Here is a 72,089-nt window from a genome sequence, read left to right as displayed (position 1 = left end):
GATTCTTTGGGATTTGATTGTAATCTTGCACATAAACCAACAGTAAAAACAATATCATGTCTACTTGCAGTTAAGTAGAGTAAAGAACCAATCATACCTTTGTATTGCTTCTCATTTACACACTTATCATTTGTGTCTTCATACTAACCTTGTTCCTGTTCCTAAGGGAGTGTGGTTGTTTTTTATTGTTCCAGTCCATATTTCTTTAGCGGTTGCTTGACATATTTTTGTTGATGGATCATTGTTCCTCTTTCAGTTTTCTTGATTTGCAATCCATAAAGAAGTTCAATTCTCCCATCATACTCATTTCGAACTCACTACTCATAAGAGCAACAAACTCCTTACATAGAAGGTCATTAGTAGCCCCTAATATTATACCATCAACATGAATCTGAACTACTAGTATGTATGTTTCTTTTAATCTAAGGAACAATGTTCTATCAACCTTGCCTCTAATGAAATCATGAGAAACTAAGAATTTGGACAACCTTTCATATAAAGATCTAGGAGCTTGTTTCAACCCATAAAGGGCCTTGTCAAGCTTATAGACCTGATTTGGAAGGTCTGAATTTTCAAACCCAAGAGGTTGTTCCATATAGACATCTTCAAGTAAGAATCCATTTGAAAATGCACATTTTACGTCCATTTGGTACAACTTGAATCCCGTGATTGCAGCAAATGCAATTAAGATTCTTATTGCTTCTATTCTAGCAACAGGAACAAAGGTCTCATCGAAATCAATACCTTCTTGTTGGTTGAACCCTTTAGCTACAAGTCTGGCCTTGTTCCTCACCGTTGTTCCATGCTGATCAAGCTTGTTCCTAAAGACCCATTTAAGTCCAATAACTTTCTGGTTCTTTGGTTTGTTCTCCAGGTGCCAGACCTTGTTCCTCTGGAACTCATTTAGTTCCTCTTGCATGGCATTTATCCAATCAGCTTCCTTGAGTGCTTCAATATGATCCTTAGGTTCTGTCATAGAAAAGAAAGCATGAAAAGCACAAAAATTCTTTATTTAGGATCTAGTTTGAGTTCCCTTTTCAATATCGCTTATAATTAATTCTAAGGGATGAGAATTTAGGTGTTTCCAAGGTTTTGGGTCAAAGCTCCTTGTAGCTTCTTAAGTTTCTTGAGGCGGTTGATTTATGTGAGCTTCTTCAGTTTCAAGAGCTATTAAAGTTTCTTCATCTCCTCGTGTTGCTTATTCCTTGGGAGGATCAAGCATCGAGTTCTCTGGATTAGGAACTAGCTTCTTCTGTTTTCTTGCAAGGGTTAGTTCCTCGTCATAATGATTAGACTCTTCTGGACGAGTTAATCCAATTTCAAAGTCATTGCCATGACTCTGTTCCTGTAGAGAGTTAGTTTCATAAATATAATATGGACACTTTACACAACACACATTGTACGTTCATTGTAAATACGATAAGCTTTACTTTTTGAGACATATCCTAGAAATATAGCCTAATCACATCTAGCATCAAATTTTCCTAAATTGTCCTTTTCATTATTATGTACAAAGCATTTAAATCCAAAAGGAGTCTTCAATGTAATTGGTCTCAGCATGACTCTATTGATGATGTAGCATGCTATGTTTACTACTTCTGCCCAGAAATTCTTCAGAATACTTCTTGCAACTAACATTGTCCTTACCATATCCTCTAGGGTCTGGTTCTTCCTTTCTACTACACTATTTTGTTGTGGTGTTCGTGGGGATGAGAAGTTATGATCTAGACCCTCATTGCTGCAAAATTCATCAAACTTAGAGTTTTCAAACTCCTTTCCATGGTCAGATCTTAAATGTTGTAATTTGTAACCACCTCGACTAATATTCTACAATCACCAATACGTATATCTTACCTGATCGACTTTGAATGCGTACAGAGCCACATAAGTCCATATGAATGAGTTCCAATGGACTTTGTGTGCTTACCATTTTCTTTGATTTGAATGAGGATCTCACTTGCTTCCCTTTTGCACATGGATCACAAACACTATGGCTCGTGGACCTAATTGCTGGTAATCCAACTACTAAGACTTTCCCATTTAGTTTGTTTAGTAGGGAAAGGTTGGCATGACCATAACGCTTGTGCCATAATAGGGGGTCTTCTTCAATCACACTTAAACATGTGAGATTGTTCCTAGGAACAAGGTTGATATCAACCATATAGGTATTCACTTTCCTTATTCCTTCAAGTATCTTGGTTCCTGTACTTTTATTGCTAACAACACAACACATGACTCATTAGCAAAACTTCACTATATTTCCTTTATCACAAAACTGAAAAATACTTAGTAGACTATGCTTTGACCCCTCAACCAAAAATACCTCACTGTTCTTCCACGGTATTCTGAAAGTGAAAGAAAATTGGATTGATCATCAGTCATATGCTTGGAACACCCGCTATCGAGGAACTACAGGTTGTTCCCCCTCACTTCAGCCTGTACCCAAAGAAACTAGTCAATGGTAGGAACCCAGTCTTGCTTGGGCTCCTTTTGTGGACTCAAATCATCCTTTACTTTCTCTACCAGTTTCACTAGGTATGTATTTTTCTCTATACGTTCCTCCCTGGTGGAACAGTCAGAAACTATGTGTCCACTGTTCCCACAGTAGGAACATATGTTTGTACTAGGCAAATCAACATATTTTTTCTTTGTATTTTTGTTCTTATGATTAAAGCCTAGTCCATTCCTTCCTTTGTTTTGATACTTTTGTATCCAATTTACAGGAGCAGGTAGTTTGTTGCTAGAGAAACCTAGTTCCTTCTTCAGTACCAGATTTTCACTCAAAGCATTTTCATAATCAGACTTTAGTTTTTCAAAATCTGTCATGGTACAAGTTGAAGGAACTGATCCTTCAGGAACAAAGAGTTTCAACTCTGCCAGTTTCATGTTGAAAAATAATTCTCATTTTTAACCTTTTCGAAAGCTTCTTGTATACTTCGATTTTTATCAAAAAGGTCAAAGAACCATTTTTCAGTATCGTTTTTTAAAGAATAAAGCCAAATTGAATGTTTCTTAGTGACTTTTAGGGCATTCTCTAGTTGATCCTTTAGCACACATAGCCTTAAAATCATCTAAGCTTTCAAGTAATTTCATAAGTTGGCTTTTGTTAAGTTATGTAAGTCCTTCTTCTTATATTGTTAGGAAATACCTTGGTGTTAGATGACTCTCCTTCATCGTTAGTTTTGGCCATGAGACATTGAAGAGCAATTTCTTCTTCTGCATGTTTATGTTCCTCCTTAGAATCAGATTCTCCCCATGCAGCAACCATGGCTCTCTTCATTTATGTTTTTGAAAAAGGTTTTGGGTGATCCTTGCTCCTTTCTTTGAGTTTGCCTTTACCCTTCTCGGTATCCCATTGAGGACACTCTTTGATAAAGTGGGCTGGACTTCCACACTTGTGACAACTTAATTTGGTAGTCTTCCTTGTGACATTCCCTTTATAGTTCTTGTTAAAGAACTTCTTGGATCTTCGTACTATCATAGCAACTTCTTCGTCGTTTATCCCTAATTCTTCTTGATTACCTATTTTGAGAGCTAGAGCCTTTGGTCTCACCGTCTCTAGTTCATGAGTTCCTAGATGCAATTCATGGGTCATCAATGAACCTGCCAACTGCTCTACATTGAATGTAGTGAAATCTTTGGTTTCTAACAAAGTTGTTACTTTAGCCATCCATTTCTCATCTTGGGGAAGACTCCTTAGAACCTTTTGAACTGTTTCCTCTATAGTAATGATTTTTCCAAGAGACTCATGTTCATTTATGATGTTCGAAAAGCGAGTTAACATTTCTTTGTTTCATTTGAAACAATTCATACTTATGCATGAGCATGTCTATCTTTGATCTGTTCACCTCACTTGTTCCTTCATGCGTAATTTGGAGTTCCCACATCTGCCTTGCATTCTTGCACCCCATGATTCTATTGTGTTCATGAGGACCAAGGCCACAGTAGAGTATCTTTTTAGCTAAGTTGTTCATCTCCATTTTGTCGAAGTCTTCTTTATCAAATTCTTCTAGGGGTTTTGGGATCAGCTCCCCTTCATCATTCTTCTTAGTAACTTCGAAGTCACTAATATCAATTACTCTCCATACTTGATAGTTTTCTGCTTTTATAAAAATCTCCATACGATTTTTCCAGTATGGATAGTGCTTCCCATTGAACATGGGAGGGCGCTGAGTAGAATATCCTTCATCAAGTTTTTCAGCGGTAGTTTCATGGTGTTAGGTACTAGCTCCTCAAGGTTAATTGATTTTTGAGTAACTAGGCTCTAATACAAATTGTTGTTCTAGCATGAATACTAAGCCAACTATAAGAGGAGGTGAATTATAGTTGAGGGGAAATTTTCGAATTTATAACACGGAAAAGAAATAACTTTAACACTTGAGAAAAAAGACACACGAAATTTTACAAGGAAAACTTCCTAGGCCGAATAAGAAGAAAAACCTTGACCCCAAGGGATTTTAATCTCAACTTTCTTTAATGAAATAGGTCAAAAGAATCTCTCTTTACAACCTAACAAGGACCTTCTCTGTTCCTACAGGAACTTATTCCTAAGCACTCAGTTCCCCCTAAACTGATGACACTCACTTTGACTTCTCTAGAAGTCTTCCCTTTTCTCGCGTACTTTTTCTCTTTTTATCTCAAGGATATTCTCTGAATTTTCCCTCACCCAAACACCTAGAATATTACAAGGAATAGTGGAAAAATAAAAATTCAGAAAAAACTTTCGAAGTAATAATTGTCTTTAAGAGCGAGAAAGGTATTATTTTTCTTTGATAAATCTTCTTCTTTTATAGTTGTTGAAGTCGATCGTTCGCTTCCGAAATCTTACTTCTGCATGATCTCCTAGATGTATGCTTATAAGATCGTGTGAGTCATGGCCTAGCTGCGCATGTCCCACGAGTATAGCAACGGTAATGGCAGCTCCCAATATCTGTTAGTGGAGCAAAAATCTAGTCGTTAGTTGCTTTGTGCTTGGCCGGTTTGTTATGAAGGTTGGAGAACTTAAAGGAAGTGATTCCTTCTTTTGCGCACCACTTCAGCCAACTAAATTATTGACGACCCGTGTACTCCAATGCACGTTTTAACTGCAATTCAACAATAACAACAACAATATCTAATAACTAAGAATCTTTAATAAAAAAGATTCTAAGTTAATAGAACATTAAATATACCCCATAATTGCAAGTGAATAAAAGTAATATCTTGACTTAGATTTATAAAATCTTTTCCCTTCAAGATATACAAAATAAAGATGACAATATTTTTCGTGTTTTATAATTTCCTAAAATAACATAATAGTTTTACCTAAGTATTTGGCATCATCAAAACATGGAATACAACATCACCTTTTTGGGTACGTTTTTATCATTTGCCTTTTAATTATATATTCGATGTGTATATACATGCCATTATTGATGCATTGGGATCGGTGCTATGCATTGAACCTGATGGTTTAGGGATTAATAATTATCGTAGAGTTAAAATCGTGTTGGATATTAATAAACCGCTTCGGCGCATTCAAAGAATAAAGGGGAAGGATGGTATATAACTTTGTCTACTGAATTTAAATATGAACGTTTGCCATTTTTTTGCTTCCTTTGTGGTATTATGGGATATGGGGAGAAGGACTGCCCTAATACTATTGATGATACTCAAAAACTACAATTTTGTGTGGGTTCTCTGGTTGAAGGCCTTTACTCGAAAGGGGAGGTCTTGTTATGTGGAAGAAAAGACGTAGGCTATGTCTGATCGTAAACTGAGTTTTATGGGCAAAGCCACTGCTACGTCCTCGGATTCTCTTACCTCAAGTGATTCTGGTATTCATCACCATGCCCATGATGTAGGGATGAATGCTTAAGCTGCCGAACAATCTGATGCGGATTCAAATAAGGAGGAAAAGGTGGAGGAGGTGATTGTGAGTGTAAGTGGACCAAAGAGCGTGAGGGAGGTTATGGAGGAGTTACAAGAGTGTGCGAGGGAGTTGGTGGAGGAAGTAGGGCCTATTTTGGGAAGGTCAAAAGTGGGTGCAGTAACAGTGTTGGAGAGGATGGGGGAGGGGTTGCCTCTCTCTTTTGTTATTGGAGTGGGTAGTACCCTACCACATGAGGTGAAGAAGATGATGCAAAAAGAGGCGAAGGGTGGAGCTTCGAATTGTGTTCAAAAGATGCAAGGGCCTAAGGGGGAGAAAAGAAAGGAATGTATGGTAGATGATTGTGATGATGGTTTTGATGTTCTAATAGGGAAGGCAGATGTTATGGAAAATAAGTTAAAAATTGATGATACTTGTGATGGGAATGTGATGTCCTTGAGAGTAGCGGAGATTGGAGTAAACCAACCCCTGCGAAGGACAATGAAAACCTTAAGTTGGAACTGTCAGGGGTTGGGAAATCCCCGGATAGTTAAAACTCTCCAACCATGGTGTTGGAGAGAGAGTGCAAGTATAGTCTTTCTCATGGAGGCCAAGATTGATTCTAAGAAGTTGCAGCTTATTATGGAGAAGTATGGTTCCGTGGATGGATTATGTTTGATCAGTAGGGGTTTGTCAAGGGGTTTAGGCTTGTGGTGGTGAGATGTGAATGCTAAGGTGGTTTCCTATTCTGCTCGATCATCATGTGTTTGTGGAGGTTTGCGATGGGAACAATACGCCAGTTTGGGCAACCGTGGGTATTTATGGGTGGCCGGAAACGGAGAATAAGCATATGACTTGGAGTTTGATGCGTTCTCTCAAAGCATCTTCTTCTCTTCTTATTATCTTTTTTAGAGATTTCAATGAAATTCTTCATGTTTCTGAAAAAGAGGGAGGAGTTGTTAGATGGGAGAGACTTATTGATGTTTTATGTGATGCGATTGAGTTGTGTGAGTTAAGAGATTTGGGCTTTCGAGGGAGTCCATTTACCTAGCAACGAGGTAATGATCCAGATTCATTGATACGGGAAAGATTGGATAAGTTTTTGGGAACTGAGGATTGGTGTGCCATTTTTCGTCACTCTATAGTGAGGAATTTTCCTATCTATAAATCGAACCATGCTCCTATTCTTTTTTCGGCTGATGTTGCTCCTCGGAGAAGATTGAATACAAAATTATTTTATTTTAAAGCATTGTGGCTTTCTAGGCCTAAGTGCCAAGAGGTGGTGAAGAAGGCTTGGGAGAGTGAGAATGTTGCGGGCTTTCAGGGACGTGTAGCTACGTGTGCTGCGAGTCTAGGCACCTTGGAAACATCAACTTTTGGAGACTTAATGAAGAAGGTGAAAAACAAGGAGGAGGAGCTTGAGTTGTGGCAAAGAAGGTCGTCGGATGGGTTGATGATAGAGAGATGTTGTGCGCTTATGAGTGAGCTAGATGAGTTGCATAGACTTGAGGAGTCATATTGGCATGCTAGGAGTAGAGTGAATGAGCTAAAAGATGGTGACAAGAATTATAACACCCCGATAATTCTCTCTATTCAGAAACACCTTTTTACCATAAAACATAGAGAATTACCAAAGCATTATCGCCCTTGCGATAACGTATCAGCTTATTCAGAGTTTTGCAGCGGAAAACAAAAAACTAAACTTCGTACTTTAATATAATAAATGAAAAAGTACTTAAAATCAAACACACTATAAATTTCTACTCAAACCAAACTTATTATAATATATTCCTACTAATGCAATAAATATAATAATAGATTACACAAGCTCTTCATTCTCAGATTCCCAATGATGCAACATCTGCGAACCTGTAAATATCAATGCTCTAAAGAATCTGTTCACCAAAATGTATCATCACAGGATCAATAAGGCAAGGCCATGATCAACAATCACAAACAAAGCACGTAATCTGCAAAGCTGAGTACTACAAGTATTACATAAACATTCCTAACATGATACTAATAAATAACATGCAGGGATAAATAATAATATAACAATATAACATTTTGCAGATAACTTCTACTGAACTAAACTTTAAACACCTTTTTATTACTTTAATGGAATAGTTATTGGACTTGAGTTGTCTTATCTAAACTTGCCTTCACCTAGGAAGATGAAATACGGGCGCTACTTCATATTTAAAAATGGCCTACGATATCGAGGAACCTTTGAAAAATAATAGGGATGGTGATCAATCCATCTCCCTAGAAAAAGCCATGGGCTACCACTATGTAGCACCAGTCTAAAGTTTATTACTATCCAAGTTACACTTACGTGATTCACAATTTATTACATGTTATGACACACACACACACACACAAGTAGCACAGAAATATCAAGTCAAACATTAACGATTAAACTTCTTTTATCTTTGGATTTAATAAGTGATCACATAACTTACAATCCAAGATTACTTTCTTTAATCTCAATCTTTCTTATTTTGTTGAACCTAGCCAACAATCAATCTTACCTTTCAAAGGCATAACTTATCAACTTACCAAATAAGACCCACAATCCTTATAAAGTAGTGAAAATAATACTGTAAGGGAACACATGAATAAACATGATTCAATCTCAATAATGTATTAATTTCCCAATGTGAATTAATAGCTAAAGTCCCCATCCACATGCTTGCATCAATAAATCCATACAAACATGATAAACTTTACTCATAATCAATCTCATAATTAACATACTTGCACACAGGCATAAAACATGTAAAATCCAATCATACTAGAAATCACATATGAACTTATAAAGTTCTCGTACATGATACTACAACTTTACATTCTTAAATCATGATATTATATCACATAGCACATAGGTATGTACGTACATTGTGTAAACCAATTAATAAGCCACCTTTAATTCCTTAAAAGTCACCTACTGAATATTCTCTGCCTAAAATAATCGATATAAACTAAAATCAATACTCTAAATAAAGTACAAGAACTTTAAAATACTTTAAATCCCCTATAAAAATATTTAAAAGTTTTTTTACTATTAAAACTTCAATTACTTTTAATATCTAACATAGTACTACCATACTAGTAATTAAAATCCTTAAAACTCCATTATTTTAAAACCCTTTCTGAAATTCCAGTAACTTATAAAATTATAAAACTCTCTTTAAACATATATAAACATGCTTAAATTCATAATTTAAAACAATCTCATAGTTTATAACATGTTACGATGATTTTCCAATAGTTAACACCCTAAAAATCCATGATTTGATAATTAAAAACTAAATCTAAAATTAATAAACAAATATGAAATTTTATTCTTTTGATACATAATATATATGAATCAAGATTAATCATTGAAACAGTAATTTAAAGTTAATAATCATGATTAGTATTAAAATATAGCATAAAAACATGATCTTTAATGGAAACTTGAGGAAGAAGAAAAGAAATTAACCAACAAATCAAAGCACAAAGAACAAGGAAGGCACCGGAAATTATAAGGACACGTTGCAGCAGTGGCGCACTTAAGAAAATTGTGATTATGGAGGTGTGGTGACGTTTCTTGTCGAAGAAGAAACGTTACTTGAAGAAGAAGAAAACTGGAGAGAATAAGAAAATCGAAAAAACGTGAGGAGAGAGAGAATAGGGTGGCCGGCAGCTTTGAGTGGGGAAGAGAGAGAATAAATCTTGTATGGTAAAATAATTGGGTATTAAGGTATTTATAAGGAGGCTTTTCCTTTTGGGCTTAAGAAAAGGAGATTGAGTTCAAATAATGTTTGATGATGAATAGGATAAATGAATTAGAACTCCTAACATAAATGTAAATCCTTTTCTTAATCTACTTAGAATTTTGGATTCCTCAAGCCCATTTAGACTTTTTTCCAAATCAAATTAGTATTTCAAACATTTTTCAAAGTATGTCTAAATAAAATATTTTTAACTTCCTTCAATCCTTAAAATAATTTCTTTTAACTTTTAAAATAATCAACCTTCTTTAAATAATTAAATAATTTAAAACTAAATTGTGTTGAAATATAAATATATAAATAATAAAATATATTTATAAAATTCATAAAATTACGGGGGATTACAGCCTACCTCTCTTAAAAGAAGTTTCGCCCGAAACTTGACACGAAAACTCGCACATTTTCAAAAGTTTGAAACTTATCTTTCCTTTGAAAAAATATTGTGCCACTTATGTGCACACTTTGTGTTACTAATGAACACGTTTTCTTATGCAGAAAATCTACTTCTTTTGCACTAATATGTGCGTATTGCCCACAATAGGCGTAAAAATGCATAAAAATCTCATAAAAATAGACAAAAAGTGCGAAATTTAGCGCATTATATCACCCTTAAAGAAAACGAGTTACGCCCTCGTAACTCACCTCAACGAACAAGTCTGGATACTTCTTTTTCATCTCATCTTCGGCTTCTCACGTTGCCTCTTCAGACTCGTGGTTAGACCAAAGTACTTTCACGATGTGGACGTCCTTATTGCGTGTACTACGCACTTTCCTGTCGAGGATCTTGACAGGTCTTTCATCATATGTGAGGCTACTATCAATCTGAATACGTTCAGGCTCTAGGACATGACGCTCATCAAGGATATAACGTTTTAGTTGGGAAATATGGAACACATCATGCATCTTCTCCAAATCCATTGGCAATGCCAATCTACATGCTACTTTCCCAATTCGCTCCAAAATCTCATATGGGCCTACATATTTAGCACTTAACTTTCCCTGTTTCCCAAATCTCATGACGCCCTTAGTGGATGATACTTTCAAGAACACCTTATCACCTATGGCAAACTCATCCTCACGTCTTTTCAAGCCAACATAACTCTTCCGCCTATCTTGTGCAGCTTGAATTCTAGCCTGAATCAGTCTGACATTCTTGACGGTTTCCTCAATAAATTTTGTCCCCAAGACTATATTTTCACTAAAGTCATTCCAACAAATGGGACTTCTACACTTCCATCTATATAATACCTCAAAAGGTGTCATCTTAATGCTCGCATGATAGCTATTGTTATAAGAAAACTCAATCAGGTCTAATTGGTCCTCCCAACTACCTTGAAAATCAATAGCACATGCCCTCAACATATCCTCCATAGTCTGGTTAGTCCTCTTAGTCTGACCATCAGTCGCTGGGTGAAAGGTTGTACTCATCTTCAATGTTGTCCCAAGGTTTGATTGGACCATTTCAAAAATATCGAAAGAAATCTAGAATAACAGTCAAAAATGATATCCTTTGGAACTCCGTGTAGTCTCACCACATGCCTAATATATGTCTTAGCGAGTTGCTTCTTTTTCCATGTCTCCTTAATGGGTATAAACACAGCGGATTTGGTCAATCTATCCCCAATAACCCAAATAGTGGCATTACCACTCCTCGTTTTAGGCAAAGCAGTCACAAAGTCCATAGAAATAGAATCCTACTTCCATCCAGGAACCTCTAAGGATTTAACATTTCCCATGGGTCTCTTATGATCAATCTTCACCTTCTGACAGGTTCGGCACTTGGACACGTACTCAGCTATCGATCGCTTCATATTTGGCCACCAATAGACACCCTTAAGGCCATTATACAACTTGTCACCCCTAGGGTGCACAGAATATGGAGTATTATGCTCCTCATCAATAAGGAGTCTCTTAAGTTTATTACATTTCTGTGGTACACACCACCTCCCTTTAAACCTTAAACTCCCATCATCATGAATCTTAAAGTTGGCTTCCTTACCTTGCTTCATTTTCTCCTTGATCTTATCTAGGTGCTCATCCCCAATTTGACCCTCTTTGATCTCGTCGAAAACTGACAACCCCAAAGATAGAGCGCTCAATCTTGCCTCGATTTCCCCATGATTTAAGATTTTTAGGCTCAGCCTTTGCATATCTCGACACAACTCATCAAGAACTATCAAGGCACTCAAGCTATGACTCGATTTTCTACTCAAGGCATCAGCAACCACATTTGCTTTCCCCTCATGATACTGGATGTCTAGGTCATAATCCTTAATCAACTCCAATCATCTTCTTTGCCTCATATTTAGGTCTTTTTGGGTGAAAAATGTACTTCTCGCTCTTATAGTTTGTGAATATCTTATAAGTTGCTCCATAGAGGTAATGTTTCCAATGCTCCATGGAGGTAATGTCTCCACATTTTCAATGCAAACATTATGGCAGCTAACTCTAAATCATGGGTAGGGTAATTAGCCTCATGAGGTTTCAATTGACGCAACGCATACGCAATTACCTTCCCATTCTGTTGTAGCACACATCCCAAACCATTCTTCGAAGCATCACTATACACCTCAAATCCCTCATTCCCATCAAGCGGGGTCAAACCAGGTGCAGAGGTTAAACACTCTTTCAAAAATCTGAAAGGCTTCTTCACACTATTCACTCCACTCGAATTTCAACTCCTTTTTCATTAAGTTGGTCATAGGCCTCACTATCTTCGAGAAATCTCTCACAAATCTCCTATAATATCCAGCTAGACCTAGGACACTTTTGAAATCTGACATGCTCTTTGGAGTTGGCCACTCACTCACAGCTTGAATCTTGGCAGCTACTGAGACTCCTTCCTTAGACAGATAGTGACCCAAAAACGCTTTCTTCTCCAAACTGAACTCACACATAGAGAGCTTGGCATACAATTGGTTTTTCCTCAATGTCTCTAAAATGATCCTTAAGTGTTCATCATGCTCAGCCTCGTTCCTCAAATATATTAGTAAGTCATCAATGAAAACCACCACAAACTTTTCTAGAAACTCATGAAAGATCCTATTCATTAAGTCCATAAATATAGCAGGAGCACTGGTCAACCCAAATGGCATTACAGTGAACTCATAGTGGCCATAACGCGTTCTAAAGGCTGTCTTAGGTACATCCTTATCAGCTACCCTCAATTGGTGATATCCTGAAGACAAATCAATCTTTGAGAACACACTCGCCCCACTCATCTGATCGAATAGGTCATCTATTCTAGGTAAAGGATACTTGTTCTTGATGGTTACATTGTTCAGTTCCCTATAATCAATACACAGCCTCATGCTTTCATCCTTTTTCTTCACAAACAACACAGGAGCTCCCCAAGGTGATGCACTAGGCCTAATATAACCTTTTATCCAATAGTTTTTGCAATTACATCTTCAGCTTACTCATCTCAGGAGGTGCCATTTTATAGGGTGCCTTAGATATAAGTGCAGTTCCAGGAACTAAGTCTATGGTGAACTCAACAGCTCTCAAAGGTGGCATACCTGAAATCTCACATGGAAACACATCCATAAACTCGTTTACAATTGGAACATCCTCAAGCTTCACTCCAACTTCCTTACTCACATCCTGCACACTACAGAAGAATAATTCACACCCCTTTTTCATCTACTTCCTCACTTGCATAGCAGAGATAACTCCAAACTTCTTAGGTTTCCCAAAACGTCTATAGGAGGTCAATTTTCCCAAAGGGTTTCTCAACATTACCTTCTGAATCTCACAGTCAATGTTAACCTTATAAAGACTTAACCAGTTCATCCCAAGAATCACATTCAGGTCTCCTAAATTAAATTCCATTAAGTCGAATGGAAATATACAGTCTCCTATCTTCAAAGGCAAATTTGTAAACAACTTGGTACACCTTATGATCTCCCCAGTAGAAGTACTGATAGACAAGTCAATTTCTTCATAATCTACTAGCTAGCCCAAGACTCTTTAGGACAGATGACGATATTAAAGAATAAGTTGCCCCCGAATCAAACAATGTCAGTAGAAAAATTACCAGAAACTATGTCGGCAGATTTTTCAGCTTCCTTCTGACTCATCACGTATAATTTACCTACAGGCTTATTCTGGTTGGGATTCTCACTTGCAGGCTTACTATTGTTCCCCTGGTTATTCTGTTGTCCTACAGACTTAGGACCTTGGTTTCTTGAGTGGTTGAACCCTAATCTGACCTGATTACCACTCCCATGGTCTTTCTGCTCCTTACCTTGCTTAGAGTAGCACTCGTACTCCCTATGACCCTGCTCAGAGCTAGCTAGCCTTTCAAACATTTCCCCAGCAGTCTCAGGACGCTCAGCTCTCTCCTAAGTTTATTTTTCCGCCAAGAGGCGAATAGCAGCAGCTAGGTCGTTGTTGTTAGCCATCCTATTTCGTGACCTGAAAGTAATATAACTCTACTTTAGGTTCTAGTATAACTTATATGCCCGTCTAAGAACGCAACATTTGATTTGATCATTGAAGATCGCATCAGCAAATAATTTCTCAAACAGTTCCAAGTATAACATAAAATGATCTCTAGTAACCACATAATCATTCATGGAGAAAATATTCACATCAAGACATGCAAGTAGAAACAAGCAAGAATTTAATTACATAATGAAAATCTAAATAATAAACAAATTCCCATCACGTGCCCAGAATAACATCTTACTCACTCATATAAATAGATAATAACTTTTCTTTCTCCAAATAGGGTATTAATAAAATAATTGTTACTATAACGTTATATCTTCCTAAAACAATGGTACTATGAAACTGCTCTATCATTGTTGGCCAACTATCCAACATTATTATATTAATATACTATATTGTTCCTCTAATCATAAATCTTTAAATAATAACCTAAGGTACCACATTATAAACTTTGTCCTTAGATTCCTAGTATTGATCATGCATGAAGATCTCATCTTCGGTCTCATCTATATCCTCTTCATAGTAATCGACATATCTCCTTTGTCGTTTTGATCTCCTTGTGGGTTGAGGCTCTTCATCCTCAGGCTCAGTATCAGTCTCATATCTGAAGAATGCACGGTAAATGTCATGTCTGGTTTGGCCCCATAGCATGGTCGAACTCCACAATGAGCTCATCATCGCTGGTCAAACCTGATATCAATACTCTACTCATAGTCCATTCTAAATTGGTATATTATTTTTCATGAACAGGTACAACATCCTCATCAACTTCATCATTACTTAAGACAATGAGATTGTAGTAACTTCCTACTCTGGCAGACATATTGAAGGATCTACAACAACAGATATATTCCATAATATATTTAGTACTCTCCCTGTACGCATTTCCAACAATAATAATAAAAGTTGCCATTAACACCATAGGCACAAGAATGTAACACTTGGTAGGGAAGAAAGATATAAACAGTTAATAGGGAAGAAAAATAATCATGAATAGTTAGTAAGGAAGAAAAATAATGACATGCTGAATTAACTATTCAATGCATGCATATAATATTTCTATCATATATGTCCTTCATATACTACTCTTTCTCACAATGCAATGAGTAAAACTTTAAAGGCGACAAAAATAATGCAGACGCTCCTTATAAAATAATAATAATTGTGTGACGAACTAAAAAAAATCGACTAATAAAAAGAATTCGGACTATCCTTCTATTCGGAAAAAAAAAAATCGGACACCTAAAAATAATTCGAACCATTATAAAATTCGAAAACTAAAAAAATAAATTTTTGGACAAACTAAAAAAAATCGGATCAACCAAAAAAAAACATTTTCGGTCCTCTAAAAAAATATAGAATAATACATATTCCGATAACGTTTTTCAAAACGAATAAGTAGGAGCAATTCTAAGAGTTTATTCAAATAACTAGTAAGTTAATTAGGCGCCTAAAATTTTGAAAATAACCTAAAGCTCCCAGATACCACTTTGTAACACCCCGATAATTCTCTCTTTTCAGAAATATTTTTTTACTATAAAACATAGAGAATTACCAAAGCATTTATCGCGCGTGTGATAACGTATCGGCTTATTCAGAATTTTGCAGCGGAAAACCAACAACTAAACTTCATACTTTTAATATAATAAATAAAGAAGTACTTAAAACCAAATACACTATAAATGTCTACTCAAACCAAACTTATTATAATATGTTCTTACTAATGCAGTAAATATAATAATAGATTACACAAGCTCTCTATTCCCAGATTCCCAATGATGCAACATCTGCGAACCTGTAAATGTCAATACTCTAAAGAATCTACTCACCAAAATGGGTCATCACAGGATCAACAAGGTAAAGCCAGGATCGACAATCACAAACAAAGCACATTATCAGCAAAGTTGAGTGCTACATAGTATTACATAAACATTCCTAACATGATACTAATAAATAACATGCAGGGATAAATAATAATATAACAATACAACATTCTGCAGATAACTCCTACTGAACTAAATTTAAACATCTTTTTATTACTATAATGGAATAATTATTGGACTTGAGTTGTCTTATCTAAACTTGCATTCACCTAGGAAGATGAAATACGGGAGCTACTTCGTATTTCCGAATGACCTGCGATATGGAGGAACCTTTGAAAAATAATAGGGATGGTGATTAATCCATCTCCCATAAACAGCCATGGGCTACCTCCATGTACTCCAACTCCTAAATGTTCAGCTCTAAACGTGCACCAGTCTAAAGTTCATGACTTGTCCAGCCCCTAAGAGGATTATTACTCTGACCTTTCCAGTTAGCTCTGAATTTCTAAGGACACTCACAAGTGAGGGGTGTGTTGAAACCCATTGAAAGTTTACTTTTGAGTGTTCCACATTGGAGAAAGAGGGGAGAATAACCCACTTTATAAGATGAGGAGTTACTCCTCCTATCACCAATTGATTTTAGGATGGAACCTCCTACCTTGTAAGTGGGCTAAACTCTCCTCTTCCTTATTGGGTCACCCAGGCCTATTTTCATATAATCTAAAAATTAACATGGTATCAGAGCCCGGATTGCTGGTCTTGTCTAAACTGGATATTTGATCGCTACTGGATAAGGATTTACCTTGACAGGATGTCAAGCCCCTAAGAGGATTATTGCTCTGACCTTTCCAGTTAGCTCTGAATTTCTAAAGGACACTCACAAGTGAGGGGTGTGTTGAAACCCATTGAAAGTTCACTTGTGAGTGTCCCACATTGGAGAAAGAGGAGAGAATAAACCACTTTATAAGATGAGGAGTTACTCCTCCTATCACCAATTGGTTATAGGATGCAACTTCCTAGCTTGTAAGTGGGCCAAACTCTCCTCCTCCTTATTGGGTCACCCAGGCCCATTTTCATATAATCTAAAAATTAACATGATTATTCAAGTTATACTTTACGTGATTTACAATTTATTACTTGTTATTACACACACACAAGTAGCACATAAATATCAAGTCAAACATTCACAACTGAACTTCTTTTATCTTATGATTTAATAAGTGATCACACAACTTACAATCCAAGATTACTTTATTTAATCTCAATAATCTTTCTTAATTTGTTGAACCTAGCCAACAATCAATCTTACCTTTCAAAGGCATAACTTATCAACTTACCAAATAAGGCCCACGGTCCTTATAAAGTAGTGAAAATAATATTGTAAGGAACACATGGATAAACATGATTCAATCTCAATAATGTATTGATTCCCCCATGTGAATTAATAGCTAAAGTCCCCATCCATATGCTTGCATCAAGAAATCCATACAAACATGATAAACTTTACTTATAATCAAGTCGATGTACAAAAACTGGTGGCCTGCGAAAGATGGAATCTACACTTCTGTGTCGGGTATTTGGCTTGGTAGACTTGGCCACGTGCAAGGAACATTATATGGTTCCTCCCCCATGCTGACCACCTTCGCGCCAACACTGATGCTGCTTTGTTGGGTGATGAAGGGGTGGGTTTGGGTGTTGTGGTGCGTGAAGAGCATGGCATAGTGTGTGTTGTGGCAGTGCGTCGAGTTCGCACGCGATGGACAACAGCTATTGTCGAGGCTATGGCTGCAATATTCAGCCTTACTATTGCACGTAGATAAGGGTATTCGAAGGTTGAGTTGGAATCTGATGCTCTGAACCTTGTTAAAGCTATCCATGGAAAGTGTTTTGGCGACCTCCTGTTACTGCAAGAAGATATCAGTTTATAAGGTGATGATTTTGCTTCTTTTTTTTTTTGTCATGTTAAGAGGTGTGGGGATACGATGGCACATTTAGTTGCTAGACTTTTGCCGTCAAATGGCTTTGAACAATTGTATGTTGATGCTTTTTCACAAGGTGTATTAGCCTTGGCCGAACTTGATTTCGCTTAATAATATTTATCACCGCTTCCCCTAAAAAACGCTCAAATATAGAAACTCTAATTTTGCTATCAGTTGACGAGATCCGTCAAAATTTGGTTTGATGGGCTCTCTTACCTGCTTATGCTTGTTCTCCGAATTTTTTTCATTTCTTCTTATTTGTTTTTTTTTCAGAAAAGTAATTCATTGACTTAATGTCATTCGACATTTATAAATATAGTTCGAAACCAAAAAATGCTTATCAAATTGGATCAAAAATTCTTTTGTGCAAAAATTACGATCGTTCATAATTACTACTAAAGTAAAAGGTAAAGACAACGCCCCAAATTCGTTGTAATAGAGCTAAAAGTTGTTGCAATAGGTATATTGCAATGGAGTGTACCGTTGCAGTTGTTGGAGTTGCAATTAGGGATGACAGTGGGGCGGGTTAAGTAGGAGACCCGCCCCATCCCCTCCCAATTGAGGCGGGGATGTGTCTAGGTTTGGCGGGGATGGGGCGGGGATGGGGATTAAAATTGTACCCGTAATGGGTGGTAGAGCGGGTGTGGATTTTATGTTATACCCGCCCCATCTCTGCCCGCCCCGCCCCAACCCCGCCTGCCCCGCCCCGCATATTTATTATTAAAATTCTATTTATATACATATATTACTAATGTATTTGAAGACACTTTTGAAATGTAATAAAACATTTGCCTTTGTTAATGTATTTTACCTTTTCTTTTACTATATTATATTGCGATTTTGTGAAGTAGACAACTATAATGGGCTTATGGCAGATTTTTTGGTGGATTTTTTGCGGGGATAAGTGGGTATGACGCGGGTGCGGGGGTGGGGCAGGGGTGGGTCTAGAATTTCCCCCCGCAATGGGTGGTGAGGCGGGGATGGGGATGGAATCTTCCCCCGCAATGGGTGGTGGGGCAGGAATGGGGATGAGAATTTAATGCGGGTGCAGGTGTGGGGGTACCATCCTCCACACCCGCCCCGCCCAATTGCCATCCCGAGTTGCAATAGGTCTAATGCAATAGTTATATGGACCTATTGCAGTGACATCTTGCCATTTCCCTTACCATTGTAACTAGATAAATTATATAGTGCACACAAATTATTAGAATAGGCTGTCTAATTTTAACATAAAATTAGACGAACCCAATACTGAATTTTTCTAACAAATCCATTACATTTTAGTACTCTAACCCAACATTATTCTAGTCATCCCTTCTCTTCTCTTCACTTTAGTTTCTTAATTCTCGAACTAAAACAGACAATTTCAAAAAATAACTTGGTAGTCTTACGGAACGGATTAAACTAGTCACTACATGGATTAAACTAATCATTGGGTTTAAAAATATCAATACAAAATTAGATTAAACTGGTCACGAAATATATTAAATTGGTCCCTAAATAGACTGATTGTTCCTCCCTTGCAAATTCCCATTCTAGTTCCTGTTTGTCTTGAATTTACCCTGACTGGAGTCCATAAATATGGGTGGCTCTCCCACACACAATGTCTAGGGATGTAAAGGTCTCACCCCCTAACCCCAATTGTATCTCATCAATCAACCCTTGCTCAAACCTCTGAGCCTTCAACTCCTCAGTAGCTACAACCTCAGGTGCAAACCTCGACAGTGCTACAAACTTGTTGTAATACTCAGAGATGGTCATACTACCCATCCTAAGGTTAATGAATTTTTGGGCCTTATGTTTTCTCATAAATGCAGGGTAAAACTCCCCCTTAAGGCAGTAATAAAAGCATCCCAAGTGAATCCTTCCACACACTCATCCTTACGGTACATCACAGCCTGACCCACTCTCATGCCCTCAGGAAAGTTCACAACCCTACAAATTTTCTCAAACTCCCTAATCTAGTTTTCTAGGAAGTTAGGATCAATTTTCCCCTTAGTATGGTGCCTTAACCTTAGCTAACCTCTCAAACATGTCCTAAGCAGAATCGGGACGCTCAACTCTCTTCCGAGTCAATTTTTTCGCCAAGAGGCGAATAGCAGCAGCTAGGTCGTTATTGTTATTAACCATCCTACTCTCGACCTGAAATTAATGTAACTCTACTCTAGGTTTCAATATAACTTATATGCCAATCTAAGAAGGTAACATTTGATTTAACCAAACAAGATCGCATCAACAAACAATTTCTCAAACTGTTTCAAGTACAACATGAAATGTTCTTTGGCAACCAAATAATCATTCATGAGAAAATATTCACATCGAAATACACACGTGGAAAACAACAAATAAGAATTCAATCACACAATAAAAATTAAATAATAAAAAGATGCCCAACACGTGCCCAGAATAAATTCTTACTCACTCGAATAAATAAATATTTGACTTTTATTCCTCCAAAAGGGTATTATTGAATAATTGTTGCAACTATAACATTATATTTTCCTAAAAAAAAAATGTACTACAAAATAAATTTAATCATTGTTGCCCAACTATCCAACATTATTATATATGTTTTTTCTTTCTTTTAACATAAACTCATAAATAGTGATATAAGGTGCAAAATTATCATTCTTGTCCTTAGATTCTTGTACCGTTCAGGCGTGAAGATCTCATCTTCAAACCCATATATGTCCTTAGTGTTATAGTAGACATATTTCTTAGATCTGATGTAGTTATTATTGATAGGTTTATTAATATCATCACCTTCATCATCACTTATTAAAATATAATTTTGATAGCGCTTCCTACTCTATTAACTTGCCTGACAGACATGGTTAGGGATTTACAACATATACATATATTCCAATAGATATATTTAGTACTTTCCCTGAACGCAATTTCCAACAATAAACAATAATTAGCTACCACCAACAACATACGAACAAGAATATAAATAGTTAGCATGGAAGAAAAATATAACCATGCTGAAATAATTATTTAATTCAGGCACATAATATTTCTATCCTATATGCCCTTTACTACCCATTCTCATAATACAATAAAACAAACTAAAAGTATTAAAATAAAGAATAATAATATTTATAACTTTTCAAATTAGTTAATGAATAAATAAAAACGTCAAACTTAACACAAAAAATAAAATTCCGTAACAAAAATTTCACAAATAAAAAAAAAATCGCCCCCCAAAAAAAACGTCGAACTTAATTTTTTTTCTAATGCTAATTTAAAATAATAATGTGTTTCAAAAATTAATTTAAACACAACGAATAAGTAGAAGCTCAATTATAAGAAATTCATTTAAATAACTAGCTAGTTAGGCGCCTAAGAAAATTTAAAAATAACCTAAAGCTCCCAAATACCACTTTGTAACACCTCGATAATTCTCTCTTTTTCAAAAAAATACTTTTCAAATATAAAACTTAGAGAATCATCAAAGCATTATCACCCTTGTGATAACATATCGGCTTATTCAGAATTTTACAGCGGAAAACATATAACCAAACTTCAAAATTAAAATATAATAAATAACAAAGTTAACTTTAAAACCAAACAACACTATTAATGTTAACTTCAAACCAAACTTAAATTTAAATGTATCTACTATAAAATAATAAATAAATCAATATGCTACACAAACTCTCCATTCTCGAAATCCCATGATGCATCACTTGCATACCTGTAGATGTCAATGCACTAGAGAAACTGCTCACCAAGAATGGATTATCACATGATCAATAAGACAAAGTCATGATCAACACATACAAACAAAGCACGTACTCAGCAAAGCTGAGTACTATTAATAACAAATAAACATTCCTAACATGATACTGATAATATTAAGCAAGGATAAATAACAACATAACAATCTGCAGATAAATTTTACTGCACTAAACTTAACAACCTTTTTATTATTTTAATGGAATAGTCATTGGACCGAGTTGTCTAGTTAAAAACCATCCTTCATCTAGGAAGACGAAATATGGGATGGACTCAGTATTCCAAATGACCTACAATATCAAGGAACCTTTTAAATAAAAATAGGAACGTTGATCAATTGGATTCTCAAAAAAAGTCATGGCACGCTCACCATGTACCCCAACTCATGATTGTCCAACTTCAGACGTGCACCAGTCTAAAGTTTATCATTATCCAAGTTTCGCTTTACATGATTTACTAATTATTACTTGTTATGACACACAAGCAACACAAATAATATATAATCAAACATCCACAACTTTATTTCTTTTATCTTAGGATTAAATACGTAATCATACAACTTACAACCCAAGATTAATTTTTTCCTTAGTCCAATCCTACTTATTTGTTGAACCTAGCCAACAACCAACTTACCTTTCAAAGGTATAAATTATCAACTTACCATATAAGGCCCACAATCCTCATAGAGTAGTGAAAATAATAATATAAGGGAGCACATGACTCAATCATGATCCAACTAATAAATATATTAATTCCTCCATGTGAATTAATAAATAAAGTTCCCAACCAACATGCTTGCATCAATATTCCATATAAACATGATATAAATATCATAATAAAATCTCGTACTTAACATGTTCTCACACAAGCATAAAACATGTAAAATTCAACACAATAGCAATTATATATGAACTCATAAAGTTCCTATATATGATACTACATAACTTTCCTTCCTAAAATCATGATACTACATCAAACAAAACATAATTATGTACGTACCATGTGTAGACAAATTAATAGGTCACTTTAACAACTTTAGAAGTCGCCTACAGAGAATTCTCTTCCTTTGTCCCGATTATTTACACAACAATCAGAATGTACAGTTTTAATACCATTCTTATTTTAATGAAATCATATTCATCCATGGAGGGGGAACAAAATCACAAGTATTATAGTATTGTTTATCATTTACAAGTCCTAATTCTTCTTTTGAAATCTTTTGGTTTACATCAACAACTTCTTAAAATAGATAAATATAAAGATAGAGGAAAATAAATAATTTTTACTGCTTGTGAATGTCATCCATGCACTTAGTGTGCTCATTTAAACTTCATTAAGAAGATTGAGTTAACTTGAACATTTGAAACTTTCTTTAGAATAATGCCAGCAAAAATAGTAAACTCAAAATGTACATAACTTCTTGCTCTATACTCCCAATCAGTAAATTCCAAAGCCTATCCTCAAGAAGTTTTGATACAAACATTTGTTTGTGAAATAGGAAAGAGCTAAAAATTAAGATTAGGAGGCAAAAATATAATTTACGGTAGCTTGTAAAACTAACTCCAAAAATGATATTCATCAAATTGAACCAATTTAAAACGACTTTTTCTATGAGAAATTCTTCATATATAAAAATTCAAGTGGGAAACAAAGATCTGCTTAAACATAATATAAAAAAACTTTATCATTTTGAAATTATGTATATACTCCCTCCGTTTCTATTTAATCTACAATCTTACACTTTTCACGCATGCCAATGCAAAACTTTAAGAACATATATATTTAGTTTTATATATGTAGAAATTATAAAAAGTACATATTAGTAAAATACATGTTATGATGAATCTAACAAGATCTCACATGACTATATTTTCATCCGTATATAAATCATAAATGATGGTCAAAGTAAAATTTGTGAATAGTGTAAAATATCAAAGTGTAACAATTAAAATGAAACGGATGGGAGTATTTATTTATATATAAAATTTTTTTAGAACCACACATTAAACATCTTGAATTTTTGCTATACTAGTGCGAATTTCCTCCCCTTTGGATAGATGTTTAACAGCTACTTGAAATTCAAAATCTTTTACATGCAACTACAGTATGGTTCAACATTTCACATGCATGTACTAAGCTCAACATTTTAGTTATACACACTCGTTTCACATAAAATTAAGAAGGGATATAAAAGATGGAGTGTTCTTAAATACCTTAATTCTCCCTAGTTTTTACTTGAACACTTCTCTAGCTTCTTTAACTTTAAATGGCTTACATACTCTAGCAATTACAAGAATACGTTGATGCATGTCGTTACTTTTGTGATAATCTAACCATGAATTTCACTTTGAAAGAACATACCATTTAACTTCTATTACTTCCTTTGCCTTAGTATGGAAGTTGCTTCTTCTAAATCTTCTTAGGTCTTCCTAAAATCTTTACTTCAAGCCTCCTTTTTATCAAAAAATTACATGCAAAGAGGTAGGTTATATTTCCTCAAGGTAGTATGAGATAATAAGCATGAAAAGAGGGAAGAAAGAGAAAGGAGGAAAAAACCTCCTATTAGGTGTGTAACAAGGGCAAAGGAGAGGGAAATGGGCATCCCTTAATCGGTAAAAATTTTATGCTTTGAGTCTTGTGTAGTCTATCTAAGGGAGTTAGCCACTTAATTGAATTCTTACTTTTGACTTTTTCCACTATTTTAAATTAGAAAACCCTCCTTCTTCATGTTGCTGTCCCAGCAGTTGCTACCCCAACATCACTCTTTATTTGGACACAAAAATTCCTCTCATCCCAAATAAATGTTGGCTATTCCTAGCCCACATGTATAAGAGATCAAAATATATTTTTTAGATTTTTATCCCCTTCCCCTTTGGGCCTTATAGGGGTTATAGTCCAACACTTCAATATTGAAATAGAACTTGCTACTCATTAATATTATCTTCAAAATTTTCTTCTAATATTTGTTTATTCCTCCTATTTTCTCCAAATTTAATTTGAGCAAGTTAGCTACTTCATAACTTAGGTAGCCATTCACTCTTTTTTGGCCTACTATAGTGATATGAAGAATCTTTTCCATGATGACTATGATCCTAAGTAAACCACCACACGGTTTAAGTTTAATGAAAGTATTCTTTCAAAAATTGTTTTTACAACAATATTAGTAACAAACACTGTAATCCGTAATTTTATGGATTTTATAAATATATTTTAGTATTTATATATTATATTTAAACATAATTTGGTTTGAAACGATTTATTTATTTAATAAAGGTTGACTATTTTGAAAGTCAAAAGAATTTTTTTTTTTAAGGATTTAAGGAAGCTAAATTATTTTATTTAGGCATGTTTTGAAAAATGTTTGAAATACTAATTTGATTTGGAGAAGAAGTTTATATGGGCTTGAGGAACCCAAAATTCTAAGTGGATTAGGAAAAGGAATTCTATTGATGTTAGGAGTACTAATTCATTAATCCTATTCATCATCAAATTTATTTAAAACTAATCTCCTTTTCCTAAGCCCAAAAGGAAAATCCTCTTTATAAATACCTTAGACCCAATTATTTTACCACACAAGAAAATCATTATTTCTCTCTCCTCATAGCAGCTGGCCTTAAAAATACACTATGTGCACATGACAACCGAACTGGAGCAAATAATGCAATAGATATGAACTTCCTCTTCACAAGGTGTGCAGATAAATATACTCCAAGGAAAGAGTGCAACTACTCAACATAGACTTCCAAACTAGGGAAGAGCTTCCATGCAAACTGCAAAGGACGAAAGTATAAGGTGATAAGCAATCACCTTGTCTAGAAGGGGAAAAGGTTGGCATGGGTTCCAAACTTCCCATTAAAGATATGACTGAGGAGGAAAACGGAGGAATATGTGTTTCACATACTTCAATCTATCTTCATAATTCAAATACAAGTGCACAGAAGACAACAGTAAACGAGATGAAATCAGGTAAAATTACAAATTAATTTCATAACAGATTACAAACGCTACATCACAGTCTAGTCCTAGAGAAACATATTTCATAACAAAGTACAAGCACCACATCACGGTTACGAGAATAAAATGCCAAAGAGATATTAGCATTCAACAAACAGTAACAGGAAAGAGATAGAAGATAAACAATAAGATATAGCACTAGAGAAGCATGAAGACAAATTTACTTAGAAAACGCATAGCACGATTAGAAAAAAAAAATCAAACAAAAACTCAATCTTTAACTAGGTTCACAAAGAATAGCACAATTAGAAATTGAAACTAGAATTATGGATGATAAGAGCATAATAACTTACCTGTTATAAATAGAAGATGAATTAGCAGTTGATTTGGTTCTCTTAGTGACCAAGCAATTGAGAACCCAAGATGATGAGAGGAAAAAAATGAACAATCCAAGAGAAATTGGAACTTCAATATATGTGAGACTAAGAAAAAAAATCTTTAGAATTGATGAATTATAAAACCTATGGTTGATGGGAGACTAAAGACGAAAAAATCACGGTAATTCAAAAAATCAGAGATTGCAATTCATAAAATTCAATGCAAAAAAGGACGTAATTGACGACAAACCTGAGGATCAGAAGAATTCTAATGAAATTCCCCAATATTCGATGTCAAATTGTCTAATCTCGCAGCTTCCGAATTGCGCTAACTGATGGAAGGTTGAAGACGAACAAATCTAGGGGAATACGAAAACTAACGGCATGCGAAATGCAGATCAAAGAATGGACGAACTAAATATAGGGTTTGAGGCATATGCGTGTATGGGGGTGGGGGAGTAAACAGTTGAGGTTTGAAGAAGTAGGATGTCGGATTTTGTTAATTAAACAATGTGAAAGTATTGTGTCAGACCGTCTGACACAATACATTTGGTCGGACCATCGTCATCGCCGTCGTCGATTTCTCTCTCCTGCTCTTCCGCCATAGCTGAAGAAATTAAGGATATTTATGTAAATTATGTAAGACCAGCCACATCATTTGAAGATATACTAATGGGTAATGGCACAAACTGACTTACCGATGACAACATTGCGATGGTGAACCTCATCTGCCGAACAACCATGACAACATTCCTAAGAGTAGAGTCAGGGGACAACCTCCAATAGTCAATAGCAATGGCAGGAGCAGGAACATTCTTGATGTTGCCATTGTCAATCTCCTTAAGGAACTCAGTGTAAGAGTGAATGAATTTCTTTCAAGTTTAATAGTTCTTCTTTTAGACGAATTTTTCTTTTCAGTTAGTCGAATCATTCTTTCAGTTTGTTGGTCTATTCTTTCAGTTGGTTGGTTTATCCTTTCATTTGGTTACTTTATTCTTTCAGTTGGTTATTTTATTTTTTCAGTTGGTTCCTTTATTCTTTTAGTTCGTCCCTTGATTCTTTCAGTTCGTTACTTTCATTTAGACCTGAGTTACTTTCATTTAGACCTAAGTTACTTTCATTTAGACTAACTGAAAAAAATGAAGACTACCTGGAAAAAAAATGAAGACTACCTGAAAAAGAATGAAGACTACTTGAAAAAAAATAAAGACCAACTGAAACCCAAGTAAGTCTAACTAAAGCACAAGAACCAACTGAAAAAAAAAAGACTAACTGAAAAAAAATAAAGACTACTTGAAACAAAATGAAGACTACCTGAAAATAAATAAAGATCAACTGAAACCCAAGTAAGTCTAACTGAAGTAGAAGAACCAATTGAAAAAAAATGAAGACTACCTGAAAAAAAAATAAAGACCAACTGAAACCTAAGTAAGTCTAACTGAAGCACAAGTGCTTCTAACTGAAGTCGTCCGACGAGAATATTGTGTCGGACGAGTCCGACACAATACGAACTCTTAACCAATTGACAAAATTAAAGTATGTCACGTGCCATGCGCGAAAATGTGACTCAAAACTTTGTCTATAACTTTATTTTAAAAAAAAATTGGTAAGAAAAACTCCTCTGAAATGTCCTTGCACAGGACATTCATCTGTAGATCCATTACAAGCGAAACACCCCCAAACCCCCTTAGGGGATGTTTGGTTCACTAGTTTTAGATATGAGGTATGGGCCGGGTTTGGAATGAATAAAACCCATACCTAGTGTTTGTTTAACTTATTTCTAAATTTTAAACTCATACCTCAAACCCATAAGGTATGGGGTTTAGAAACCCATGGGGGGAGGTGGGTATGACTCATACTTTACCTCTATGTATCAAATAAAAGAAGATTTTTCATTCCTAAATGAAACCAAACACAATGCATTAAGGGTCTGTTTGGTTCAGAAAACTGGAATGGAATGGTATGGAGATACATACCAGGGTGGTATGGATTCATATACCCATACCCATTCTAAATTGTTTGGTTCAATCTTGTAATGGATCATATGTCCATTCAAAGTGTTTGGTCTAATCTTGGAATGGTTTCTAAGTCTAGTTTAAATTTTTATTTTTTTATTTTTAATTCTAAGAAAAATACCCAGACAAAAAAAGACCCAGAAGAAAAGAAAAAGAAAAAAATACCCAGAAGAAAAGAAAAAGAAAAAAATACCCTGAAAAAAAAGAAAAGAAAGTAGAAGATGAAGCAGTATCATATTAAAGCAATAAACAAAGAAGAGGTTTGACAATGCTAGAGTAGAAGAAATAGGTAGTTGAAATTTTTGTTCCTCTACTTTAGGGTTTGATACTTGTAGGAATGGAGTTAGAAACTTTGTGGGGTTGGTGGGTATGAGATTCAGGGGGTTTGGGGTGGAATTAGAATCCAAGGAGTATGAGGTTCCATACCAAATTACCTCAACCAAACACTTGTATGATTTTTAATAGTATGACATCCATTCCAATCCATCCAAATAAGTTCAACCAAACAACCCCTAAGTATCAAGTTCCAAACCCATACCACCTTAGTTTCATTCCTGATTCCAAACCTATACCATTATATGAACCAAACACCCTCTTAAATCCCAAGGGAATGCTTGGTATAGGAATCAAACTTGAGACCTTGTTAAGGACGATGAGAAACCTCACCACTTTAGCCAACTCCAATTCCTAATTTTTTTTGATAATTGGGTTGGTTTGCAATTATTTTTTATTGAACATGTGGGCCCCCAAACTTTGCAAGTGAATAGTTAGGGGTTAGCCTCACTCACTATATAAAGAGTCTATAGCTGTAATATATCTGATACAGAAAAAATAAATGGCGGAGATAATTGTACGCGTAATTGTCGAAATACTCATTGAGAAGCTTAGCTCCAATGGGATAAATCAGTTCCTGAAATTGGTGAAGGGAAATAAAATAGATTCCAAAACCATTCAAGATCAATGGGAGAAAACTCTGAGAATGATTGCTGCGCTGCTCACTGACGCTGAACAGCGCCAAACTGAGAATAATGCAGTGAAGGTATGGCTGGAAGATCTCCAAGATTTGGCTTACGACTTGGAGGATATTCTCGATGATTTTGCCACTGAAGCTCAACTTCATTACTTGAAACGAACCCATGAAGATGATCAATATGGTACTAACCTATGGGACTTCAGATTTCTCCACTCTGCCAAACATAGGGTATGTATTCCTCTCTCCTCTATCATCTCTCATTGCTTTCTATGGGATTTATATATAATGGTGGGGGTGTGTTCGAAGTCGTTATAAAAAATCAAATTAGATTAATTAAAATATTCTAATATGTTTATTTAAATTCTAAATTACTACTTATAACTATGAATTTAACCCGTTGGATTACATTTTTTTTAAAATAATATTAAAAGTTTATCTTATAAGAAACCGTCTACTTTTAAATTAAAATTAGGCAATAGTAAGTCAAACATTAAAAAGAGAATTAACCCAATAATAATTAGTAAGAGCACCCACAATGGCAAGCTATAACTACTTGTAGTTTTGTGTGCCACATCAGCTTTTCAAACTACAATATTTCTAAGCTACAACCTTTTCCATTGGAAAACTACAACCACTTGTAGTTTTTGTAGGTCCTACATGTCATCACCATACAACAATTTTTAATGTGAAAGAGTAAAGTGAAAGGAAGGTCCAAAAAAAATGACAAAGCAAGTAGCTTTTTGGAGCTACTTGGCTTCACAAAGCAACAAGCTTGTTTTCTCTCCAACAATAGAACTAGTAGCTCTAACTTTTGAAAAATTGCAAGCTAGGACCTAAGAGCAACCATTGGAGTTGCTCTAATATATTTGGATAGGTGAATTTCATTTCAATTCCTGGACCTATCAATTCCATTGTTTGGACGAGTAAGAATTTGAAATTCAAAATTTATCACAAATTCAAGATTTATTGAGAAAAACCCATTAAATGAGGAAATTGGAATGACATGATTTTTCTTGTCATTTGAAATTGCACAGCTTACTTCTCAAAACATTTATCACTCTTTCTCTCTCCCCTTTTAAAAGCCCCCAGCTATTGCTCTTTCTCTCTCCTCCACCTACTGATCTTCACTGACGATTTTCTTGAATCGTTATGAGTAGCTCATTGGAAAAAGATGAAATTAAATTGTAGATTTAAATTTCTTAGTTTTTCCCAAACTAGAGTATGTGTATTTGGATTCAAGGATTTGAATTCCTTGATTTTAAATCAAGCAATTAAAATGAAATCATCATTCCCAAACACAATTTAATTTCTTTCAATGACTAGTTTAATCCATTTATCAACTAAGTCTACTTTTATATTAAAATTAGGCCGTCTCTTTTAATAATTTTTGTAATATCAATTATTTGTACCAAAGTGGTGTTTGAAAAGCAATCTCATAAAGAAGGATGATTTCAAAAATAAAAGTGTTCTAAACAATTTAGAACTAGAAAGCAAAGAATAAGTTCAGATTATTCTGGAACAAATAGAACAGTTTTCAACATAATTAAAAATTGGTTATCACTAATTTAAACATTGAAATATAGATATTTATTATATACAAGATACATTAACTATTTGCAAAATATAAAATTAGAAGAAAATAATCTAAAATTTAATAGGTAGAGGAGTGAAAGACATTAAAAAAAGAAAATGAGATTAAAAAACTTAAATGAAAAGAAATCAAAAGAACAGGACAAAAAGTCAAGAACTGAAAGAGTAAATAAAAGAAAAAAAAAATGAAGTATTACAACCTACAGGAGGAGTTGGCAAAAAGAACAAAAATAAAATAAGAAAATGCTATTTTGGGACTCGAACCTTCAGCACATTGGGTTCAAAAGTTCAACACGCAGCTTGTTAATCAGTGAGCCAAGACTTATCTAATTGAACTAAAGGGATGCGTCATTATTATATCTGTAAACCATGCCCTACAATTTCAATACAGTATTTTTATACTGTATTTATCTACTTTGCATTTCTTTTCTCTCTCCTCTCCTTAACTCACTTCCCTAACCCCTTTTCCAATTTCAAAAGTTTACTTCCCACACACCACAACCACCACCACCACCAGAACCGCCGACAGACCACCACCTCCTTCTCTCCCTTTTTTCTCCCTTTTTCTGATTTTTTTTTTAAAATAAAGGAGGCGTCCTTGGCAGGCGCCTCACCACACATGGTGAGGCGCCTGCTAAGGACGCCTCCACCGGTGGTGGGGCGTCCTTGGTGGACGCCTCCCTTTTTTTAGAAAAAAAAAATTCAGAAAATAAGGAGGCGTCCTTGGCAGGCGTCTCACCATGTGGTGGAGCGCCTGCCAAGGACGCCTCCACCGGTGGTGGGCGTCCTTGGTAGGCGTCCCCTTATTTTTTGAAATTTTTTGTAAAAGAAAAAAACAGAGAAGAAAACAAGGAAATGAGGCGTATTACCTAATTGTCATTGCTACTATTCAAACGTATTCTGCCAAGTAATCTCGCTTACAAATTGTGTTATGGTTTCTTATAGTGGTTTGTCAAATATTCATGCAACAGTAGGTTGACATGAATGGAGAATTACCCTTTATTGCCTGAAGATATGTTGCTTTCTCTTTGCTGAATTTCTCATAAGCTGATTGGAACTTGACAGTCTCCTCCTTCAGTGCATTTTCACACTGCAAAAACAAGCAATACTACATACATCAAACTCTTGTCGGACTTTCTTTATCGAAAAACAAACTTACTTAAACCAGAATGGCCAGATATTGAAGTTGGTATCGGTTTTTGAAGGTGTGGTGGTGGTGGTGTCGTGGAGAAGAAGGTGCGGTGGTGGTGGTGGTGGTGTGTCGGATTTGGTGGTGTTGGCGGTGTAGCGGGGAGTGAACTTTTGAAATTGGAGGTGGGTTTAGGAAAGTATATAAATACAGTATAAAAATATGGTATGTAGGGCGTCGTTTAGCAAATGAGTAAACTTTTGTTTCTTTTGCTTATTTCATCTAGTTTTTTTCATGTATTTTTGTGGATTTAGTTGAACCCACTGAACTCACATTAGATCCTCTCCTGTTTATACTTTACATAAGAGCATCCACAATGGAGAGGAGCTCCTCTTCCTCTTATATTTTCTTTCTCCTTTTCTCCTCTTGACACCTCATTTTCTCTTTCCTCCACCTCATTTCCCACTAACTCATCCTCTTCCTTTTAACATCTCCATATATTTTTCTACAACAGAGAGGATCCTCTTCTTCTTACTTTACACATACCCCACAAACTAAAACAACTATCAAGTGGGCCCACTATAGAAAAAAAAAGAAAAAAAAATTCAGCATTTCTTGTGAAAACGCAGCAAAACAAAGGGAAGAAGTTGTGTTTTGCATCTCAGTCATCATCCTCTTCGGCACAAGAGCTGAGGCTCCATTTCATATACAAAAAGAGGATTTCCTTCAATCCTCTTGCTAAGAGGATCCTCTTGCTAAGAGGATCATCTTGCTTTGGTCTATAATGGAGAGGAGCTGCTTTTTGAGGAAAGAGAGAGCTAAAAGGAGATGAAATCCTCTCCATTATGGATGCTCTAAGAGTCTTATATACAAGGAAACTATCACAAGCAATATACACAGAGTATTTGCAAAAATAATATACACAAGTAACTCAATATATTTATATTCAATTTTATGTTCGATTTGGGAATAAGCATTTCGTTTTAAATGTTAGATTTCATCCAATTAAGTTGTTTGGAAATCCAAAGTATTTGAATTTGGATTTGAGTCAATTTCATACCTCTGTTAAACTGATGGGCTAAGTTAAGGATTTACAAATACATAACTAAATATAAGTCATTTCAAAATCCTTGGTGAAGCTCATCTACCAACTCTTACTCACCCTTCCTCTAGTGACTGGTAATATGCAAATCACTCTCCTCCATCTCTCATTTTTATTTTTCTTTTCTCCATATCTCATCTATCACCAAATCCTTATTACATTCTCTCAACGATCTTTTTTTTATATATAATTTAAAATTTTACCCTATTTTTCAATCATGGATTTGCTTATTCAAGCTTCGTGTTTCTCTTTAAATCTCCAATTTCGATAACCTCGATGTTATTTTTTAGTGTTGTACAATTTTCAATTTCGCATTGTCAACAACTAGACAATGAAAGTTTCATGTTGTTCAGTACTGCTTCCATTGCAACCATGGATTCTGCAAAAAGTTACAGATATATGGGGAAAGAAAGAGGAGAGAGAAAGAAGGAAGAATCTTTAACATCACAAATTATTAGAATATAGAGTTTAATTTTAACATTAAATTACACGAACTCAAGATTGAACTTTTCTAACAAGTTCATCCCATTTCACTCTAAACTAATACTATCTTAGTCATCCTCTATCTTCTCCTTCCTTTGTGTTTTTGATTTTCGAACTACAACTGTCAGTTTCATAAAACTAACTTAGGCTATGTTTAGTTCACCTGAAATTTTCTGATTTGAACTTATCTGATCTGATCTGATCTGATCTGAACTTATTTTTTCTAATTTGATCTGATCTGAACTTATTTTTTCTAATTTGATCTGATCTGAACTTTTTTTTTTGATCTGATCTGATCTGATATGATCTAATCTAATATGTACTGATCTGATCTGATCTGAACTGATTTGATTTACAAGATCTTATTTTTTATAAAATATATTATTACTATTATATTATTACTTTGTAAATCATTATTATGCAATACATTATAAGATCTTCTTTATAGTATTATTATTATTATCATTTTATTTCTATTACAACTTTTACACAACTTTTATTATTAATAATAATTATTATTATTATTATCATTGTTATAAGAAAAACAATAATAATTATAATTATTATTATTATTATTACTAAAAGTAATTATATAACTCAAGTCATTAATTTATAAGAGCACTTATACAATGTTTCACACTTTCCCTTTAAAAAAATGTTTCACACTTGAGAAGTCGGCAAGCTCAACTCTTTTTTTTCCATATAAAATAAAATGAGATATACAAACAACTATGACTTGAGCAAAAAAGAAATAAATATCGTGCAACTTCAAATAGCTAGAGAGATTTGGAATTCGGTAGGAAGAGGTATACCGAATCTAAATTTATAATTTGTATCTCACACTTAGCTTATTTTGAAATGTAATCCGAACTTAGTAGTTTCGTTGTCATGAATTTGAGATATCATATTTCATATATTTCTTATTTTTGTGTCAATCTTATGTTCTTAACACGTGGCTTTTAATTTTCTATTATTTAATAACAACAAAAATAACTTAATATAATGATAACAATGACATTTATAATGGCCACAACAAGATTAATAATAATTATCAATATTAACAAGTACAACAACAACAATAATAATTCTCTTGAACAAATGTACTAGTAAATAATAATACTCCCTTTGTATTTTTTTATCTTTCTCACTTAGAATCTTGACACTATTCACAATTAGATAGAATCTTTTAGATTTTTCTCAATATATAAGAAAAAAAATAGTCATGTGGGGTCTTATTTGATTCGTCTCAATGAGTGCTTTATTAATATTCAATTATTATAATTTTTGCTAATATGTAATGAAAGATATTTAATAATAATAATGAGTTTTTAAATATAAGCATGATCTGAACTGATCTGATCTGGTCTGGTCTGATCTGATCTGGTCTAATCTTGTCTGATCTGGTCTGATCTGGTCTGATCTGGTCTGATATGATCTGAACTTATTTTTTTTGATCTGATCTGATTAGATCTGAAATAAGCAAAAATAAGGTGAACTGAACATAACCTTAGTAGTCTTACCGAATGGATTAAACTAGTCAATAAATGGAATAAACTAGTCACTAAATGAGTTAGAAAATATAATTACTAAATAGATTAAACTGATTACGAAATAGATTAAATTGGTCTTTAAATAGATTAAACTGGTTATTATATTAAAAAAAAGGTGACTTTTTCTCTTTTTAGTATTGGACTGGGACCGTGTCTAATTTTAAACTTAAAGTAGACGGTTTCTTACAAGACGAACTGTCTTAAAAGTAGGGAGAAGTTTAATAGTTAATTTTTTTAAAAAACAACACAGTAATTAGAAATCATGAATTTTAAATTCTTAGCTTTGCCAAACAAATGAATTGGAACTTAATGTTAGGATTTCAATTCCCAAAATTGAAATCAAAGAATTGAAATGAATCTAGAGTTTCCAAACACTAACTTAGTTAAATTTATTGTCGTTGTGTAAAAAAAAAATTATTACAATAGTTAATGATTCCACTAAAGTTAATTTTTACTAAGTTAATAAATTTTATATTATAGGAAAAATTATCCGGAACAATTCCAAAACAATGACGTTTTGTCATTTGCAATCTCAATTTTGATTAATCTCAATGGTTACAACTTTGGATACGTTAAACAGTTATCTTGTGACTGGTTTAACTAATTAATTTTTTATTTCCTTTACTGGTTCCCCCCCCCCCTTCCTATTTCTCTCTCCTCCCCAGTCCCCTCACCCATGCCACACGAAAACCCTCGTCCCCTTCCCCTAGTGGCTGATGTATCTGTAAGTGAGTGGGGCACATGGACCCACTTGGCAAAATAAAAATATGTGAGAAAAGGTTTTGGCTAAAAAGTACCAACTCTATTTTTAATTCGATTACTTTAATCTACTAAAAAAACAAATTGTGTATAAAATATATATATATATATATATATATACATGTATATATATATATATATACATGTATATATATATATATACATGTATATATATATATATATACATATATATATATATATATATATATATCTTGTATAACAGAAAAAGGACCCTACTAACATCAAAAAAGTGACTGCTATATCCAAGTTCTTGTAATATATAAGGTTTTTTGTCCTAAACTACCTAAACTTTTAGCCACTTTGTGACAAACTACCTTAAATACTCAAAATTGTCCAAAACAACCTGAATTATACAAAACCGTTGTTGACCCATACCTTGATAGTTTTGGGGGAAGTTGACAGCGGTTTTATACGTATTTTTATGCGTATTTTTATATGAATACGTATTCTTTCACGTATTTTAGTATTTATATGTATTTTATGCTTATTTTTATACGAATACATATTCTTATACGTATTTTAGTATTATATTTTTTTATGCGTATTTTTATATGAATACGTATTTTTATACATATTTTATACGGAATACGTATAAATATATTTTTTTAATGACATGTAAATCGAGGCTATCCGGGAACGCGGTTCAGGGCTAATCGGGTCGTTTTTTGCAAATGCCGACCTCGAAACCGACCCCTTAACGGTGGGGTTAAAATGACACGTAAAACCTTGAACATGCTATTTTTTTCTTGACACGTACATCAATGCGCGCAAATCAAGGCTATCCGGGAACGCACTTGTGGGCTAATCGGGTCGTTTTTTGCAGATTCCGACCTCGAAACAGATCCCTTAAAGGTGGGGTTAAAATGACCCGTAAAACCTTCAACGGGCTATTTTTCCTGACACATAGATCGAGGCGATTCGGGGTCGGAATTTGCAAAAAACGACCTCGATTTGCGAACATCGAACTACATGTCAGAAAAAAAATAGCCGGTTGAAGGTTTCACGGGTCATTTTAACCCCACCCTTAAGGAATCCGTTCCGAGGTCGGAAGTTGCAAAAAAGACTCGATTAGCCCCGAACTGCGTTCCTGGATAGCCTTGATTTGCGCGCATCGATCTACGTGTTAGGAAAAAAAATAGCTCGTTCAAGGGTTTACGATTCGTTTTAACCCCATCTTTAAGTGGGTCCGTTTCGAGGTCTGAATTTGCAAAAAACGGCTCGATTAGCCCCGAACTGTGGATAGCCTCGATTTGCGCACATCGATCTATGTGTCAGGAAAAAAATAGCCTGTTCAAGGTTTTATGGGACATTTTAACCCCACCTTTAAGGGTTCCGTTCGAGGTTCGGATTTGCAAAAAGAGACCCGATTAGCCCCGAACTGCGTTCCTCGATAGCCTCGATTTGCGCGCGTTGATCTACGTGTCAGGAAAAAAAAATAGTCCGTTCAAGGTTTTACGTGTCATTTTGACCCCACCCTTAAGGGTTCCGTTTCAAGGTCGGAATTTGCAAAAAACGACCCGATTAGCCCCGAACTGCGTTCCCGGATAATCTCGATTTTTGTGTCATTAAAAAAACATATTTATACGTATTTCGTATAAAATATGTATAAAAATACGTATTTGTATAAAAATACGCATAAAAATATATTTAAATACTAAAATACGTATAAGAATACGTATTCGTATAAATATACGCATAAAAATACGTATAAAACCGCGGTAAACTTCCCCCAAAACCATCAAGGAATGGGTCAACAACGATTTTGTATAATTCAGGTAGTTTTGGACAGTTTTGAGTATTTAAGGTAGTTTGTCACAAAGTGGCTAGAAGTTTAGGTAGTTTGGGACAAAAAACCCTAATATATAACTATATCACCAAGCTTGCTTGATATAAGTGGTGGTAAACTCACCTTATGACTTGTAGGTTACAAATTTGAATCCCTATATTTACTTTTCTTTGGGAGTAAGGATTCCTTATATTTTCCCTGCTCTCAAACGTTAACCTGTATAATTGGAAACTGACATGCGAAAGGTGTTGATCTAATAAGGGTTTTTTTCTTACCAAGAGATGGTGTATATATGTAAAGCCCCATAAAAAATATATGAGAAGGTATTGTGTCTGACCGTCCGACCATAATCTTTGGTCGGACGACTTTCAGTTGGTTTCAATTTTTTTTTCAGTTGGTTTCAATTTTTTTCAGTTGGTTTCAATTTTTGTTCAGTTGGTTTTAAATTTTTTTTCAGTTGGATGTAAGTTACCTCTAAATGAAAGTAACTTACCTCTAAATGAAAGTAACTCACGTCTAAATGAAAGTAAGTTACATCTAAATGAAAGTAAGTTACATCTAAATGAAAGTAACTTACCTCTAAATGAAAGTAAGTTACCTCTAAATGAAAGTATATAGTTTTCTCAATGGAGATAAGAGATGAAATCAAAATGCTATTGTTGGCTCAGCGCACTTATTTGAAAATTGTCAGACCCACTTGCTTTGATGGGATGACCACTCTTCGGGTTCTAGACATGACAGTAATAACATCTCCTCTCCTTGTATTAGAATTGCCATCTTCTCTCCAACTTCTTACCAATCTTCGAACTCTATATCTTAGAAGATGGATACTAAAAGGAGACATGTCAATGATCGGAAGTGTAAGAAGACTTGAAATCTTAAGTTTTGCTGGAAGTGTTTTCGACAAATTACCCGACGAGTTAATGGAGCGAAGGAAGTGAGGAGAGAGAAGGATGGTTTTTGTGGGTTTCAATACACTAGTACAGAAAAGGCAATTTGCGTCGGATGTGAGGCGCCTATTTGCGTCGGACTTTGGTGCGACGCCAAAGCCCTCGACGCAAATGACTCAGAAACGATCTGCGTCGTATGCGAAAACGACGCAGATGGTTCACTATTTGCGTCGCACCTGTATACGGTGCGACGCAAGTGGATCTTGCCAGCCCAAATCACCAAGCTCAAAGGGTAATTTGCACCGCACATCGCCTAGGGTGCGACGCAGATGAGTAATTTGCGTCGCACCTTGGGCCACGTGCGACGCAAATTGCAATTTTTTTTAAAAAAAATTTTTTTTTTTTATTAAAAAAAAACTAGAAAGCATAGAAAGTGAAGTTGGTAGTGATACAGAAACAACAAACTAGAAGTTACATGGTGTGCAGTAATTGAAAAGGAAATGAAGAATCAGATCTAAAATACAAGAAAAACAGCAAAAAATACTATAAGTTACATGGTTTTATATAATTTTAATTGAAAAAAATACAAGAAAAAAATATCACCATTACCACTAACATCAGATCTAAAACTAAAATATACAAAAAAATAACAAACGATGGAGAACAATCAAGAAACTAAATCAAAAATAGAAAAAAGAAATTCTAACCCTAACCAGAAGATGAAGGGGAGATAAAATTAAAAATAAAAATACAAAACTCAAACGCAATCTTCATAACAATCCAGATCTTCACCTCAAACGCAAGACTTCGAGAAGAACCAGATCTGAAAACGAGAAAAGATTAAGAATCAAAATTCAACCAAAAAAATAAACAAAAAAATCAGACATAAAGAAAAATAAAGAAAAAGAAAAAATACCTTCACAACTCGGCTCCCCTGATCTGTAACGAACTCGTGGAGTTTCGGCGAACTGAAGCAAACTGAAAGAGAGAGACGAACTTGTCGAGTTTCGAAATCAAAATTCAACTCCCTTCATTTTCGGCGAACTGAAACGAACTCGTCGAGTTTCGAAGATGAATTTCGGCGAGTGAAAGAGAGGGAGAGGGAGGGAGAGAGAGAGACGAACTCGTTGAGTTTCGAAGATGAACTCGTCGACTTGTATGCCGGAGATCCGAAAATACGAAGATGAATTTCAGATCCGATGATGAATGCCGGAGATTTCGTTGTTGAGATGAAGGTAAGGTGGGTGAGAGAGACGAAGGTAAGGTGGGTGAGAGAGAGACGAAGGTAAGGTGGGTGAGAGATAGACGAAGGTAAGGTGAGAGAGAGATGACGGTAGGTGAGAGAGAGAGATGAAGTTAGGGTTTGAGAGAAGTTAGGGTTTGAGAGAATTGGTGAGAGGAGTGTCGTTTAAAGTCGCGCATGTTGTGGATTTGGGCCGATCTGCGTCGGATGGGCCAAGGGTCCGACGCAGATTACTTTATTATCATGCGACACACATAGATGATTTGCATCGCTTGTTAGCTACATACGACGCACATAGTTCGTCTTGTGCGTCGATTCATTGTTGCATGCGACGCAAATAATATTTTTGCGTCGTTTCCGTGTTTGTGCGACGCAAATTGACCTTTTTCTACTAGTGATAGTTTGGTGGACATTGAAGGACTTTGGGATGAAGCTGATTGTTGGGACTTGGGAGAACTGACATTGAAGAAATTTCATAATCTCTAATTTCTTCTGTGAATATTTTGGGCTCAACCCGTCCGACCAAACACATTGGGTCAGACGGTCTGACCCAATAGTTTTGCAAAATATATACAACCATATCACATTGATAAAAAAGAAAAGTTACACTTACAAAATTCTAAACGGCACCCATCAAAAGTAATTTTACACAAACACACAATGATAAAAAGTTAGAAGGTGACACTAGTACATATGATTTCTCCCTAATTTTCTTTTTGGTACTTAATTTTATTAAAATAATGTTTTAATTCCTTAGTTTTATTTATTAGTTTACTTAATATTTTGCACACAAAGTTTTAAGATAAATAATATGTAGTACATAATAGAAATAATATGTTTACTAAAGAGAAAGAAAAAATATTAATCTCTATTATATAAGGGAAACGGGGAGCTATCGTATCCCCCAATAAATTTACTTAATTACCCTTTTAATAAATCAATAACTCTACCAAAAAAATATAGCTTAAAAAAATTAACAAAAAAAATTATATCAATCAAATATTTGATCAATTAATACACAATCAAGTAGTAAATCAAAAAGATAAATACAATCAATTAACAAAGTGATGTGATTTAATTAAAACAAAATACTTCATTGATAAAAGTATAAGAAATACTTAATAAATCCGTGTAACATTCTTTTATCGCTCATTAGTTTTAATTTTAAAAATCTTAAAGAAAGTATAAATAAAAGATGGATTTGGTTAAGTGATATAGGCTTAATCAACAAAATTAGCTAGCCCAAAAAAACATGTCTAATGTTCAAATTTTACTTTTGTTTATGTCCAAAAAAGTTATAAATTATGTTTTAAAAAAGCGAGGAACGCATTGCGTGCATAAATTGCTAGTCTCTATTACATAAGGGAAGGGGAGAGCTATGGTCTCCCCATTGAAAAGACTGTTTTACTCCCCTTTCCTTTCTAAATTACAAAATCGATTTCAACCAAAACAAAACTTCAAAAAAAAAACTAACGGAAATACAATTTTATCAATCAATCACAAGGCAACTGAAATCAATAGAATTGCATAATTCACGTTATACAAATTACTCAAATGAGGAGACTTTACAAAAACAAGAAAAATCAATTACAAACTATAACTCATTAGCCATTACATACTTCGTTTCCAAGAACCATTTACAGTTACATACTCAAAAAAATTAATAAAACACTAAAACGTCATTTGTCCATTAACAAACTAAGAAAAACATACGATTTCGACGGAGAGATTCACATTTGTCCGTTGACGATTTGAGAACTTCTACAAAAAGGTAAATAATTCTTATAAATCTTGCAAGTTATTTCAAATAAGTTGAAAAAATCTAACAACTCTTATATTTGAATTACATGAATAATTTAAGTCTGTATTGTATGGTATAAATTTGAAACAATTATTTTAAAAATCACTACATGTTTGTAACAAAAAAAAGACATTATAAAATATAAATCAATTTCGAATACATATAACATTGACACAATAATTACACTAAAAATGAATTACACTAATTTGCCAAAACAAATAGTAAAATTGAATTTCGATGAAAACGATTGATTTTGCTGAAATTTCTTATGAATAATTTAAAACCCAGAAAAAGGAGTAGAAGAAGTATGAATAATTAAAAACCCAAAAAAAGTAGTAGAAGAAGTCTTGAAAAAAAAATAAAGGGAAAGAAAAAGGAAAAGTGGATCATTCAAGAACTTCAGCCCACAAATTTCTTAAAAAAATCATCGTCACAGATCAAATTTCAAATAAAAATGTAACTGAATCTTTGAGAAATTTAGTTGACAAATACATTTTTGGGACGAAATCATGAACATGAAACGTAAACAATTATCATCAAATTTGAGGCACCCTATTTAATTTGTCAACCAAATAAACTCCAATTTCAACCCTTCCCATGAAGTTTTGAACATTACCACTCCATCGAAATGAAAATCTTAAAAGACCCACCAAAACAGAGACCAAAATTATCCTAAAAATTAATGGAGCATTGATGAGGTTAATTATAACACCATAATTGGATTATTAACGTGGTGTTTAGTGTGAATATGAATATGAAATCTCAATATTTTTCAGTGAGATATGAAAGGTAGTGAGAATAAGTAGATGAATCGTTCTAATTTTTTGAGGGAAGGGAAGATATAAATGAAGAAATGAAAAGCTTAAATATTTCATTAACACTTCTAAGATATATTTATACAGAGGATAAGCTACGTGATACATCTATAAAGCTAAGATACATGATATGATAAGTATACAAGATAACAAACTAAGGAGATAAGTTTACAATATAACAAAGCATAACAGAAGAAATATTATACTAGAATATCTACTAGAATATAGGGTGGAACTATAACAGATGATAAACATCGACTACATGTCTATGTCAACTCTTATCTCCAAAATGCCTCCTCAAGATCGGCGAGGGGGACACAAGTCCGATCTTGGATAGAAGACCATAAAGACGAGGCCGAGACAAGGCCTTGGTTAGAACGTCAGAATGTTGGTCTCTCGTAGTACATACACTAGTAGAAAAAATTCCACCTGATGCGGTTAAAACTGGTCTTTCAAATGCGATTTTGGTCCGCATCAGGTGGGGGCGCAGCAGGTCACTAATCATTGAGGAAAACCGCATCAGTAAAATCAAATTTACTGATGCGGTTTTATTCTAAAACCGCATCAGATTGCCAAAATTTGCCCAAAAACAAGTTGCAGAGCTGCCACTTGCACGTCTGCAATCTTTTTCATACCAAAATTTTTTTACTGGTTCAATGTGGTAGACAGTCCACTCACAACATCTCAGCTCACTTTCATACCTAGCAATATCACAACAACAATATATATATAATCAAAAACAGCTTTACTTTTTCACTTAGCATCATCAGCACAATATATATATCACCATGCCAAGTAAAAATTCAAAGGTTGCAAGAGAATTACCCAAACTTTCAGCTTCACTTTTTGACTTAGCATTATCAGCACAAGATTCATATAGTTTTGACAAAGTTACTTATTTGAGGTGCTTGAAATCTAATAGCTTTAACACTTTTGAGCCGACTCTCCCACCGAGTATTACATAAAGATTTTGCAGTAAAATCTTTCACATTATCAACTAAAATCTGCCATCTTTTAGTGGAACTAGCAAATAATGTGTACATTCGTTGCACAATTCCGAAAAAAGAAATAGCTTTGACACAAGAATGTGCCATATCAGATAGAGTGAGATTCAGACTATGACAAGCACATGTCATATATAAAGCCCTTGGATTTATATCAAGTAATCTTTTTTGATCCCCTTGGTGTTTTCCTTTCATATTAGAACCATTATCATAACCTTGACCCCTTACATCATCAACATCTAAATCAAGAGACTTGCATACATTTAACAATTCATTAAAAAGTCTCAATCCAGATGTATCATCTACTTTCAAGAACTCCAAAAAAAACTCTTCTATTTTTATCTTATTATTTACGCATCGTATTATCAAAGTCATTTGCTCTTGATGACTCACATCAGGGGTACAATCAAGAATTAGAGAAAAATATTTTGCCCCTTTAATGATCCTTAATATTGAAGTTCTAACACCATGGGCTAAAAGAGAAATCAACTCATTTTGAATCTGAGGGCCAAGGTAGTGATAATGAATATCTTTATTCTGAATACATCTAACATGATCTTGCATTATCAAATCAAATTCAGCTATCATTTCAATCAAGCCCAAAAAAATACCATTACTATCCTCATAAAGTTTTCCATTAGATCCACGAAAGGCTAAATTATGTTTAGAAAGACATTTAACAACATATACTATTCTTATTAACACTTGTCTCCACCGTTCATTTTCCTTTGAAATTCCTTCTTGCAAATCTTTATCAATGCCTTTGTTTTTATTAATCTCACTCTTGTTTCATTCCAAGTACTCATATTAGTCAAATGATCAACACTATTCTCATGTTGTTTGAGTTTCTCACTCAAATGCTTCTAGTCATTTACCCCTCCACTTGCTAAAAGACTTCTATTATTTTGGGAAGAGAACAACTTACAACAAAAACAATATACTCTATCAACATGTTTGGAATAAACCAACCATTTTCTGTCTTGAATCTCCTCATTACTCAATTTTCTAAAATAATAAGCACATGAAAAATGCCTAAACAAATCATCTTTAGGGAACTTGAGACTCAATTCCCTCATAGGGGGTCCTTTTTCAATCAAAATGTCTCGAGTTTTATTATCAAGTATACCCCAATTTCTAGGATCATAAATATCAATTGGAGGGACGAATTGTTCATCAATATCTACATCAACATTTGTTGCATTATGGTCATTGTTCAGATTGGCAGTATCATCATTAATCACATTGTCATCATTCAAATTGGTCGTATCATCGTTAATCACATTGTCATCATTCAAATTGGTGGTATCATCGTTAATCACATTGTCATCATTCAAATTGGCGGTATCTTCGTTAATCACATTGTCATCATTCAAATTGGCATCATTGCTATCAATGGGATTGTCATCACTCAAATTTTCATTAGATTGGTGATTATTATCAGTTTTTAAGCCCAATCCATCACTACTTGAAGGCTCTTCCACTCGCCTACAAAAGAATTTATTTATAGCTCCCTTTTGTGATTCAATCAATTCTTGTGTTCGTTTTCTCTTTTTCCTTTTTTCACTACCAGATAAATATTTACGCCACAACATTATACAGTAAACTAATGAAACAAAAGATATAGAATGAAAGCACCTGAATCCTACTTGTTGTCGATCATCACTCTCAAATATAAAACAAAAATCAGCAAGACAACATCCACAAGAAAACCTGCCATATCATTATTTGCAAATAAAAATCAGCCAACTATATAATTAAAAAAGAAAAATCGATGTACAGTTAACAGTAGGAAAATAAAAAAATCAATGATATACCATGAAAATTCTAGAACCAATTAAAAGTGATATACAGTAGCAAAATAATAAATTCAATGTGTAGACTACAATAGCAAGAATTGGTATACTCTATCAGCACCAATTAAGACTTTGAGATCTTTCTTTCAAAAAAAAAAAAAAGACTAAGAATTAAGAGTGATGTACATTGTACAGTAGCAAAATGAATGAAAAATTGAAAATTTGAAACTCAAAGAGTAAGAGTGATAACCTTGAATATTTGCTTCCATAACCTTGATCAATTGAAGAAGACTTATTTATATGAAAAATTAGAGTTTTTAATCCCGTTGGTAATCGAATTTTGAGAATATCGTTTGAGTTCATCTTGACTAAATTGGAGATTTGTTTGGAGATTAATCAGGAAAGAAGTTGTGGAATAAAAAAAAAATCTTAAAGATGAGGATTTTTTGGATGCTGAATTTTTTGATTGGAAGTTTAATTTGGAAGTTGAAACAAGGGAGAATGAAGGGACCGAGAATGAAGAAGGAATGGGAAACTGGGAAAGGAAAGATTTTATTTACTTATTATTTTTTTTTAAAACTGCTTTCCATCTTTTATCTATTGGGCCTAAGTATTAACTATCAGCTTTTTTTGGGGAGGGGGCCCCGGGCTTCCGCCTCGTTTGCCCTGGGCCAAATACGGGCTTGCCGATCCATTTAATAAATGTGTTACCCGACCCACTTACCACGAGTGCATATATACATAAACTAAACATGTGTACATCATATTTATTCTTAACTACTAACTCCCTAGCAACGAGCCAAAGCTAGCGACGACCATAGGCCACCGTGACAGCGTGAGACCTTCTTCCCCACCGCGACGGCCGACGACCGACTGCGAACTAGCAGGCAGGCGGCAGCAACTTTTCCGGCCTTTTGAAAGCCGAAAAGTAAAGCCCAAACCCAATTCTTCTATTTTAAATATGAATTTTACTATTTCAGATTTTTAGTGTTTTACACATTAGATGATTAAAAATTAGAAATATGTATTTGTCTATTTCAGATTTTAGTGTTTAGTCTTTTACTCATAGAATGAATTTGTTGCTTTATGAATTTAAGATTTAAATGTTGAATGAATGAATGTGGATTGTGGACTTTGGAGTTTGGATTGTGATTTTTGAATGTTGAATAAATTTTCAATGAATGAATGTGGATTGTGGATTGTGGATAAATGAATGATTAATGTGATTGAACTTTGTAGTGTCTAGACTGTTGAAATTTCTTGCTTGTGTTATTGTGTAGATTGTATTGTGATTATAAAGGGTTTAGAATTTTTTTGGAAAGATCGTGCGGGAAACGAGTCACAAAAATCATCCGCTTGTTCTTCTCCTAGTTCAAGAGAACCTCTAAACCTAATATAAGAACCCAATACAAGAACCCATACAAGAACCCATAGGATCGTGCCGGAAACAAGTCACAACAATCATCTGATTGAATGAATGTTTTTTTTACCAGCTCCGAACCCATAGGGTTGGAATCCTGGATACGCCACTGAAAAAAACTAATATGAACCCGGTGCACACTAATTAGTGTGCACCCGATCCATATCACATGAGTTTAGGATAGTGTGTATTGATATGATATAGTGTATGTTAAAATGATATAGTGTATGTTAAAATGATATAGTATATGTTAACATGATATAATGTATGTTAAAATGATATAGTGTATGTTAATAATATAGTATATGTTAAAATAATATAGTGTATGTTAAAATAATATAGTATATGTTAAAATGATATAGTGTATATATGTTAAAAAGATATAGTGTATGTCAAAATGATATAGTGTATGTTAAAATGATATAGTGTACCTATGTATAATATAATATATCTATTTTTGATATAGTGTATCTATTTTTGATATAGTGTATGTTTCTGTAATGCGTTTAAGTAAATATTTTCCTATAGGATATAGTGTACCTAGTTATGATATAGTGTTCCTATAGAATATAATGTACCTAGTTATGATATAGTGTACCTCTGTATGATATAGTGTACGTAGTTATTATGATATAGTGTATCTATTTTTGATATAGTGTACCTATGTATCATATAGTGTATCTATTTTTGATATAGTGTATAAGTGAGTACTTCTTAACCGGTCACGTGCCTGGGCCTGGTCCACACTATTTTTAGTGTGAACCGGGTCCATGCAAGACGGATTGTTTCATGTTTGGTATAAATTTTTTCTTTCCTTCCAAATTTCCTCACTTTTGGGAGGAAAGGAAAGTAAAATTTTATTAAAAAGTCTTTCCTTTCAATTCCTCCCATTTTCTTTCACTTAATTTTTTTCTAATAAACCAAATATTGAAAAGTAACAAATTTTCTTGTACTTCCTTTCTTTTCCTTTCTACCAAACAAGCTGAGAGGGAAAAAAAAATTAATTTTACCTGAAAAAAAAAATTAAAAACCAAAAGACTTGGATTTTCGAGTACTCGTCATATATAAGATTCCGGCCTAGTGACCCATCCCGGTTTACACCTCTTTTCCCGGGTCTGGTATGCGGCCCACTAAAATGCAAAATTTGTTTTATTACCTGGTTCTTTTTATGGGGTTTAGCGGGTCGGTGGGTTGGGTTTTGCAAGTCAGTTTTTCTTTAACACCCCTAGTTTCGGGTGTGTGATGGATATCCTTTGGGCTGGACCTTTAGATTGAGAGACTGCGGTTTTAGATGGGATGGCCGGTGGTTTCGATGGCTGGCCGGGATTTTTGCTGGGGTTTGAGGGTGGACGGTGGTGATTGCGAAGGAGTAGTGGCTATGGTGGTAGTCAAGGTCATCATGGAGTAGAAGAGATAAAGGGAGAGTGATACGGTTGATACCTTAGGTTAATGGTGGCAGAAACAAATTTGATATCGACCTGACTTGAACTTGGTTTGACATGTGAGTGTCAATCTCCAGATCTAATCGAAATTTGACTAGGGATTACCCTCATCGGTACCCGGCAAAATCATATTCTGACCTAACCACACAGACTTGCATTGTAATTTGTCTTATTTCATCCAATATATTAATTTTATCTTTTACTAAATATATGTTGTATCATTCCCTTATGTCTATTTATGAGTGGGTACTATATATAATTATATTTTTTGAATAACATGATATTTTATACATTTATAAAATCTAAATAAAGTATAATAGATTTAGTATGAGAAAGAGGCAAGTGATTTTCTTTTATTGTTGTATTGACAAGCCAATATAAATCTATTAGACTTATCACTATCAAATTAAAATCAAAATAAAATAATTACTTGAATTAACCATAAATCTTACTTAAATTAACCAACAAATATCACTTGAATTTACTAACAAAGTGTCTGTTTTCCCTAGTTTATTTTCAGTTCACTTCAGCTTAGTTCAGTTTAGTTTAGCTCCATTCTTTTATAACCATTTTGTTAAATATTATTATTATGTTGGTCTATTTTACTAATTACTCTTATTATTATTTATTTTTATATCATTATTATTATTATTATTTTTATATATTATTTTGTTTATTACCAAAGTGTGGATGGTGGACTAGAGACCACCTTCCTCTACGTGGTCTTGCTCCAAAACGCATAGCTTGAAAATGCAATCTTGAAGAAAAGGAAATAATTTTCTTAAAAAAAGAATTGCGTCAAATCACTCACAGGAGATGATAATATCACATTAAACTTTTTTTTTAAAATAAACTACTATTATTTATTAATTTTTGTTTTGGCAAACATTGATAACTTTTCAAGAATTGTGGCAAATCACTCCCACGAGATGATAAAAAGTATGCATTTTTTTATGTCCTTATTCATTATTGTTATTTTAATAGATTTGTGCTTCTCAACTATTATATGTACGTGTTCTTTTATAATCAATATGTTCATATGTTGTTCATTATTATATTATATCATGTTCTTTTATAATCAGTATGATGTTCTTTGTTTTAGAACTTCATGTTCTTTTTATATTTTTATTCATTATTATGACTATTTTCATAATTTTTTGCTTCTCAAGTCATATACACATATGTTCTTTTATAATCAATATGCTGTTTTGTATTTGATATATTCATGTTCTTTTTTTAGAAACGGGAAATCTATCAAAAAAATGGAGGTGGTATAAATTAGCCTTTCCTCTAGAATAATTTTTCTAATGGAAAATATGTTTTTTTTTCTCTCTTTACCATTCTTGTCTCTTGGACTATATATATCTTTATCAGTTGAAAAGTAGTAGATAATCCTTATGAAAAATATCTTCCTTATGTGAGCAAATATCGGGTAGTTACCCGTTGCCGCAATTCGTATTAAAAAAACTGGGTTACTATTGCAATTTATGTGGAGTAAAATTCATGTTTTTTATTTATTTATTTAAAGGGAGATAGACTTAACAACAAAACGCACAAAATCACCTAAACGACGTCGTGATTAAACATGTGCACAGAGAGCACCATGGTCTCTGGTGCACCTACATATTTGCGGTTTATTACAGCTCTACTTATTATTATTACTATTATTATTAGGAGGAACATGATTTAGTTCAAAAGCACAAATAAACCCACGTTTTTTGGCCCATAAACCAATCAAATCTCGTCAAAACAGTTTATGATGCAATTTTGCACGGTCCGACCCAATCATTATTTTTATTACTAAATATTATTATATTTATTAAATCTAATTATTAAAATAGTAATATTAATTTATTTCTTAGATATTATTGTTATTATATAATCATATCAAGTATTAATATATTAATACAAATAATATAAAATAATTATTAATTATCATTATTATCATTAATTATTATTAACTTATGATTATTAATATTATTTATTTATAATTATCATTTTAAATATTAAAAATACTATTATTATTCATTAGTATTACTTATCATTATAATTATTATTTAATATTCATATTATTATTATTCGAATATTATTTATATATTTATTACATTCAATTTAATTCAATTCAGCTTAATTTAATTCAATTCAATTTAATTCAACTGAATTCAGTTCAATTCAGCTGTTTTATGTCGAAAAGAACAGACCTAAATATCAAATCAATATCAAAATTACAGAAATATAATGATAAAACACCAGCGAAAATAACATCAACAAATTACAAAGAAATTAACAATGAAATACAAAAAAAAATCTCAATATAACTATAGAAATTAACAACTAAATTACAAAAAAAAAAAAAAATACACACACCAACTACAACACCTCCAACCACCACAAAAACAACAGCAACAAATAGAAGCAAGAAGGTAGTGGACGACTTGCGCGAGCTGCAGCAGTGGACGACTTGCGCGAGCTAAAGTGAAACGTTCCTGCTTCCCATCCCTTGCAAACATCACCCTCCCCTCACTTTCTCCCCCTGTCTCTCTTTCTCTTCGCTAGAACACAAAATCCAAAAGCTTTTTATTTTACAATTTACCTACTCTTCAATCTTCATCCCCTCTAAGTCAACTCTCAACCCCTTTATAGTTTAGATACTCTTCGCCATCAGTACAAAAGAATTTCATTTACTTTAATCGTAACCAAATTTACTAATCATGTGTTCCAAAAAGTCTATTGTTCTTCGTATGAAATTATGTGAACTTGCAATTTACTACCTTATGAATTATGATGGAAGCAAATGGCAAATGCCATCAGTAACTAATTATTTGTCCTACTATTTTGTTTCTTGGATCAGCTTAAAGGGATAGCTTGTGGTTCTGGAGCTGAACATTATTTTCGATACTCTGGTGGAGACGTTTCATCCACAATCAAAGAGATAAGCCTACGCTTGGAAAAAATACAGATGCAGGCTAGGGATTTGGGTCTCTCAGCTACTATCAGCATGAAGCAAGCTACACACCCAACTGAAGCACTAGGAAGAGGCTGGCGGGAAACCACATCATTAGTATGTGAACCAATCATTCATGGAAGGGATGATAAAAGAAACGAGATTATTGAGAATTTGTTAAGAGAAGAGCTAAGTTGTGATAATTATAATGTGATTCCTATTGTTGGAACGGGAGGCATCGGGAAGACGACTCTTGCACAATATGTATACAACGATGTGAAGCATGTCAAGGCTCGCTTTGATCTCAAGGCTTGGGTGTGTGTCTCAGATGTCTTTGATGTGACACGCATAACAACAGCTATTATAAACTCCGCCATTGGTGAAAATGTTGATTTTAGCAGCCTGAATCAAGCACAAGAAAAGTTGCAGCATGTGCTAACCGGCAAAAGATTCTTGATCGTTCTTGATGATATCTGGAGTGAGGATTATGCTATTTGGAACCAGTTACAGATACCTTTCCGTGATGGGGCAAGAGGGAGCAAAGTTATAATGACTACAAGATATGAGAAGATTGCACGGATGATGATTAAAAATCCACACAGCACCATCATCAAATTACAAGGTTTGTCGGACGATGACTGTTGGCATCTATTTCAGCAGCATACAAATAAGGATGCCGAACTTGCTGAGATGAAAGAAGATATTATGAAGAAGTGCAAAGGATTGCCATTGGCTGTGAAAGCTCTAGCAGGTCTCTTGAAAAGTACAGTGGAGAAGAGCCAGCGCAGAGAGATGTTAAATAGTAATGTTTGGAGTCAGGAGAGCACTCTTTTACCAGCTTTGATGCTGAGTTATCATCATCTGCCACCTCGTCTAAAGCATTGCTTTGCTTATTGCTCCATATATCCGAAAGACTATGGATTTACTGAGATGGAGGTCATATTGTTGTGGATGGCTCAAGGCTTCATACCAGAAAGTCAAATAGCTAGAATGGAAGATACAGGCCACAACTACTTCCTAGATCTAGTATCAAGGTCATTATTTGAGGCATTACCATTTGTTGTAGAAGAAGAATCGAGAAAGTTCACTATGCACGACCTTGTCCATGATTTGGCTCAATGGGCTGCAGGGGACCTGTCTTATGTAATTGGCTCTACGAATAGGCCAAAAGATCTTAAAAGAACTCGCCATTTGTTTCTCACCGAGGATGGTATAGATGAATCATTGGGAAATCAACTCTTGGCTTCTCAGTTGCGGACTTTTATTTGTCCGTCCGATGATTACATTTTTCGTTTGAAAATCAAAAGTTTGAATTTTGTCAAAAGATTTCAATATGTACGCACTCTATTCCTGATATCGGATATTATTGAAGAGTTGCCAGAGTGTATAGGTGATCTGAAACACTTGCGGTTTCTTATGCTCTCATTAGAACGGATAGAAGTGTTGCCAAAATCAATTAGCAAACTCTGCAACCTCCAGACGATGGACTTGGATCGTTGTTCCATGCTTGAGGAGGTCCCACATATTAGGTTTCTGGTGAAACTTTGCCATCTGTACATTAAACATACATGTCTAAAAGAGATGCCACTAGGAATGGGGAAATTGATAAACTTGCAAACTTTAGACAAGTTTGTGTTAGCAGCTGGGGATGGTTCCAGGATTGGCGAGCTGAGGAAGTTGAATCATCTCCATGGCAAACTCGTTATCACAGGACTAAAAAATGTGAAGAGGATCCAGGATGCACAGGAAGCCCAATTACATAAAAAATATGGTCTGCATAACCTGCGTTTGATATGGGATGAGTATGATGACAGTAAAGCAGAGCAGGATGAGGTCGATGAAAACACCATTAGGGGTGTGGTAGAGCAGCTGAAGCCTCACACTTGCATTCAAAAGTGTGTGTTAAAGGGGTACCGAGGCTTGAGATTTCCAGCTTGGTTGGGATTCCCCTCTTTCAATAACATGGTTGAAATAAAGCTTGTGAAATGTAGGAAATGTGAATGCTTGCCTCCACTAGGACAGCTACCCACGTTGAAGACTCTTAGGGTTGAAGACATGGATGGCATTGAGCAGGTAGGTGAGGAATTTTATGGCCGACCTGATTGCTCAATTCCTTTTCCAGCTTTGAGAGATCTATGTTTTATTGGTGTGGGATCTTGGGAGAAATGGCTGCACTCATCGGTTGACAACAATAAAGCATTTCCCTGCCTTGAAAAGCTGTTAATTAGTCAGTGCTTTTTGCTGCAAGGTGATATACCTCCCCATCTCCCTTCTCTTAAACAACTGAGCATCTCACAGTGCATGGAGCTGAGTGTCTCACTTCCAAGGCTTCCTTTGATAGAGCAGCTGAAGGTATCCCAGTGTAAAGTGCTATCTACTTCTGCAGAAGCGATTTCTTGTTCAGAAATTATGGAACTTTGGGATATTTCGGAATTCAGTGGCCTTCCTGGTCACTTCCCGTATCTTTGTAAAAAACTCGTTCTAGGCAATTGCCATTCTCTCACTACTATCAACCAGTTACCCATGACACTTCGTCAGCTGGAGATTGATCATTGCCGTGAACTAAAATCACTGGAATTAAGGATATCATCTTCCTCTTCTTCTTCTTGTCTTGAAAATCTCTATGTCAAGGATTGCAAGTCTATTGTTTCTATTTGTGAGATTCCACTGACACTTCATCAATTGAAGATTGATTATTGCGAGAAGCTACAGGTTATTGAATTTCAGAATAATGGACAGGAGAGTATTCTGAAAACTAGTGACGGGTTAGTGTCCTCTTCCTCTACCTCTTCCTCTTTTGTTGTGGGATCAATAAGAGCAGCATCTGTTGCTCCTTTGGAAGATATAGCGGAACGACTTAAACTTTCCAGAAAGGCTCCATGTGAACTCACCAAATTAAGAATAGGGGGATGCCATAGTCTCATATCATTACCAGCTCTACTCCTCCCCAGTCTAAAAGACCTCGAATTATTCGACTGCAAAAATATGGAACGTCTCCCCAGTGAGTTGCACTATTTTACTTCCCTCCAAAATTTAAGTATTGAAAGATGTCCAAAAATCCATTGTTTTCCAGCAGGGGGGTTACCCAAAAACCTAAATGCTCTATATCTTAAAGTAAGCATAAAACAGCCAATACAAGAGTGGGGATTGCACCTTCTAACTTCTCTTCAATATTTTTCACTTGAAAATGTTAGCAGTTCTATAAATGATCCAGTAGGGTGCATACCAGGTCCGGATCTTTATCTTCCCTCTTCCTTGTATGAAGTATGCATCAAGGGATTCTCGAATTTGAAAACCATATGTTGTTCCGGCCTTTCTAGCTTGACTAAATTCAATATTGAATGTTGCCCCAAGTTTGAATCCTTTGGTGACAACGGCCTACCTCCCCGGCTTGAAGAAGTGTATATTGAAGAGTGTTATTCGATAGAGCAGCATTTGAAAAGTGATCCGAATGGATGTATACACTTTAATAGTGCCTGGTACTCTCTATGTTAAAAGGGTGCCTCTGGGAATCAAGTTTTTTTTTTTTTTTGGTGCAATAGAGGGGAAAAACCCCTCTGTGAATCAAGCTTTGCTCATTCAAGTATGTCTCATTAATTCATTATTCTTCATTCTTCACTTTGACATATATGTCAATCTACACTACCTTGTAAAGGCTATATACGGAATAAAATGAAGTCAGTCCTACATGCAGCCAGAAAAGTAATACTCCCTCCCTGAATTGTTACTATGAGCTTGGATTAATGTAAATTCTTATTAAGAGAAGAGATCTAATATGTTTTTTCTCCACAGTTAATACTCCCTCCGTTAACCATTACTAGTCAGAGTTTTTCTTCTTAAAACTTTTAATATATTTATCAAGGTTCTGACCAAATTGTAGAAGAGCATTATCAGAAATTTAGACAATTATTCGAGGAGAGTTCAAGAAAAACGGACGGAAATAGTAATAGAGATAAAAGGGAGCAATTGATGCACCAGTTAGCACTTACTTATTTGTCAGGAATGTAATTGAAGTCTGTTGCTCTGACTCTTCATTTCACATTGAATACACGTTTTGGATCCTTAATCATAAAAAAGTTACAAAAAATAGCTTAGTCAGATGCTTGGCCACATACCCATGTCGGATAGGAGAACCCGAGTCCAAGTAACATAGATTGCAGAATGCAGCATAATCGAACCAAGTATGATTGTCAAAAGGGAAACATGAACCAAGTAATATTGTCGATAACAATGGGGTTCTCTTAAAGGGTGTTAAATCTATATGGCATGTTAAAATTACAGTGATACATGTAGTAAAATTGTATCCAGTCATATACAAACTTGTAATAAACTTGAACTCAATCAGATGCAACACTTACCTTTGTATATTGTCGATTTTCTGTAGAAGATCCATAAATGCAACAGTCTTGTTCAAGATATAGGGTGTCAATAAGCTGATAAGCATATATATGAGTTATAATATCCGCTGGTTTCAGGTATTAGAAAAAGCTTGCCTTGGTTGCGGGTTGCTGTTTATTAGGACCAACTTCTTCATGCTGTTGGTGTCCTGAATAATAATGTTAGAGTTACAACACTTGTTCATTACCGTTATTCCTCTCTGTAAAAATTTTGAGCCAAAAAAAAAAAATTTATATTTTTTTCTAATATTCTTTTTATTTGGAGTTACATCACTTTTTCATTAGAATTGCATCACTTATTCATAAGAGTTATAACACGTAGAATTCATTCTCATTTCTCAGGTAAGTATGTATTCTCATATGAACTCAATTATATATATATATATATATAATATATATATAATATATATAATATATATATATATATATATATATATATATATATGTCCGAATTCAGGTGCTGGAAATCTTAGCTTAGTGGTCTCTCTAGAAATTTGTACTTGTTCAGGTATCATATGTTTGAGCAACTTTTTAGAGTTGCTAAGATGAATCCTCTGTTTTCCACAAAGCATGGATTAGTGCTCATTGTACATCCAAAAAAATACCATTTGTACAAAAGAACATAAACTATTTTCAACAACTTTTGAAATTAAAAATAACACAAAATTTAAAATTAAAGAACATGTAAACCTACAATTATAAAAGAATATATACCTACAATTATAAAAGAATATATAGCCTAATAAAAGACTAAATTATAAATAAATACTTCTTCCGTTTCGTTTTAAATATAACAAAGGATAATATTTGTAAAATATAAATATTCATTTGTGGAGGAAGTATCTGATTTAAATTAACATAACATACAAGATTTAACAAAACAATTAACAACATTTTCATATAATCATAGACTCTTAAAATATCAAAACTTCGTGATATGATAAAAGAGTAAGGTGTAATTTCTTGATTATATAAACAAAACAAAAATGATTCCCCAGATTTCGGCACTGTTCAGTGGATAGAGCTCTTAATTAGGAAGGTTTTTGCTATCAGTTTGGGAGGATGGTTAATGGGGTTTTGTGGTAGAGGAGAGAGTGTTAGTGTTAGGGTTTAACAGCGGTGGTGGAAGGATAACAGAAAGACTAATCTTGTTCAAGAAGATCTTGCTGCATCAAAACTTATTGTTCTTGCTCCATTATTAGGTTTTGCTTTCATATAAGTCCTAGAAAAGTAGAAAGTGAAATCACTTTAAGGGCAATTTAACAGAAGAATGTTTAATTAATTCGGGTCATTCCGAGTGTTTTAGGATTCAAAAAGGACGTCAGAGTTGGAAACGCCGGCGGGGACGTGGGGAGTTAGGAGGAGAGAGAAAATAAGAGACTAAACAGAGAGAAACAGAGTAGATGATATGGAATCTGACCCGTTAAATTTGAAGATGGATGAGATCTGATGTTTGCTAATCAGGTGGAAATTGTAAAGAGCCACAAGTATTAACAGACTTCAGAATTCGAGAAGGGCGAATTTTATGTTTTGGGCCATTGAGCTTATTGAGTTTTTAATTTGGGAATTAAGAGTTTTTATAGGCTTGTTGGGCTATACAGTTTTTATTAGAATTAGGGTTTGATAAATCTCTAATCTTTGTGCTTCCTTCATGGTGTAACCATCGACACTTAATTGTTGCAATAGTCTTCGAGAAAGTAATAATGTCTCAGCTTCTCCACGACGATCATGTATACGATATGCAAAGAACTCCCTCATAGTCAGTTTGTCCCTTTTATTAGAATTAGGGTTTGATAAATCTCCATCCCTATGTAAAATATCAACTCTATATCCATCTTCACCGTACGGAAATAGTAGTGGATATTGAAGAGCAAGGTATGAAGGATGGAGTTCACAAATTTGTTTCAATTTTCCACCCTTTGTCTCCACAATTATATCTCTTTTATCCGCACTATCAATATCTCCAACTATGAGGGTAGCAACCTCGTTGGTTGTGGGCAAGTTATATGTCCTTCCATCCGATTCCCTCCTACCAATTAGTTTCAATTACATGCATCATTTTTAAAGCGATCTCTTGCCATTCTAAAAATCTTTGCTAGAGGATTGTGCTCATCAATCATATTTTGTAATTCAGAAATCAAAGGGTCTTCGAACTTTTCAGGATTTTTAGAACTGCGTTAATTTGGGGAAAATGTAATAAGTACAGTGAATTAACATGTAGCATGTGCATGAATAAATTACTAATCATAAATAGGTAACTTAATCGTATTTATTACCTTACTGCGGTCTTTCTGTTGTTAATCTCATGCTCAGTGTCATAGATGTAAAGTTGGGAAAATTTAGGACACGAGCCTTCCTTTGGCAACAAACTCCCTGTCAAACGATGATTCTGACCACCTATCTTAAAATTGTATGGTCCTAGTCCTTGGGTAGATCGATGTATAACTTTCCCTCCCATTGATGTAAAAGAATGCATCATATCATATGGCCTTATATTTTCAAAGAAGTGCTTGCTTCTAGGATGTTTTCCTTTAAGGAGATCTGAAAGGAGTTTTGGCGGAGGACACAATAAAGGAAGTTGCACTTTCCCTTGCATGCAACATTGTGAGAACTTTGGCTTTGTCGTGTTTATATGTTTTTTTGTTCTTTCCTCAAACCACATCATGGCCCCACAATACTCGCACTCTCATATTGAATCACCAATATCCAAATACTCTCCTGACAGTGAAGCACATGTTGATTGTTGTCTGGAACACCAGATATGGAATATGTCTACAATATGAAAATGATTACGCTAATTCTTACTTCATATTATTTTTTGTCAAATTTTAACTCTGAAAATTAAATGCCATAACAAAGTTCAGAACGCAGTACTATACTTTATAAATATTTGTATAATGAATTGCAACACAAAGCGTTGGTAGCTCATGTGATTGACCTCTTTAATATCCAACATACCTGCATAACAACTGCACTCTACATCATTGGCATCATATTTTATTGGATTTCGATGGTCTACCTCAAACGTAATTTTTAAATTACCCTCTTCAAGTAATCCACTACTATTTCCTGAATCGTTTCAAAAGTAGTAAACATAAATTTATATATCTATAGACTTAGTTGGTCATATATTGTATATATGAAGTATAAACTTATATATATATATATATATATATATATATATATATATATATATATATATATATATATAATATATATATATATATATGTATATGAAGTATAAACTTATGTAGATAAAAATACCTAGCTCAAATCTTCTAATCACTTCATTCAAAACCTTTTTACTTTGTATGAGTTGCTTATTGCACCTAAATACATAACTTCTTCGTTGTAACTCAAAGAGCTCTCTTCGTTGAACTGCAACAACTTCATGATTCACTGGAAGATACAAAAAGCGTATTTATGGCATCGTAGACATTACTACCTTTTCTTAAATATTCTTTTGCAATGTAGTAGAAAATGATTGGGCAGTAATATGTACCGCAATTATTCTTATAGCTAATATAAGTCTTCTTTTCTGCCTTGCTAACTTCGTATCATGCTGTTTAGCTCGATTTAAAAGAAAATATTAAATTTCAAGTCTTATTCAAGCTCATGTATATAACAATGTGGAAACAAAATTTTGATATGATTATCACGGAAATGTCGTACAATTTTACTTAGTATCTTGAAGACAAATTTCCTTACTAATTGGAGTATCATTATTGCACAAATTAGGAATTCTATTTGTACTAATTGTAGACATATATGGCAGTTGAACATCACGTGTAATGGTTGTAAACACAAAAAAAAAGTCACTTTATAAGATAATCGATATAAAGATACTTCATAATCATATATATATATATATATATATATATATATATATATATATATATATATATATATATATATAACACTATTCGTTCTCATACAAACTAACCTTTTTTTAGACGCTTATTTGTATGTAATACTCTTCGTTTATGGCGATTGTACTTTCTAGTTGAGTGCTTATCTTCAGCAATGGTACGTTCTAAAAATAAATTTATCAAATTTCAATACACTAGCTACTACATAAATGCGCTATTGCAACCCCTGGAAACCGTTGTAATAGACTCAATAACCATTGCAATAGAACTATTGCAATGGGTAGGCAACCGTTGCTGTTGCTGCCCTTGCATTAGATCTAATGCAACGGTCTTGCACGCCTAATGCAACGGCCAGTTGCAACGCCAAATACCCGTTGCAATACATCTGAAGCAACGCATGTTTATCGGCTAATGCAACGCCTCTATGGTATCCCATGAACCGTTGCATTACGTATGATGCAACACATATTAAAGCCTAATACAACGCCTCTGTGGTATCCCATGAACCGTTGCATCACATATGATGCAACACATTTCAAAATCTAATGCAACGCCTCTATAGTATCCCATGAACCGTTGCAATTTCCTCTTTTTGCATATTGAAGCTACTACAACGTATCTATAAATTAAATATGGATACATAGACCTATTAATTTGATGTTGATGCAAAGTTGAAATAATTTAAAAAATTCCAAATAAACATGATGATAATTTAGATTCCAAAAAGAGCCATAAATATATCCAAATATAGCATCCAATCGTTTGACGATTTACAATACCAAGTACTTAATATAATACTATCGTATATATATATCAAATCCCAATAGTAGTTTGACCACCAAAACATATTTACTTCCAACCTAAAATAATGTATGCACCAAAATATATCTACTTGATTGTAGCGTAAATATAGTACCAAAAAAAAAAAAAAGATTTCTTACTAATTATACGTCCAATTAATTCCAAAATCATGCTCCACTTTTAGGCGAGATCCGTAGTCAAGAACTTGTCATTTATGCGATTGCAATTGTTCTTGATCATGGGATACATTTTTGTCTCCTTCATGTACCTATAGAAATATACAAAAGTTATCAACTTGCAAGAATTAGTTTTCACCTACACGAGTAAATTAACAAGTTTGTGGAGCCATCATATATATATATATATATAATACCAAAAAAAGTGTGGTTACAACTTATGCTAATAATCAGGGATGCAGAAAGTATTTTCTTAGGAATATAATGTAGGTGGTGGTGTACATAAAAGACTAGAAAAGATATAATGCATAAATCTATCACGGGATATAAAAGACATTTAGTACATAAATCTTACCTGATTTAACAAGTCCGTCCCGGAAGTTAATTCTTGTTCACCATTCTGCTCAATGGCTTCATTGCTTGTAGTAGTTGCATCTCTTGTAGTAGAAGATACTTGGACGTCGGGAACTACAAGATCTATACCAGGATTAGCTTCTCGTAGTTGTTCTACCAACCCCGTTTGAATGCTTTGAAGGAATTCTTGAGGAATTATGTAGCGACATTTGGTGCCCCCTTTCTTTAGATCAGTTTTGGTCACACCTTTCCCATAGAGGCGAACACGTCCACTATGCTCCACCTTTTTAATCACTTGATTGTATGGATCCTCACTATTAGCACCTTCTTCGTGTTCTTTAGATGCTAAAGTCTCCATTTGTTCCTTCCATGAAAAAATGACGAGAAATTACCTACATATTAAAAATATATATATATATATATATATATATATATATATATATATATATTATATATATATATAAAGAAAGCATATAGTAAATATAACTCACAATTTTGTCTTTTGTTTTCACGAAGCTTGTTTTGTATGTCTTTTTCGAATCTCTCAACCTAGATTCTTTGTATACCTTCGCTCGAGATGGTTCTTGCTTGTGTGGATCAGCTTGTTGCTGTACATAAAAAGATTTTAGCTTTAAACATCACCGAGCAGAAATATTTAGAGAGAAACAAGACGTGTTAAGCAACTACTCTATTGATTTGTTGCTACATGTTGTATTTGTTAGATCTCCACTGTTCGCCTGACATTCTAACTAAATGATGCACAACTTTGTACATTCTAACTAATCTTCTGAGGGTAATGAGGAACAAGCAATAGATATGTATGGCACCAGCAATCGATGCAAAGTTATGAACGTTTCATGGAATTTCTTAAGAGGAGCAATGCAGTTAGTCTACTGTTGCAATGGAGACTGCTACAGCATTACAAGTAAGATAGGAAAGTTTGTGTGATACTCCTGTTTGTTAATAAGCAATTCCTCAGTAGTTGTCTTTGTCAGATGTACTCTCTCTGACCAGTCTTTCTTTTAGGACTCCTAGTCCACCGCCTCTGTAAATGCTATAACTTTTGTCAATAATGGGATTTCTCTGTTGGTCTGCAAAGTTAATATACTTTAGTGACAATTTCTCTATTTGACATTTCTTGGACAGATGAAGTTTGAGAAGGTGACACGTAAAGCTCAGGAGCAATTTCAAATGGTTTTGGAGGAACAGAGCAGGTTTGCTTCCATCTTTCTGTATCAAAATCTGAAGTTTAGCATCATTTTGGAGTTTTCTTTCCTGTCGTGAATGTTGAGGTGTATCCCTCACAGGTTAAGTTCATCGAAGCAAGCCAATTTGTTTTTGAAGGGAACACCCTGTTTTTGGCCATATCTTGGTCGAAATATCTCATCAGAGAGTGTATGCGTGTTGTGAATTACCATGATCTATCAGGATAGGGGGTGAATTGGTTCCATGAATTAGAAGCAATTTAATTGTTTTATCTAAAAAGAAGAGGAACTTGGTTTATGTAACTGTATCATATCTAAGAGAGAAGGGTAATATGTTATCATTTCTTTTTTAGAAGCTATTTAACGCGTTTCCCTCTCTCTTGGGTGTGTGGTTACCTTCTCTTATAACATGTTTACTGTGTCAGTACTTAGTATATTAGACACTATAGAAGCGAATTTCACAGAGGATGGTAATAATTTGGTGTGTAGTTCTTGTATCTGTGCTATAAGTCACAGGATTATGATTGGGAACAAAGTTTCGACTGTTGAGATTTGATTGATTATGAAACAAGGGACAACCACATAGTATACTAGAAAAAAAAACTGATTATTAAAAGTAATTACCAACTTATGACGTAAAATGGCATATGAATTTGGACCCATAGTATGCATATCCTCTAACAATTCACGATTCCTTTTGTTCTTCTTACTTTTTTCCTATGCAATAAAACAATTAGAGTAGTTAGCTTCTAAAAATATGTTTAACACCAAAAGCTTAATAATTAGAAAATACTAATATACCTCAATTTTGGAACTGTTCCAATAGTTCAAGAGATCTTTGAATTGAGACTCTGGAATTGTCTTTGGACGTTTTCCCCATCTTTGTTCATCACTTTCCCATGCATAGAAGTGTTTCTTTTCCGTCCTACACTTATGGATATGCCATCGAACATTAACTGTTTCCATTACCCACTTTCTTCCTTCTTTAGGGACTATGTATTTCTTCTGTTAATTACATGCTCCATTAGCCGTAAATAAGATAAAGTACTTAAATAAAACAAATAAAGATGGATACAAACCAGAACATATTCCCATATTATGTCATGTGTGGGTAGACTTGGCCAATCAACATAATTCAGTGGGGCAAGCTCGGAATTTTTCGACACTGTTCCTAAAAAGCGAGTGAATTCTTGAACAATCTCATTTGTGGGTCCAATTGGCTGCCCACTAGAGTTCAGAATAAGAAAAGGGCGTTCTTCTCTTGTACGATCATGAACCTTTACCAACTTTGTTGGTCCTCGATGCTTCTTAGTTGTTGGAACTACAAATATGCAGTTAGTGTAATTAAGTAGATTGCTTCTAAACGTTAAAAATACAGATTGCACATTAGAGACTAATGAAAATAAATCACAAGATCAAACAAATGTACCAAATGCTATATATGGACAATAGATACCAAAATAACCAATCACTCACAAAATCAACCCTAAAAGGTTACCTTCCTTTAGAGAGTCTGTTCTTTGTTGAGGTGAATTTTCTTGTTCAAAATCAACCCTACTCTCAATTACCAGATTTTCATCATATCTGACCTCAGGTTGAACTTGAACTTCATGAGCTGCTTCACAAGCATCATTTTCCACTTCATTAATGGAAGGACTTTCCATTTCAAGGTTGAGATTCACGCTATTTGATTTAGTCCTCCGCAAATTACGATAAGCTGACAATGACCCTGGAGAGCAAAATGTCTTCTGTTGTAACTTGTTTCGACCCTTTGGTTGTGGTTGTTGTTCTTCAGGTTGCTTCACAAATTCAGCCATAGACATTGACTTTGACTTGGTAATTGGGTGTTTAACTATTTGTTTTTGAACTCCTAGACATTGTTGCTTTTGTTGTACTGGAGGCTTGCCAAAATCATCCATTGAACCTGATTTAGTTGAAGCCTACAAACATATGTGATTAAAGATCAATACTAAAAGGAGCTCTCATGAACCAACTTTGGTTGTTTCATTAAAAAAAATTCTGAGGTTGAAACAACGAGCAGAAAGATGTAATCATATAAATCAGCAATCCAAAGTGAATTCAGGTTCAATCATATCATTATACAAGAAGCCTAAACAATACACCTCTTTCAATTAGCTTTTGGTACTGAAAACCTAAAAAAAGACAAATAATTACCTCTTTCAAAAACTAATATATATAGAAAAGTAGACATCATTAATGCAGATAATGTAGGCATCATTAATGCAGATTTCTAATGTAGGCCAAATTTACTTCCATCTGGATCATCAGGCTCAGATGCAGATATCATGTCTGCTTATGAATCTGCCATGGATGATAATGTAGACATCATTAATGCAGATTTCTACTGGTATACAATAAGGCTCAGATGCAGATATCACTTTATGGTGTTCTGTATTCTACTTGGAAAGGTAATAATTAAGACGCACTCACATTTGTAATTCACGTTCTGCGTTATTTCTTCTCTTTGAACTTGTAATAATACTTGCATCACTTCTTAATTAGCAAGAACTGTTTGCTCGTGGCAAACTTGTAATGCTGAGGACATGTAATCAACTGCTTCTTCATTTGTCAAAGGTTCTGAACTCTGATCCTTATGGTTCTACATTGTTCTAAAGTTTGCCACAACTCTAAGTCTTTGGATCTTTCTTTCTCTTTGTAGTATGTGATTATTGAGGTGCAAAAAGTGCTCTGGTTGTTTTCTAAGTTGTATTATTGATGAACTGCCTCTGACCTTAGCTTTTACAAACATGCAAAATAACTTCATTTCCTTGAGTATTTGGGTAAAGGGGCAGGGAGTCGAGCATTAGACAACCATATCTTAACTGCACAGAACTCAAGTAGCTTGTAATTCTGGTTCAGTAACAAAAGCTGGATCAGATTCGATCCTGTAGAAATAAATATAAGACAAGAACTGCCGACTACGTCACTGGATGAGATTAACAAACATCAAATCTGAATTACGAAACACCAATGTGAGCAAATTGCAAATTTTTCTCCATGTCTCTGTTACATTTTTGCTCGTTTTAATCTGTGCTTGTTCCATCTAGATCGGGACAGTGGTGGCTTTTCTATTTGCTGGAGACCCTTCTATCATAGTTTGTGTTTACCATAAATGATAGCAATTAAAGAGGTTCTCATATTTTTCAGTTATGCAATTAAAGAGGTTTGTCAAAATTTTCAGTGTAATGAATCCACTAAGTTTCTGTGGACAGATCCCTAAACTTCGTTCTCTCAACTCTTCCCTTCACAATATATTAGTTGGATGCGAAGGCATATACTTATCTGCTCAACTCTATATGCTGTTATATGACTTTTCGATCAATACTATGTTATTTTATTTGCTTAATATAAATGTACATTATAATTATGAAGTACTAACCTTGGTGGTCTGATTTTTCTTCCCAATACAGCTTCCATCCTCGTCGCCATCATCCTCTATATTTGGTACATACTCATCATCATCTACATCAGAATATAAGTCTCTGTCGTCCCATGCAGACAAGGCATTGAGGAAAGTGGCAAATGCTTGAGATTTGTCATAAATCTTATTTGCCAAACTCCCTAAACCTTTGGCTGTCATTGCTTCTGCATTTCGCTTCAATATTGCTAGTCTTTGTCTTTCATAATTCGATAGCACAATCTGTTGTCTTGCAAATTCAGCTTTACTCCCCTTCATCTGCATATATAAGACAAGCAAAAAGTTTATAAGTAAAATATAACTAACAAGTAATATATATGATAGAAATAATAAGTCTAATAATACAAAGAATACTTTATTTCTTTCATATATACATATAATAGAAATAACAAGTTTAAGGGAAATATAATGCAATAAAAAAAACATAAATAGCAACTACACTATGTAGTTTAACATTAGTACCATCCGATAGTTCTGTGGGAAGGTTTTGAATAGCATAATACCAACCATCCTTGGTGTAGTCTTGTACATAAAAAACTTGATGTGCTTAGATGCCAAGATAAATGGTTCTGCTTTGCAAATGGTCTTATTTTTATTAACTAAAGTAATATCATCTTCGTTTCCGAGTGATACCAACACACCTGAACAAGACAACACTAAATTGACCATGATAAGACAACTCCATAATTTCTTCTACTGCACCATAGTAGACAACGTGTCCAAATGTAGGATTTTGATCTCTGCTGCTAGAAAAGCTAGGTGTCAAAGCTTTCAAGGTAACACCACTGTTTTGAGTAACTAAATTGGCATCATGCTTCATAGAGTAGAACCTATAGCCATTAACAGCGTACCCAGTGTACTTTTTAACAACATAAGAAGGCCCTTTTGATAACCATTTGACATGGCTTGATACCACTTCCCCTTTTTCAAGCTTCAAAGCAACTTTCTCCTTAAACCAATCCATAATGCCCTTGTAATGATTTTGAGCATTATCCCATTTTCTTTTCCTATGGCCACTTAGAGAATTCTTGTGCTCACTGTAATAAAAATCAGACTTAGTAACTAAGTTGTAAAGCATTAAAAAATGAAATAAAATTGTATTAGACTATGTGTAGTTATCGTACCTAATGTATGTCTCAACTTCTTTACATTCACAATTAAATAAGATATATGTATGCGCTTGAGCCAATATGATGTTGTCAATCATAGACCCGCATTGGGTTTTCTTTGACCTTTTTCCTTTTCCGGGGACAGGACGCCCAATTTTAGGGAGGAATGGACGCAAGATACTAGGCTCCATAATGCTAGTAGAAGGAGTGTCTGATCGATCTATATATCTACCACAAAACCTCAAACATTCTTTAGCCCAATTTCCTTCCGCCATTGACCCCTCGGGGCAAGCCTTATTCCGAACATCATTCTTCAACTCTTTGAGATACCTCTCAATTGCATACATGCACCTTATTCCAACAGGACCACCAAGCCTAATTTCTTCAACCAAGTGAACAGGTAAATGGACCATTACGGTAAAAAATGCAGGCGGGAAAATGCCTTCAAGGTGACAAAGAGCTTCAACTATCTCAGTTTGAAGATTACCAAGATCTCGAGGGTCAATAGATTTACTCCATATGCCTTTGAAAAACCGACAAAGTCTTATTATGGGAGTTGCCACATCTTCTGGTAATGTTGTCTTCACAGCAATAGGAAGCAAATAATGCATCATAAAATGAGCATCATGGCTCTTTATAGCCTGTGATTCTACCCTCATATAACTGCACACAACGAGCAATATTAGAAGCATAACCTCTGTGGTAGTTTTGCTTCTTTATGATCTGGCAAAATAAACGCTTCTTTTCCATGTCATCCAAAAGCGTGATCTTGGAATCTCTACAACACTTCTAATTCTATAGGTTGCAGGTTTGACATAATATTGAGGTCACTAAATCCCAACGAGCACTTGGTCTTCCCCGGTATGTCAAGCAATGTACAAATGAGATTATCAAAGACATTTTTTCTATATGCATCGCATCAGGTTATGGCGATTATGCAATGCTTCCAGTAAGGCAATTAAAAAGTATTGAGAACTTCTTCCATGGAGTATTATCCCCATCCTTCTTTTTCTTCTTTTTCGTTCCTTTCTTTCCAAAACTGTTTGGAAAATCAGGAAGGAGGTCCTCAATCTCATTTCCTTTCAAACAAGAAGGTGGAAGTCTTTCCTCAATTTCTCCATTAAAGTTCCTCTTATTATGGCGCCATGGATGTGTCGGGTCCAAAAATTTTCGAAAACGAATGCTTACGACTGTGGTTCAACCAATCAGACTCGGTCTCATAATGACAATTAGGACATGCCATTTCCCTTTTGTGCTCCATCCAGACAACATTGCATAAGCTGGAAAGTCACTAATAGTGGATATCAAAGCTACATGCATGTCAAACCTTTTATCACATGAAGCATCATATGTTTCTAGTCCAAACTCCCACAAATCCTTAAGATCTTTGATTAGTGGTTGTAGATAAACATCAATGTCATTCCAGGGGATAAAGGGCGGGAATGAGTAATGACAGCATCAAGAACTCATGCTTCATGAGCATCCATGGAGGCAAGTTATAGTTAATCAAAATAACTGGCCATGTACTATGAACAATGCTCATAGAGTGAAATGGATTGAATCCATCTGTGGCTAAACCTAGCCTAAGATTACGAGGGTCTTCCGTAAACTTTGGATACTCCCTGTTAAAGTCCTTCCAGGCTTTCCCATCCGCTGGATGTTGTAAATAGCCATCTTTTTCACGACCGTTTGCATGCCATGTCATGTGTCTTGCCGTCTCTGGGCACATAAATAACTTTTGCAGCCTTTTCTTTACTGGAAAGTACCTTAGAATTTTGGCTGGAACCCTATGGGTCTTTCCCTCATCCATCTCATCTTTATCATTCAATTTCCACCTAGGAGTCTTGCAAACATGACAATGGGTTGCATCCGCGTACTCCTCCCAGTATAACATACAATCATTGGACATGCATCTATCTTTGAATAGTCCAATCCTAACGCTTTTAATGAATTTTTTGGCTTCATAAAAAGACGAAGGCAATTTTGCATCAGGTAGCACTTCCGAAACAGTTCTAATATAGCACAAATGCGACATTGGTGAGTTGTAGTCAACCTTTAAAAAAACAGGCGAATTGTAAAAGAGAGTTTAGAAAACTTTTTGAGCAGCCGGGTATAACTCTTGTGACCTTCTTCAATTAATTTATAAAATTTTTTGCATCTTCATTTGGCCCTCTCTCAAAGTATCATGCAATAACCCCTCTATTCATCATTCATGTTTGATGATACATTGTGGTCCACTGTCACCTTTTCCATTTCGTTGACCTCTCCTAACTCAAACAATTTATCTAATCTTAGCACAAAACCATTGCATATTATATGATCTCGAACAACATTCCTACGATGCAGTAACGATAATGACAAATTTCACAAGGACAACATATTTGATCTCCTTGTGACTTAGTAGCAAAAGTTTTTTCAATGTATTCATCGGCTCCTTGTTCATACTCATCACTCCATCTAGCAAATGTCCACCAATTCTTAATTTCGCTAGCCATTAATCTAAATATCATAGAGATCAATGCAAAACACGTTAATAGCACTAATGTTGAAATTCATTCTACGGGATCAACATAATAATACTAAAGACATGAAATTGCAAAACCATATAGTTCTAGAATGAAATTGTAAAATACAATTAGCTCCACAATCTAAGACATGAAAATATCACATAGACATGAAATTGTAACTACTTTGCTTCAAAGTCTCTACATAGCAATCACAATCCAATTAAGCACTTAGAGTATAAATCAAACATATCCAGTAATCAAACAGAGCATGTAAAACGTTAATACATCACTTAAGTATAAATCTACTCTAAGTTATCCAGTATCTACATAGTATCTTTATCATGCATATATTTTCAGTGTAATGAGTCCACTAAGTTTCTGTGGACAGATCCCTAAACTTCGTTCTTTCAACTCTTCCCTTCACAATATATTAGTTGGATTGTATGGTTTATATCTGTAGTATTTTTTTCAGTGATTGAATAGTTTGTGTTTTTTTTTGTCTTTGTAGGATGCGAAGGCATATACTTACCTGCTCAATGTTGTTGCACCAGAACATTCTGATCCAGCCACATTAGATACAAAGGATCCTACTGAGAAATATGTATCCAAGCCACATGTTATAATATAATGAGAATGGTCGAAGTATGAATTAGATGCAGGCACCAAAAGGTACCAAATACTACATATGTGATATGTATGTCAAAATTATAGGAGTATTATGATTTGCACATGCCTGCCTTTTGTCAATAATATTTTGGCTGAAAACACAACATATATCCAAGACACCTCAAGTAATCAAACAGTGAATCAAAGCATGTAAAACGTTAATACATTAATTATTAACATAACTACATCATATATCCATGGCTAAAAACACAATATACATCCAAGACACATCAACATTGGGGAAAGCAACTATCGAATCGATTGAATTTTATTCAAGAGAAACAAAGCATCCCAACATATGGAATTCGGGTAAAATTCGAAACACGACGCAATCAGTGAGCGAATTTAGAGAGAGAAGGGGAGGGATACCAACCACTACAAGCAGCTAATTCCGGCGACTGTTGAGAAAAGCAGAATTCCGGAGGGATACTAACCACTACAGAGCCGACGCAATTCTCCCGACGAGCGTGAAGAGAAACCGCTGAGTACCACTTGAAAATACACCGCGGAAGAGACGTGCTAGGAACAGAATTCTCGGCGCCGGTGAAGATGATAATTTCCGGCGCCGGTGAAGAACAAGTCCGGCGTGTGAGAATTGCGTAACTTCCTGTGACTGTGTGAGAATAAGGTGAATTGCGAAAGAGCGAGTTCAAGGAGAAATGTACTGTACGTGCAATCGTGCATAGGGTTTTAGAAATTGGGGGGCAAATTAAGAGGGAAAGCAATAGTCAGCGCGGGTATTAGTGGGCCTTTGGTAATTTTTAAGTTGTACTCCGCTATACGTTAATGCAATGATATACACGTTGCAATATACGTAAATGATGTTGCATTTACAATTCTAATGCAACGGTTGACTTTACCCGTTGCAATAAACGTTGCATTAGCACACATCGTTGCAAAAACGTGTTGCATTAACATATGTCGGTGCAACGAACCGTTGCAATACAATGAACCGTTGCAATACAATGAACCGTTGCATTAGACCGTTGCAATTGCTTCAAAATGTAGTAGTGATATTAATAGGTGGATTAAATAAAATTTGTAAAAACTTATTGGTGCAGTTTGAAATGGACTGACCAATAGTATTGTTACTCAATGGTGTTACATCCGTGTGTAAATGATCCGGAGTTGTATAAGTGTAATTTCCAAGATTGAATGTATTAGTTCCAACTATATAACCAGAAAATAATTAGTAAGTGTAGTCAAAATGAATATTTTAGAAAATTTATATGCTCTAACAAACTAAAGTCTTACCATACATAGTTGGGGTTATAAATAAATTCGTACTTATATTAGTAAGTCCAGAACTATTAAGCGATGTAGTCGGTGTAGACGCTACTAATGAAATCATTCAATTACTACACATTTATTAAAATCTCAATTTTAATCAATACTAAAAGAAATTAGACAACGACCATTGATTACCATTTGAAAGACATGTGAGTGTAGATGATGAATAGCCAACATGACCTTCATTTTCTTTGTTACCGCATCTCTTACAATAGCGTATTTTACGTTTACCTTTCAATATACACTTTCTTTTATGTCTTGCAATTTGGGAAGCTTTTTTATTTTTCTCATTTGATCAGTTGTAGGAAATCATGTGTTTAAAGCAATGTCGACGGTTAATTGTTACAAATGCTTGATTTTAACTAGTCATATTGGTACGAATTACATAGGTATGTTATGGAATTTAACCAGTCAAGTTGTCAAATAAATAGTATAAATCATAATATAAACCTAAACATGAATGCTTTGCCGTGAAATACTTCCTCTAATGGGCTTCTATTGTTGGATAGAATCGATTAATATTGTGATGGTTGTATAGTTTATTGCAATTGCAAATACTCTCCACCTAACATGGGATGGGTACATAAATATGTATCAATTAGCAAATCTTTCATATCATTTGATAATTTTATTAATTTTATACTTTCATAAAATGTAAAAAAATTGTAAAAAGGCGTTTTACATCGGTCACTAATCGAAACTCCAGGGGAGTTGGAAAATGAAGATACGATGTGTGGCTCATTCTCTTTGTTACTCATTTCAGAACACATATATCTATCAGGTTTGTCTTCCAACAAACATTTTCTTTTCCGACGTACAATTTTCACAGCTTGTTTACCTAGTTAACTCACATAGATAGTAAACATTGTTCAGCAAGAGAATTACTTTTAAAAATATGTAAAACTTAATAGAAAAATTTATAGACATTATCTAAGGAGAGGTTGTATAATGAACTGATCGTTGGATATATCCATTAAAGGGCTTTTGCAACTTAGTGGTATGTTAGATGTACTTCCACCCGATAAGACATTAAACACCCCTGCATTATGCATCTGTTAGGGCCTGTTTTCCCCAACTTATTTTCAGTTCATTTCAGTACCTAAATGATAGTCATTACTATTGATTAGTTACAATTTAATTCAGTTCAATTCAGTTGTTTCATGTCGAAGAGACCAAGCCCTTATTTGTAAACATATATCAGGTTGATAGATCGTATACAATGTTATACAAATGTTTGTATATGTATAATTAGAAAATATATTTTATAATCATAGTTAATTATATTAATCGCTAAACAATCTTCTAAGCAACAACACATGGCAATAAAGTGTTTACAAAATAAAACAATACAACATTGCTATTATAAAAAAGTGTAAAAAGTTGTGGTTTTGTCTATGTTGATCGGCCAATGGAACAACATTTTATATCTCCTCATTACTACTCAACATTGATAAATGAGAAATTCACCAACTCACTGTTGATTTCTTTCATCTTTTCACAATAAAATGACCTCCTCATTTCAAAAGTCTAATGACCTCCTCATTTAAAAAGTCTACTTCGTCATTTTCT

At 34.4% G+C, this 72,089-nt stretch overlaps 2 protein-coding genes across 3 annotated transcripts; one reads left to right on the top strand and one right to left on the bottom strand.

Moving 5' to 3' along the window:
• The first annotated feature begins 28,783 nt into the window (after window positions 1-28,783).
• On the top strand, window positions 28,784-54,413 carry LOC104887349 (putative disease resistance RPP13-like protein 1). Of its 2 annotated transcripts, XM_048638569.2 has the most exons (3): window positions 28,948-29,163; window positions 45,694-45,829; window positions 50,615-54,413. In XM_048638569.2, the coding sequence occupies exons 1-3, from the start codon at window positions 29,099-29,101 to the stop codon at window positions 54,200-54,202; spliced, it is 3,789 nt and encodes a 1,262-aa protein (XP_048494526.1). In that variant the 5' UTR covers window positions 28,948-29,098; the 3' UTR covers window positions 54,203-54,413. The 2 variants fall into 2 exon arrangements, with proteins under 2 accessions (XP_010670268.1, XP_048494526.1); XM_010671966.4 differs by lacking the exon at window positions 45,694-45,829 and having other exon boundaries at window positions 28,784-29,163.
• A 4,895-nt stretch (window positions 54,414-59,308) lies between these two features.
• Window positions 59,309-61,180, bottom strand: LOC125495145 (uncharacterized). Its single transcript, XM_048639852.2, has 3 exons — window positions 60,796-61,180; window positions 60,306-60,668; window positions 59,309-60,042 (listed from the first exon to the last, which is right to left on the bottom strand). Exons 2-3 carry the CDS (start codon window positions 60,660-60,662, stop codon window positions 59,983-59,985), a joined length of 417 nt encoding a protein of 138 aa, XP_048495809.1. The 5' UTR covers window positions 60,663-60,668; window positions 60,796-61,180; the 3' UTR covers window positions 59,309-59,982.
• Between the last annotated feature and the right edge of the window lie 10,909 nt (window positions 61,181-72,089).

Source organism: Beta vulgaris, chromosome 2 (assembly GCF_026745355.1).
Source record: "Beta vulgaris subsp. vulgaris cultivar EL10 chromosome 2, EL10.2, whole genome shotgun sequence".
NCBI classification, from domain to species: domain Eukaryota; kingdom Viridiplantae; phylum Streptophyta; class Magnoliopsida; order Caryophyllales; family Amaranthaceae; genus Beta; species Beta vulgaris.
This window is presented reverse-complemented; position numbering and strand designations above follow the sequence as displayed.

Excerpts from the sequence above, each read along its gene's own strand:
- LOC104887349 (XM_010671966.4), top strand. The coding sequence starts at position 28,798 with ATGGCGGAGATAATTGTACGCGTAATTGTCGAAATACTCATTGAGAAG. Across the intron at positions 29,164-50,614 it reads TCCACTCTGCCAAACATAGG|CTTAAAGGGATAGCTTGTGG; the intron begins GTATGTATTCCT and ends TTCTTGGATCAG.
- LOC125495145 (XM_048639852.2), bottom strand. The coding sequence starts at position 60,662 with ATGGAGACTTTAGCATCTAAAGAACACGAAGAAGGTGCTAATAGTGAG. Across the intron at positions 60,043-60,305 it reads GGACGGACTTGTTAAATCAG|GTACATGAAGGAGACAAAAA; the intron begins GTAAGATTTATG and ends ATATTTCTATAG.